The sequence below is a fragment of the Poecilia formosa genome, unplaced genomic scaffold (genome assembly GCF_000485575.1).
Source record: "Poecilia formosa unplaced genomic scaffold, Poecilia_formosa-5.1.2 Scaffold17, whole genome shotgun sequence".
Taxonomy (NCBI): domain Eukaryota; kingdom Metazoa; phylum Chordata; class Actinopteri; order Cyprinodontiformes; family Poeciliidae; genus Poecilia; species Poecilia formosa.
In genome coordinates, this window is record NW_006799956.1 from 2899061 (window position 1) to 2970001 (window position 70941).

The 70941-nt window shown below is 40.3% G+C and overlaps 4 protein-coding genes across 7 annotated transcripts; 3 read left to right on the forward strand and 1 right to left on the reverse strand.

Annotated features, from left to right (window-relative positions):
* The first annotated feature begins 2265 nt into the window (after positions 1-2265).
* On the forward strand, positions 2266-11027 carry samtor (S-adenosylmethionine sensor upstream of mTORC1). Its single transcript, XM_007546767.2, has 5 exons — positions 2266-2541; positions 6545-6686; positions 6802-6915; positions 7817-7931; positions 8200-11027. The coding sequence occupies exons 1-5, from the start codon at positions 2382-2384 to the stop codon at positions 8830-8832; spliced, it is 1164 nt and encodes a 387-aa protein (XP_007546829.1). The 5' UTR covers positions 2266-2381; the 3' UTR covers positions 8833-11027.
* An 838-nt stretch (positions 11028-11865) lies between these two features.
* Positions 11866-16619, forward strand: tmem168b (transmembrane protein 168b). The gene is made up of 4 exons (XM_007546768.2): positions 11866-13423; positions 14310-14452; positions 14540-14814; positions 15409-16619. Exons 1-4 carry the CDS (start codon positions 12287-12289, stop codon positions 15954-15956), a joined length of 2103 nt encoding a protein of 700 aa, XP_007546830.1. The 5' UTR covers positions 11866-12286; the 3' UTR covers positions 15957-16619.
* A 999-nt stretch (positions 16620-17618) lies between these two features.
* ptdss2 (phosphatidylserine synthase 2) lies at positions 17619-57442 on the reverse strand. 4 transcript variants are annotated; one of them, XM_016668820.1, is made up of 14 exons: positions 57431-57442; positions 47922-47924; positions 40593-41673; positions 35560-35661; positions 32393-32475; positions 28289-28356; positions 27160-27294; positions 25919-25969; positions 24604-24717; positions 24004-24122; positions 23632-23746; positions 22215-22360; positions 21951-22136; positions 19458-19641 (listed from the first exon to the last, which is right to left on the reverse strand). In XM_016668820.1, exons 3-14 carry the CDS (start codon positions 40811-40813, stop codon positions 19458-19460), a joined length of 1524 nt encoding a protein of 507 aa, XP_016524306.1. In that variant the 5' UTR covers positions 40814-41673; positions 47922-47924; positions 57431-57442. The 4 variants fall into 4 exon arrangements, with proteins under 4 accessions (XP_007546831.1, XP_016524306.1, XP_007546834.1 ...); XM_007546772.2 differs by lacking the exons at positions 47922-47924; positions 57431-57442 and having other exon boundaries at positions 40593-41000; positions 41489-41839; XM_007546771.2 differs by lacking the exons at positions 47922-47924; positions 57431-57442 and having other exon boundaries at positions 40593-41029; positions 41489-41839.
* On the forward strand, positions 48883-50938 carry cdkn1cb (cyclin dependent kinase inhibitor 1Cb). Its single transcript, XM_007546773.2, has 3 exons — positions 48883-49986; positions 50099-50189; positions 50640-50938. Exons 1-2 carry the CDS (start codon positions 49422-49424, stop codon positions 50185-50187), a joined length of 654 nt encoding a protein of 217 aa, XP_007546835.1. The 5' UTR covers positions 48883-49421; the 3' UTR covers positions 50188-50189; positions 50640-50938.
* Positions 57443-70941: the final 13499 nt, after the last annotated feature.

Consider the following 70941-nt stretch of genomic DNA (forward strand, 5'->3'; position numbering starts at 1 on the left):
GCTATTTGACAAGAAGTGGCTTTTCTCCCCCTCCACCCCCAAATGTAACATACATGCGTAATACTTGATTGTATGCAATATTTGAACACAAATTTCAGTCAAAGCAATGAAAAGGTTCTTAATTAATGATGCCAACCAACAAAATAAAATAACATTAAAACCAATTGATCATCTTTAGTCAACATACACAGTCAGAGCCACAGTAGGGGATCTCTACAGCTTTGTCCCAGGGAGCCCATTTGGATTTAGAGCTCATATGCGCAGCATTGCGGCCATCATGCACTGAGAGTTATTTTGAGGGTGAAGAATAGTTTCAAACTGTCAGGGGGATTTTAAAAGAATTTATGACTGTTGACATTTTGTAACACAGCTAGAGTCGTCCTTAGTTTGCACCAAATCCCATTTAAATGAGGAAGAAAGTGGAAAAGTGGTGTATTCTGTTCCAGAAAAAAAAAATCTATTTTAAATTCTCATTGTTTATGGCTATTTTCAGGAATGGTAATGAAAATTAGTTCATAATGCAATGTACTTCACAAGATAAGTGAAGTACATTAGTACAATAGTCTCATAAAGACTATTGTACAAATTTTGAACTTCGAGTCATGTGTGTTTCCATATGGAGTGATACTCTCTCTATACAGTCCTGTGAGTGAAACAATCCCCGGTTTGTTATACTGTTACATCTTCAAGGATTCAACTTCATCAAGGTCTGAGTCTCCGAAGAGGATCTCTTTGGAAACCACTTCTGCTGGGATAATACATCACTTCCTGTTTCCATTTTACTTCCTGTTTGTCCTCCTAGTTACTCACCTTCCCATTTGAAGAAACTACCGATCTTACACATTCTAATACTTATTACTTAAACTTGTTTAACCTTTTCTGAGGTTTTGTATGAGTTCTGGGTATGATCAGTACATCTTTTTTTTTTTTTTACAATTATACATTGAAGTAAAAATAACTTCTTGTTGTTTTTTTAACTCATTTTCTGGCTCTTATTGTAATTCACAGAGCCTTAGAAAAGTTTTCATTCCAACCAGAACTTTTTCACACTTAAAACCACAAACCTCCATGTATTGCTTTATTTGGGGGTTGGGAGGTTATGTGATAGACCAACACAAATGCATAAGTATGAAGTGGTAGAAAAGATTATACATGATTTTAAATATTGTTTCACAAATTAAAATCTGGAAAGCTAGAACTTGGATCGGACCATCTTTCACTCCAACTGAAATATATAGTTTTGCTTTTGCAAAACTACCACTGTTGACATTTGCAGATTCCTCTGTAAAATATCTCAAGCACAGTCACACTGGATGGAGAACATCTGTGAAAATAAAATGGAAAATGTTGCTACAGATACTCAGTTACATTTAGGTCCAGACTTTAACTCAGTCATTCTGGTACATGAATATGCCTTTATAAATAATTCTATTGTAACCCTGACTGCATCTTTAGGGTTGTTGTCCTGCTAAAGGGGAACCTCCAACAAAATCTTTTGCCATCTCTAACAAGCTTTTAGTTAATCTAACCTTGCTTTAAAGTTCTATATTTGATCTCACTACTGTGTTCCTTGGTCTTCTTGTTTGTTTTCTAATATTCTCTAACAAACATCTGAGGCCTTCATAAGTCAGATGAATTTATAGTGAGGTGACTCAAGGGTTTTACCGATTTGTCTTGAAAGATAATATGACTTGGTAGATAATACGGTTGTAATTAGCACATAATTACGACCATAATTATGTGCTAGTTTGTGTTGCTCCATCACAACCCCCCCGACCCCAATAAAATACATTAAAGTTTATGGTTTCACCATGAAAGAAATCATATCCCTGGGAAAAGTTAAGTCCATTAAGTCCAGTTGTTGGTCACTAACTGGACTGCGAAAGGTCATCTGACCGCCTGTGGCTGTGTTGAGCACTTGTCTGGACTTGTTTTGCAGCAATTTTTTTTCCAAGTTTATTACCCTGTGATTCATTGACTTACCCAAGTGAATCAAGAAAAATACACATTTTACAAAAAGTTTTAATTTGTGGTAGAAAAGTTTTTTATTCACATTTAAATCCCTATAAACCAGAAACGTTTGCAAAAATAGGAATTAAAATGTGCTATTCCATAAATATTTTACGTTGTTTTGATGGCCTTGTGCCTTTCTTAGTGGAAACAATGACATTTACTGCCGTACTTAAATGCCTCACGACATACCGTCAGACCGCAGCACGAATCTAGAGCTCTGTGATTGGACGACAAGCTGTCATTTCTGAGCCGCATCAGTCAAAGCCAACCAATCCGCTCTCGCGTTGTTGGTTGCTTCGCCGGGTCAGGTTGCAAGTCTTGTTAAGGGGAAAAGCGTCTTTCCGAGGCAGCGTCGGAGGAGCCGAGCTATGAACCTTGGGGACAAGGTCGAGACGGGGGAGACGGAGAACCTCCAGGGGAGGCTCTGTGTGCCCATTCCGAGAGAAGCGCCTTGCAAGCAGGTGCAGGAGAAGCTGTCTGGGGTGGTTAAAAACGTCCACAGGAAACTGCGCAGGAAATACAGAGAGGGTAAGAGGGCTGTCTGGCTCTGTCTGTAGCCGCTAACACAGAAGGGGAGCTATTAAGTTAATATAAAATCCTAAATTATTTCACATTTGAGCGAGTAAACATGTTCTAATGCTGTTGTTGAATTTGCTAGCTGGTTGGGGGTTAAACTGCAGCCGACACACAGGCAGCTGGTTGCTCTACACAAGCAAGGCCGTTTTAAATCCCTTGCATGTTGAATAGAAAATATGTTATTGTTGTTTTCGTCACTATCTGTCTCAGTATAAGTACATCATTTACTGGCGCAAACCCAGTCCATATAAAACTTGATGGATTACTCATGAAAATCATTAAAGGAGCCAAGATGAATGGCTGCTAGCGCCAATAAAAGATAACCGTGTAGACGGAGTAAACATTGGTGTAATTATTACAGCGCACTTTTATTTGTTTATGAAGATTCCCATCTATCGGAGCCTGATTACCGCAGTTGTCTCATTAAGTCTCCCCACAGATCAAGATATGCACGGGGAGCCGGATTGCCAGATTGTGCATGAACCTATCTAGACGCGTGTTGTTTCTAAGAGTCCTAAATCTTATCATTGCATTTTAAGCACAAGGTTTGACAAGAAGTTGTTGTTGCCTATGCAAACAATGTTATTATTGCAGTCAACAATTCCTGCTTCAGTGAAATTCGACTACCGAAGGTAAATTAGTCTGCATGCAAAGATCCTGCAACTCACCCCTAATTTGCCTCGTCAGTCACAATGTTGATTAGCAGTTGTAGGCTAATAAAACTTTCACCTAATCTCACTTAATAATTTAAAACAAACAAACAAATAAAAAAGTAAATAAATTGTTTTCCTACTTGCTGCAATTTCTACAGGTTAAAATGTACCTTGTGATAGACCAGCAAGTGGAAGAAAAATGATGGTTTTAATGTCTTTTTTTAATGAATAAAATTCAGCAAAGTGTGGCGTACCTTTGTATTCTCTGATACTAAATTGGATTCAGGTCTTTACTTTGACTGAGCCATTCTAAAAAGCAATGTAAACTTGCGTTATGCAAGTCTAGCGTTATGTTTAAACCCCCAGTCTCAACCTGTGTTTAGTTATGACCAACTTCCCCATCTCTTTTGATGGGGGGGAAAAATCTGTTTGCCAGCTACCTTGGCTGGCAAACAAAATATAATCAATCAGAGTTGACAACCAGACAATGCAGAACATGCAGCGTCATGACTGCCTGAAGGCAACAATTGGTCGCAGGCTTTATTTCAAGTGTCATACATTTACACTCAGTACTATATTTGATCAGTTAAATGGAATCTGTTTGCCTTTATTGCCTTTCAAACACACCTGATGTGTATTTTTACTAGCTTACAGTCTGGCAGCGACATTATGTCATGGTAAAGACAGAGGAGAGTAGGAAAAACGTGGGGCTTATCACAGTCAGCATCGCCATGGCGATCATTTTATTCTGATATTGTGTATGCTGAATTTCTACTGAGGTATAATTACTGTTCTGCAAGCATGTTCGCTTCTCGAGGTGTTTCGAGGAATCGGAGTGAAAGGGGGCTGTAAACAAATGCACGCCACACTTTTCAGAGTTTTCTTTGCAAGAAATTTTTGAAAACCAATCGTTTTCTTTCAGCTCGCTGTTAACTGCTACTTTCTGTCGGCTTAAAGTGAGGAGAAAGTACTGTAGTATTAATGTGACAAAATGTAAAGTTTTTTTGTTTTTCTTTAATTTAAGACATTTGAGAGGTTTCACACCTACTTGATATTTTCTAGTTTAAATGTGACCTGGAGCTACATCATTGCATATAGGCTTTGCTTAAATTTTGCTGTTTTGTACAGAAAGTGCATAATGGCGTGCAAAAAAAAAACAAAAAAAAAACAGGTTTGCATTTTATTTTCATCAGCAGCTGCCCGCCTTCTTAGCAAACCCTCTGTTGCAAAAAAAAACGGGAAGTTTGGAAAAACCCTCCTCCAACCCATCAGCACTGACTAATGCCTTCTGCCTGCCTGACAGCTCAACAACATCTTCTCGAATAATTTCAGTTTTTAAGTCCTCCCGTTTTCAAACTTTTTCTTTCAGCCACCTACATCGCACTCGGCGCCGCCGCTGCTTCGCCAGCTCTCGCTTTATCTCTCTGGGGGAATGCGTCGTCCTTCCAGGAACATGTTGTGTGGGCGAGAAGCAGAAAAGAAATCAAAATGGCAGATGGAAAATCTTTACCTCGTGAAGATGAAAAAAGACTCGCAGTCATTTCGCAACTGTAGACAAACAGCAGCAGCTTGCAGCAACATCCAGGATTTATTGTCAATTTCCTGATTTTAAGAGCAGCAAGGATCACAAATTAGATGATCTCCAGCTACATTGGTTGTTTTTCTTTTCTCTCCTTTTTTTTTATGTTTGATTGCATTTAAATCGAAAACATGTGCGTCCTCCTCTCACTACTCCTAAATCTCAAAGCAGAAAGAAAACGATGTGTTGGGGAAATTAGTTAGCAGGCAAACTTTGAGCAGAAATCTGTCTGCACCAGCTGTCTGGTAAACAATGCAAAGAGTTTACAGTTGTATATCTTTTTGCACTAGTTTAAAACATAATCCTAATTTTTTCCTGAGGATTTTAGTTTGGCTTCATGTTTTGTTTTGGAGACTGAATAGCTTAAAAAAAATGACCCTGCTAACAGATCTCATGATTGGTTAATAAGTAAAGCATGATCCAGAAGGCTTGGCATCGACTCGCAGCAGTCATGCTTTCAGAGCGCTTCTGTTTACAGCCACTCGTCTTGTTGTCCTGCTTCTCCTTCAAATCAGATACATCCCTCTCTCTCAGGCCTCCGGTCATGGGATTTCTCCCCTCGTCGGCTTGGATGCCACGAGCTCCTGGCGTCTGTTAAGGTCTCCAGATGGGAAGTTCTGCAGACCTGTTTTTTTGTTTTTATTTTAATCTTGGACAAAGAACTTCTGTGGTTTAATCACCTAAAAAATGATTTTCCAAAAAAAAATAAGTTCTGAAAGTGGATGAGCAAAAAAAAAAAAAAAAGTATTAAGCTGTGAGTGGTTGTTCTTGGTCCAGGTGTCAGCGTATCCTTAAAATGTCTTAAATTCATTAAAAAAAAAGTAAATTGGCCTTAAATGCATGAATAACAAGTCTCAAATTTTGACTACCAAATCTTGTTTTTTTTTTTCTAGTGAAACTTTTCTATCAGGCAAAAGTTTAAGTTGCACTAAGAGATGCTGCATTTTTTGACTTGAGACAATTGAGGCTACAGCTAGCTAGCTGCTAATATACCCTTGCTTGCTTGCTGTCTAGGTAGCAAGCAAGGGTATATTAGCATCAATGCTCCATCATGATGCAAATTTATCATCGGCTGACTGGACGAAGTTCGTCTTCCTCACTGGCTCACTTTTGTTGCCAACCCATACGATGTTTTAATCCACTATGTGTAAAAAAATCTAGTTGCTACGGGGGATTAAGGCTGTAGAGATCCATATGCAGTGTGAGAAGCACAAAGTTGCCAAGAGCCACAAATGACCCTGGAAATTTTAGTTTTGCTCCCCCGCATGTGGTGCGACGCAAACTGTAAAGTTTGAGTTTTTTTTTTTATTTTAAACATAATGGTGTAGCACCAGTTTGACCTGTTGAGGAATTTTATCACAACAAAGTTGTTACTATGGAGATAAATACAGCTGAAAATGAGGAGAACAGGAAAAAGGAGTAGAGGCTAGAGAGCCACAGATAAAGACAAATAAGGAAAAAAGATTAAAAACAGCATTAATCAGTGTCTTCAACTCAAATTAATATTGTAATAGGAGTTTTAGTTAATCTCAGAAGTATGCAGTCTTGTTTTGTACATTTCTGCCGTGATATCAATCTTAATTTCACTCAGATTGCTCTTAAATCTCAGTCGGTGAAACCTGCTGAAACTCTGCTTTTGTCCGAGCAGTAAAAGATGTTTGGCGACTGCAGCTCCTTTTGAAAGTCTGAGTTGATCGGTTGGCCATCTTTTCCCTCGTTTCAGTGGGCGACTTCGACAAGATCTGGCGTGAGCACTGCGAGGACGAGCAGACGCTCAGCGAGTACGCCGTCGCCATGAAGAATCTCGCCGACAGCCACTGGACCAAAAAGTGCGAAGGAGAGGGCCGAATCGAGTGGTGTCGCAGGTGCGACTGAGCGAGCGTTTCAGTTTGAAACCAACTGAAACCACAAACTGCATGTTTATCACACACACACGCCCTATAAGGTTCTGATTTGCTGGTTTTGATTTCACTTCCTCAGTGTCTGTCAAGAATATTTCTTGGATGGCGGAATGAAGCGGATGTTAGAAAAGGATGAGAAGAGTGCTGCACATGCCTTGGGTCTGAGTGGCCAAGCACACAGTACCATCCCCAGGTGGGTTCAAGTAAAAAAAAAAAATGTAATTGCAAAAAAAAACAAAAAAAAAGTCTGTCTAATTGAGCAGCTGGTAATTATCTAACCTGGTGAAGGAAATGATTAGGTGACGTACGACTGAAAAAAGATGGCAAAGCAGTGACAGCAGGGGAACCAAAATAAAAAATAACATCTTTAAGGGTTTTTTTCACCCCTGACAATCCGTCAGACTCGACTGGATTGGAAACCAAAATTGTAGCATTTGTTACATGTTCTGCTGGTGTGCCTCGTTTCACACTGTTTTGTGTTAAATAAATAAAAGAAACTTTTAAAAAGCTGCCTCCCCACCCCTCACCTGTGGTGGCACTGCAGCAAGAACTACTGAAGGAAACAAGATGAAAACTTTTGAAGAAGAAACTGAGGGCAAATTTCTTCTAAACAAAAGGTAAAAAATGGAGCGACGTCAGATTTTAGCGGCTGCAGGATTTCTCTTTTGTCTTTGGTAAAACACGGAGCCTTTTCTGCCACCCCTGGGAGATTCTCAGGTTTGTTGTATTTACCCAGAATGCCGTGCGTTATAGTCCACTTCCTGCTTTTGAAGCGTGCCTCTGGTCCGCTTGCCATTCACATAAGCCACGATTCAATGAAACCGAACGGAGACTTAAGTTCTTAGATGGAGCAGAGTTTGCTTTTTAGTCCGTGTCAAAATTCGATTGCACATTCACACCTCAGCAAACGAACCAGACTTTCTGGACACACACAGAGTTCATGTAAAGCAGACTGAACAGGACTGGTGTGAATGCACCCTTCATGTGCGCTTCCACTTTGGACTCAAACTAAAGGTTGGATATTTTAAACCATTGATTTCTCAGGTTTAATGAAACATTTTCCTGCTTCTTCCATTTTTTTTTCTTTTCCACAGTTCAATATCTCAGCTGGGAAAGATTCGTCTTCTGGACGTCGGAAGCTGCTTCAACCCTTTCCTGAAGTTCGATGACTTTCTGACCGTCGGTATCGACATAGTGCCAGCAGTTGAGGTATTTTTTTTTTCTGATCACTGAAAGTAGATGGATGTGTTTACATCTCCACATGAGGCTTTCCCGCTCATATTACGAAGCAGAAACAGCAGAAATGACTCATGTAGAGGAGTTGCCATTCCTGTGGTTGGCTGGTTTTAAGGTTCTGATTCACCAGAAAGCAAAGCATCAAAGACTTTCCATTCTGCACCTGCAGCTTCCAGTATGATTAAGCGACCGCCGGTTTCATCAGAACAACAACTTTCTCTGATTTGCGTCTCGTTTTCAGAGCGTCCACAAATGCGACTTCCTCAACCTGCAGCTCCAGCAGCCCCTCCAGCTGGCGGGCGACGCCATCGACGCCTTCCTGCGCCACCTCCGCAGCCCCATCGACGCACTGCCGGCGCAGCTGTTCCACGTGGTCGTCTTCTCGCTGCTCCTCTCCTACTTCCCCTCGCCGTACCAGCGCTGGATCTGCTGCAAGAAGGCCCACGAACTGCTGGAGCTGCACGGCCTGCTGCTCATCATCACGCCCGACTCGTCCCACCAGAACCGCCACGCCCTCATGATGCGCAGCTGGCGGGTGGCGGTGGAGTCGCTGGGCTTCAAGCGCTACAAGTACGTCAAGTACGCCCACATGCACCTCATTGCCTTCCGGAAGGTGTCCCTGGCCACCACCAGCGACCTGGTGTCCCGCAACTACCCGGAGATGCTCTACATCCCGCAGGACTTCAGCTCCAACGAGGAGGAGGAGGAGTGTGGCGCCGCGTTGCCGCTGCGCTCCGACTTCGAGGACGACCAGCTGGCTTGGGGCTTCACCGAGCTGCCGGACGCGCCATACGACTCCGACTCTGGCGAGAGCCAGAGCAGCTCGGTTCCAGGATTTCACGAGTTCGAGGATCCCATCTTACTTCAGAGTTAGGCAAAACCAGGACTTCCCTCCCACTGACCCCTCCTGACCTCCCATCTCTGCCTGTCTTCTTCCCTTTGGCTACGGCGCTGCCAAATCTAAACCTGCTGCATTCTCCTCCCATTTCCCCAACCCTTTTACTGAAACGTAATGCAGTTTGCACAGTGGGAAAGAGAGTTTACAGATTATTTTCACATATCCACACAAACACGCACACACAGACACTAAGATGGATATATTTTGATTAAAAAAAAACAACAACAAAAGCTTTTATAAGAGTTTGAATGCCCTGAAGATAGCCCAACTCCTTACCCCTTGTTTTTAACGTCCATCTCCACCAATCAACTCTCTGCAATTACAATTCAGGCCGTTTACATTCTGCACTCTGTCCCTATTTCAATAAGCTAGTGTTGCAGGCTGCTTGTATTAAAGCCAAAAGAAACCAGCAACTCCAGTAGTCTGACAGAAGCTTGATTTTATTTTATTTTTATTTTTTTTGCACTGAAGAGACTGGGAAGGAACGCTTGCTTCTCTCACAGTCATGCAGCTAAACCGTTGGTTCTCCCAACCTAAAAGAAAAGAAAAAAAAAAAACCCACATCTTGACTAAACATCTGTGTTGTCTTGTGTAAAGTGTGGTGACACCATTTTTAATCCAAGATCTTCTGAATTATTTCTGTGTCTTCTAATTGTAGCATTTCAGACACTTTTAGTGTTACTTTTCTTGGGTGAATATGTGACCGTTTACTTGTTGTCAAACAAGGTACGACTTCTAGGTATTGCACTCGCCGCCTCTTCTTATCTTCGTGTTGAAATATTAACTCCTTTCCTTTAATTTGCTGGAAATAAAAAGATATTCCAGCATCGCACATCTGTGATTTTAATCCAATTTATCTGGAACATCAATGTGAAAAGGGTTTCTTAAATTATCCAAACCCAGACTCCTCGTTTTCTGACGTTGAGTCAAGAGATTTGCACATATGGGAACAAAATCGTTGGTACCCTTACTAAGATTTGTAAAAAAAATAAAATAAAAAAAATAGCGCCTTAAAACGGCATAATCTCGCACTGAAAACCAACTTTTGTGTATATCTGTTTAGTGGTAAAGAAAATTCCACATTAAGAAAAATAAATATTAAGTTCTGCACTCCATACAATTTCAACTTAGGCTCTGACTCGACCAGGTTAATTTGACCCTTTATTCTTCTTAAAGATCTAATGATGCCCCATTTTCATTTTTCTGGTAGAGTATTTTTTTTCAAATCTCTTGGTATTTTCAATAAACCCTTGATGCCATTTTTAACAAGGTTACCGGGTTTACAATATCACAAATCCTTCATCGTAGCATACAGTGAACATCCTTTGTTTTACATCGATCCCTTTGGAGCGTTGTCGCTCACACTCTTCCAATTTAAGTACCAGAAGACTTTAGCAAACGCCGCATGTTGACGTTCTTCATGCTAGGACCAAAAAAGTGCCCGTATTTATTGGAGTTCTCAAACAGGGACGTTGATGTTTTTGTTGAAGTTTACTCAAAGTAAAGGTTGGATTCTTTCGGTTTTCAGTCTGACATTATGCCAGTGATGGGAAAGTCGTCTTTACTGTGGTGCCAACAAATCTGTTTGCACATAGGGGGGATTTAGCTAAAGACACTACCAGATGAAATGCTAGCATGTGTTCCCTCTGGCCCCTGGACGGGTCCAATCCTGAGAGTGTGTTCGGGTTTGTGAGTGTGAATGAGGATGTTGTGACTGGCACTTTTAGGATTCATCCCAAAAGGTGCTGAAATGTAACCGTTTTCCTCAGGAGGAGCGTTTCCTAAGCAACAACAGGCCCAGACAACACAACCATTAAGCTTAAGGTGCCTTGGGCCGATTGTGACGATTCTTTGGCCAAACTGCACACAAAACAATTTTAGTTCTCTCTCTCTTTTTAAATAATTTTAAGGGAACAGAAAAAAAAAGAGTTTTTGGTGCAGTCCATTGTTCTCATCTCTGTATTTTATTTTTTCAAGATTCTTCTGAACAGAAAAACCATATTGACTGCACATATTCAGAGTACTCTGAGGTGTGTTTGTGAAGTGTCTTCCAGTGTTTTCTTTTGGCCTATCTGCATGGTTCATTGTCATTATCAACACTTTCAACAATACAGAACAATGTGTGCTTAGAGGATGGTTGTATTACTGTTTTATAAATGACTGAAAAACAACTAAGCGTATGTGTGCTTACTTGGAAATATTCAAAACTTTCTGCACAATTTATGCCTCTGAAGTTTGTTAGAGAACATTTAGTGGACAAATAAGGATCAGGAAGACGAAGGTATACATCAGATAGTTTAGTGGATAAGGTAAGCATTTAAAAAGACTGGAAAGCTCATGAAAATATTAGAATGACCCAGTGTGGAGCTGAAGACCTGCCATCAATTTACTGAGAATTAGTGGTAAAACTTGAAAAATGTTTACAGCTACGCTCCATCTAGTCTGAGTTTGAGCTGTGCTGCAACAGAATGATGGGTAAAACACTTATATTTGCAGTGAAATGCCATAGTCATGTATTGAATCAAGTGACATAATTATAAATAGACAATTTTTTTTTACATTTTAAAAATCATGCATCATTTTGCTTGCACTACAAACTCATTCTGTACTTTGTGCAGGGTCGACATAGGTTTGTTTTTATTACGTGACAAAAGTGTTAAAAACTATATTTATTTGGAGGAAAATGTGAATCTAATATGAAACTACTTAGTCAAAATAATTTTAAGTCCAGTTAATCCACCCAACTACATTTTTAATGTTTTCAAGGTTTTAATCGACATTTACCATCGTCAAGTTCCCGAAAATAATGTTCAGCTAGAATTTTAACACTTGAATATCATCTTTTAAAATCAAACTCAAGTCATCAAGGATCCTGTCTGCAGTTTTTAGATGTGCCACAGGTACAAAACACTGGAATGAAATGGTTTAATTACCTCCTTCTTGTGTAGATAAGTTCTCCAGAGTCCTATTATTCTATTCAGATGTGGTGCAGCAGAGGCACATCTAAAAGTTGCAGGGCAGTGGCCCTCCAGGACTGGAGTTTGACACCTGTGTTTTAAATGAACTGTTGGCGTATGCGCCTTTTATTACCCTCAGCACTTGCCGTACTGAGCAAACAATCATGGCGGTTGTCATCTGACTGAAGTTTAGATGGGACAAACTTTCAACTGCTATGCTTCTCGCACTTGTCTTGGCTTATATCTCAGAGTTGTATCCGCTAGCTCTTCTGACTTTACTGGATATCAGATGAAATGAAACATTAAGTTAGAAATGTAACGGATTTGCGTTAGCCGCTCTGCTGCTGGTGTTTTACCCCAACAAGTCCTCCAGCTAATCTGGAGTCTGTGCTCTCGCGGGATTTTAACAAAGTTTAAATCGTAAAATTTACGGGGGTTTTTTTACGTTAAAAACGGGGGGAAATCATATCGAAATGCTTCGTTTCCTTCGGTACTGTTTAAGCCATTGCCTCCAAGCAGCCATGACCCGGCTGGAGGAGGTCAACGGGGAGGTGAGCATGTGGTCGTCGGTCCGGTGGCTCGGGTACCTGTCCGGTCTGAAGCTGCTCCTGGGCCTGAGTTTGGGTCTTTACACGCGCTGGGTCGGAACAGCGGAGTACATCGTTCTTGTAGTACTTATCCTGGCCCTGCTGGTCCTCGTAGCAGCCTGCGTGCTGTACTATTTCTTCGACATGGAGCGGCTCAGCCTGAGTCTCCTCCACCTGTGGTTCGGCTTCCTGTTGGGACTCCTGAGCTTCCTCAACCCGCCCGGCCTGGAGGCCGACGTCAAGGAGCGCGCGGCCAACTACCTGCTGCTGGCCAGCGTGGTTCTGAGGACGTTGTGGTCGTTGCTGGAGCGGCTGCTGGGCTGCACCCGGTACCGACCCGCCTTCATCACCTCCGCGGAGCGCCTGGAGCTGACCGGCTTCGCGGCAGCCAGCACGGCGCTCCTCATCAAGCAGTCCCTGAGCGTCATGGTGCTGGTCGTGGCTCTCGGTGCGGTCATGGTCACCCTGCGGACCAAGGCTCTCCTGGCCTTCCCCAACTTCGCCTGCTTCACATGCATCACCGGGAGTTTCTTCTTGAAGTGCCTGAGCATCGACGCCAACCCGTTCGCTCTCGCCTGCTTCTTCAGCCAGCTCATCTGCGACCCTCTGCTGGACTCCTACTTCAGCGGGCTTTCCGTCATCGAGCGCTGGCGGCCCATCCTGGTGTCCAGCGGTCTGAGGCGTCGCCTGACCATCCTGCCTCTGCTGGCGATCGAGGTGGCCTTCGTCGCCGTAGCAGCTCAGAAGTCTCGGGACTCGGACCAGTGGTACCTGGTGATCCCGGGCTTTGTGGTGTGCGTGTTCTTCTGGGCCATCTGCCACATGGTGTTGGTGATCACTGTGTGGGGCTTTCACAACAAGCTCAGTGACTGCCAGAGACTGTGTTGGACGCAGGGCCCAGAGGACTCCAGCCTGGAGAAGATCATGGCCTCAAAGGGTATGAGGCACTTCTGCCTCATTTCTGCAGACCTGGTGTTCTTCGCGCTGGTGTCCACTGTTGCTGTGGCTGTTTTTAGCTGGCAGGTAGGAACAATAATTCATTAGAGACTGGCGGATACCGACTATTATATATAGTCGGTATCAGTATCAATCGATACTGTAAAGTATCGATATGTGCTGATGCTCAGATCTATACTTCAGTTTCAGAATCCATCTTGAAATAAAATTTTCTGTATTGTAGATTCTCACCTCTACCTCAATTTTTTTTATTTGCTCAATGATAAATTGCATTTTTTAATTAGAAAAAAATTGCATTATTAGGGATTCAAGTTTTATTGTGATATTTTGTGATACTATTATAACAAAAGTGACAATATTTATTGCTTCATTTTAAGGTAACTGACGCATGGCACAGCAGTGAGAGGACCACAAACGCAAAACATTCCCATTTCTAATATGCTTCTTTAGGGTATCAGTCACAGATACCCTAAAGTTTAGTGACTTGTATCACTAAACTGCCCACATCAACTGCATTTCATCATACAGTGCTCAAAAAAATAAAGGGAACACTCAAATAACACATCCTAGATCTGAAATATTCTCACTGAATACTTTGTTCTGTACAAAGTTGAATGTGCTGACAACAAAATCACACAAAAATCATCAATGGAAATCAAATTTATTAACCAATGGAGGCCTGGATTTGGAGCCACACACAAAATTAAAGTGAAATGTTCCCTTTATTTTTTTGAGCAGTATATTTTAAAATTGAATTATTTATCGATGCGCTAATTGAACAAACATTGGGGACAATAGTAGAAACATTCCAGTAGCATTACAGTTTTTTTCTAAAAAAAAAAAAAAGAAGAAAAAAAAATTAATTGGAATTTATTGTGAGAATGATGAATCAAAATTCTTATCATAAGACCTTTGATAAGCTTCACGTTTGCCTTGTGTGACCCATCGGCAGGAGTCCAGCGGTATCTTCATGAGTACGTTTCTGCTCATCCTGCCCCTGGAGTGTCTGCTTCACGGACTCTTCTACGAGCTCGGGAACAGTCTGGGTGGGACCTGCGTGGGCTATGCTGTGGTCATCCCCACCAACTTCTGCAGGTAGGTGGCGCTGCAATGAACCAAACCGCTTAGTTTTAACGGTAAGAGCCACTAAATTTATAATGCGTCTCCGTTTGGGTCCGTCAGTCCTGACGGCCAGCCCCTGCTGCTGCCGCCAGACCAGGTGCAGGAGCTGAACAAGCGCTCCACCAGCATGCTGAGCAGCGTGCAGCGCTTCTTCGCCTGCCACCTGATCGAAAACTACGGTTGCGACTACTCCACGAGCGGCATCACCCTGGAGACCCTGCAGGCGAAGATCAAGTCTTTCTTGGAGCTCCGCACAGCAGACGGGCCTCGCCACGACACATACGTGATCTTCTACAGCGGCCACACGCACCGTAGCGGAGAGTGGGCCCTGGCAGGTGGGACGTCCGTCAAACTGAAACGGTCTTGATCTGCTTTTTGAAAGAGACAGGGTGTCTGCACACCCTTACAAAGTCATCTAAAATTAAGGCCTTAAAACGCCTTAAATTAAGACATCTTCACTGCGTTCTGTGACTCAGGCAGTTGAGGCTACCGCTAACTAGCCTTGGCGGCTAGCTAATATACCCTTGCAAACTAGGTAGCTTTTTTTGCATCCATTATTTCAGTGTATTTTACGGCCTGTTGGCTGGACGACTTTTGTGTCCATCACTGGCTCATTTCTGTTCCCAAAATGTACAATGCTAGTAAATTCTGGGCAAAAAAAAAAAGCTTGATACTACTGAATCAGTACTGAATACTACTTTTTGTAGATTTGTCATGATGCAGGTCTTAAACTTCATTCAAAATAGTCTTAAGATTTTAGGGGCTTAAATTTGAGTTGGTCTACCCAGCAGGATCGCCCAACCTATAGTTCTTTGGTCTTAAATTACATTCAAGGCAGCATTATTAAGGCCTTAAAAACTCTTCCGTTTGCCTGCAGATGCCCTGAGATGTCCGATGGATTTCTAATCTGGTTTTGTGCATTTGCTCAGGTGGAGACGTCCTCCGCCTGGATCAGCTCGTGGAGTGGTGGAGGGAGAAGAACGGGGAGTTCTGCTCCCGCCTCATAGTCGTGCTGGACTGCGACCACTCGCTGCCCTGGGTGAAAGAGGTCCGGCGCGTGGAGGGGCTGCACGTGGCCGTGCAGGGCGCGTCGCTCGAGTGGGCCGGCAACGCGGAGCGGCGGGAGTCCCCGCAGCTCGGGGACTTCACCACTCAGTGGGTGGACTACAACTGCAACCCTAGCAGCGGCGTCCGCTGGTCCGAGAGGGGCCGGGCCATCTCAGCCGCCTATGGCGTCTCCAGGCACTGGAGCGACTACACGCTGCACCTGCCGACAGGAAGCGACGTCACCAACCATTGGAGCATGTACTTCCCCCGGGTGACCTACCCGGTGGTGCAGCTGGCGGTGTGGTGCGGCGGCCTCAAACTGCTGGGGGTCTGCAGCTTCTGTCTGCGGTACCTGAGGAGAATCAAGCTGAACTGGTTCCCACCAGCTGTACTGGACACCCAGCAGGGCTTCAAACTGGTCACATCATAGGGACCAATTGGAAGCTGCTGTTATCTCACTAATGTGGCAGCTACTTAAACCAGCACCCTGTTAGTTACTGAAAAATGAATGTTAGCCATTTAGATTTTTTTTATTCTTCTAAATGTCAGATTTTTTATATATATATATATATATTTTTTTTGGAACAAAAGGTCGGTGAGTGAGATTGAACTCACCATTTTGCACATTTTCTCCTGTTAAATCTGACTCCGCGTTGAATTGTTTTGCTTCACATGTTGCCTTTTACCCAAAAAATGACGTGCTCTGCTATTTTTTAATCTTGAACCAAAGTGTCTCGGATACATGCATTTTTAACCAAATGCTACACTCAAAGAAATGATTCTTACTCTTTTTGTTTCCATACTTATAGCTTCTGAAATGTTCAGGTTGCTGCTTTGTGTCCTCAATGTTTTCTACCATTTCTAAGAGGAATTTCCTAAATCCACTCCAGCTGCTTCAGGCAGCACTGTAAGGAGAGATGCAGTACTTCTAATAAACCAAAGGAAGATGTAATCTTTCTGGATATTAGTTTAATAGGCTATGCAAGTTTTTTTAGAATCAGTTAAATGTTTGAAAGTGATTAATGGTGAGGAAATGGGTGAAAGATCAACTACACTATGCAATAAAATAAGTGGAATTTAACTGGTTTAAAATGATTCTTTCTTGCAAAAGAATTCATGATTTTAATCACATTCCAATTGTAAACCTCAATGGATTTTATTTAATAGAACATATCAGCTGTTAAATGCTAAAGTTGTGGAAAGATGTACTTTGATATTAATCCTAATCAGTTTATTATACAGTGCAGATTGAAAACTACAGCAGATATTACTGTAAAACTGAATTGGGCCGAGCTCTAACCCCTGTGGTACTCCATAAGTAACCGATGTGCTAAGCAATGCAATGTCGCTCAGTGCCTTGAACACCCAATTTCCAAGATGAAACCTGTTGGCACCATTTTGCTGTGGGACATGTGCACACCACACTTTTCAGATCTTTGCAAAAAAATTAAAACATTTTTTGACCTTTTATTTTTCAATTACGCATTACCTTGTTAGTAAAAAAAAAAAAAAAGCCCCCTAAAGTCCATTAAAGTTTTGGTTTTATAACATGACAAAATGTGGAATAGTAGTATTTAGCACATGTAACGACTCGCTTTATTTCCTGAAAAGGACCCAAACATTTCCTGGAGCAAAACAAAGAAGCTCAACAGGGTGCTTATCTAGTAAAGAGATCGTTCGGTTAAAATAAAACCATCAACCACAATGTTATTTCACGTCATGCTGGGAGATGTAGCTAAAAGCGAAAAGTTTTATCGTAGTTCATAAAAGTATGATGAAACAATGATCTTAAAACGATTCATTCTTCTCCAAACTTAAGTGTTTGCTGTAATCCGTTATTGGCAAACTTTCATGATGGCAACAACGAAAATGTTATCCAACCAGTTGGCCTCATCATAATGCTGAAACCATGGATTGACCAACACATGCAGCATGAATGCAACAGGCTTGTCGCCTTGGCAACCAAATGACAAGATGTACTTCTAATTTTAAAAAGTCCAAACTTTTTTCTTCCTCTTTTTGCAAAAAAAACAAAACAAAAAAAAACAAAAAACTTCAATTATATTTAGAATATTAACCAGACACATTAAAGTTCAGTTTTTATTGATTTTATTAAAAAAAACTTTATAAAATTACATTGAGCAGCAGCATAATCCTGTTAATAATCCCCAACATGTTCACATTTACTCAAAGTACATTGAAACATGGCTGCACGGAGCTCAAACGACATCTAGCGCCCCCGTGTGGCAGAAAGAGATGCTAACCAACCCCGCAAACACCCACATGGAAAACAATCTTGTTTAGGTAATGCTTATTCAATTTCCTGTTCTGATTTTTTTATTTTCACTTTTCAAGTGTAATTTGGAGACTTTCATTTAATACGATAAAATATTTAAATCAATTAAATGACAAAATACCATCTGGGGGTTGGGGGGAGGAACTTTCAAGGATGGGATGAAAAAATTAATTGTAATGCATCAGATAAATAGAATATATGTTGAGAAATAACTGCACAGAAATCAGTGTATTCATTAAAGACAAGAAATGTCATGTTTCTGTCTAGTGTTTGGCAAAAATGAAGTCAGTTTTTCTAAATTCTCCTGCTTTTGAATCAATTACTTACACAAACTACTACAAGTGTCTCGACGCACTAGGTCCCACAGCAGGAAGGACAGAAGCCGTGATTCACAGGCGGCGTCGACTTTTGTCAGCATCTTTGTCACAAAGGAGCACATAAAAAAAAAAAAAAACACTAAGTTTTGGTAACAGTTTCTTTCCTTTTAGCTTTTTTGCAGAGCGATCACAAATGACATAAAGCAGTTTTAAAAACCATTTTTTCTAAATGAACCCAGAGTCTACAGGTTTGGAACATACACGTCTTAAATAATCCCAGCTTTAGATTCCTAGCTTTGGTTTTCGGTTCTAATCCTGAAATATTTTCTCTTGACCCCAAACGGAGACGCTTAAAAAGGCTGAGAGTACTCTTACTGGACAACGAGGCGGCAAAGGAACCTTATTCAGGCAGAGAAAAATAAGCTTATATCAAGTTTGTGAAATTTAAAAGATTTAGCTAATCTTGTCACAAAAAGACGGTGTTATTTTTGACAACTTGATTTTTGTTTTTTTATTTTTTTCCCCCTGCACCAACAACCTGATTTTCAACAATTTTAACGAAACTCCAGCACAAGCCAGAGATAAAAATCAACCACCCCACCGCACATCCCTCCTCCCCAAACGATTACATCACCAGGCAAATAATTAGAAGACAACATGAAGATTTTTCTTTAACTCAAAGTTAACATTTTCAGGAGGTTCTTACTTTGTAAACCCATTTGAAAGTCTCGTACATCCTGGAAACCGACCTAAAATCTTATTAATAACTATAATAATAATAATAAAAAGCCTACCTAAACAGCATATAAACATCGTCTTGTGTACTTGGGACCAGCTTTAAACCGTCAAAAATGACTCTGACTTCCACTTTGTGATTGTTAAATGTATGAATAAATCCCAGATTCTCCGATTGCATAGCAGTGGCCGACAGGAAGTCGGCAACGTCTCTTACCTTCGCGACGGAAAACGGGAATATTTACAGAGGAGGGAATGTTGCAGACGCTCGCGGCGTTTCGTCTGCAGTAAAAATGGAAACTGATCGGATTCAAAGAGTGCATTCAGTCCGTCAGCCCTGAACATTCGAGACGGGAACAAAAACTTTTACAGAGCGTAGCTCCACCAATGTTTAAAAAAGAAAAAAAGAAGCAGAATGAGGTAACTTCTTGTAGTGTGACTGACTACACCTTTCAGCAACTAAACTTTCTGTTACCATGGCAACCCCCCCCCCACCCCTTTGAGTTGTTGCTGTAGGCACAAGAGTAAGTCCACCTGGTTGCCTCTACGCGCGTCTTTGCACAAACTTCCCCCTCAGTTCCTCTCAGGACTTCCTCTGTCGCAGCGAGTCGGAGCTGCCGTTCAGTTTGCTGCGGCCCGACGATGCCAAACCCGCCGCTCCCGCTGCTCCCGCCGCCCCCGGGCTGCCGTTCCCCAGCTGGCGGTCCCAGTCCACAGGCGCTTCCTGTTTGCGCCGGCGCGTCTCTTTGTAACGGAGCGTGATGTCACTGTGAAGTTGGGAAGGACAGGAAACGAGGAGTTAGCCCTGAGGATTGTCTTAGGAGTGAATTTCCTTGACAAGAAGAAACAATGTGGTGGAGAAAATGTAAAAGCCTGGAAAAAAAAATACATTATTTCTGTCAGATTTTACAATTTGAAACAAGAAAATGGGACAAAAAAACAAATTTGATGCATTCCTGAAAAGTAAAAGGCATGCTTATATCTGGCTCTCGTAAACTTTAAGGACTTTTCAAGTTTACAAACTTTTTCAGCACCACACTTTGGAGATAAAAAAAAAAAAGATACAAAGGAACTAAAAAGAAAACGGTTTCACCATTATATGACAATTTATCATTATTATTAATTTCAACCATATTTAAGTGGTCCAAGAACAAAACAGTTAATAAAATATAAGCTTTTATTCCAGTTACATGAATCAATAACTCGTTGGGTCATGAGGAATAATAATAAATATTCATTACGTTGAAACAATCCAAGCAAATATGTAATGTGAGTAACTTTCTGTCTCACACTGGTTGCTGAGATGCAATATACAAAAAAAGTTACAAAATAATCTCTAAAAAATGTTTTCGGTAGGTTTTCTGGTTTTTAGCAATCAGAAATAATTCTGGCATTTCTATCCGACATAAACCAAGAAATGTTTGGTTTAACTTAAGACAGTGAGGGGAAAAATGTGTCTTTTTATTATATGTATGAAAAATATCTGGTAAATAATAGGCTTTTTTTTTTTAAATCAAACGTTGAATTTCACTTCTACAAATCAGTGCAGTTTGAACATAAAGCTCTTTTTTCCCCACAGAAATCAAACATTTTCCAAACCTTGAAAGCTCCATGTTCAAGGACATGAAGCTCCTGTACGGACAAGACCTGGCTGTTCAGTTGTTTAGTAGTGGAGTTTGTGAAGAATGTTGTAGATTTTGAACAAGTCGCTCTGCAAACACAGAAAAACTCCTGAAGACGCGACATGACTTGGTTTCCCCCCACTGTCTATTCAAAAAAAGGCCATAGACTCCTAAATCCATCTAAATAATGATCAATTCTATATTTATTATCTGCCAAGCAGCAATTACACCACTTAATGTAACCACTGCAGTGATGAATTGACTAAAGTTGTAATTTGAGAGCTTTATCTCTGAGAGGCTCCATGTGTTCAGCTCGACTTGCAGACAGAAGAAAATTTATAGTGTTGAATTCAGATGTACTTTTTTTTATCACGACTACAAATCAGACACAATATGATGAAGTCTTAAGTTTGTGTCTCATCTAGCCCTGCCTACCTCTGCTCTGGGTTCTTATTTATGTGAAGGAAAAGTAGAACTAGACTCAGACTGTTATTAATAACAGCAAATGTAGGCTAGTTATTTTAGACGCTGTTGGGACGAGCAGCTTGTTTTAAATTAGGAAGGTGGAAGCAGACAACATAAATAGGTGAAACAGTTTTTGCCATGTTGGATTTAAGATGCTTTGCTGCAGACGGTTTCAGTGGGAATCCATTTGGCTGCAAGTCATTAAAGTTTATCCATTTTATTTTCATTAAAAAACAAAAACAAACAAAAAAAGCACACACACACACTTGAATAGGCCTACACCAGGAGTCTGCAAAACTCTGGATATTCAATAACGGCTCCATTAAGTGGCAATTTGCACTTAATGATAAAGAAAATTTTTTGACATTTTAAGTATATATATATATAAGAAAAAGAAAAAAAAAGTTCCCATTTACAGCTTTTATTGGATTTGATTTCTACAACAAAATGACACTAAACATTTTAGGTTTAGCCTCAACATTTTTCATATTAAATTTCCACATTTATACAGAATTCTTGGTTCTGTAGAAATGTTAAGGTAATAATAGTTCACTAAGGAACATTGGGAGTGTTTCTTTTACTGAGGACAGAAGGATGGACAGATGTATGGACGTGCATTTTATCTGAGTTTGAAGCGAAAGGACGTAAAGTTTTTCTGTTCTCCGTTTAGACTTTAAAACTATATAGATCAAGTTTCTCACTTTTCCAACACTCTCCAGGACCTTCGAAATAAAACTTTAGACTAAATAACTGCCACTTCAAGTTTCCTAGAATATTAACAAAAAGTCAAAAATAATTTGCATAATTTTTATCTAGAAAATAAACTTAATCAGATGAGTCATTCCATGTTGACGCAGTTTTATTCCTCTTAACATTTCTGGATTTCTGGATGTGCTTTGAGCATTCTTAAATGTATTTTTGGATAAAATGTAAAAACATATATTTTTCAAAGTCCTGCGAGACGAGAACAAACTCGACTCTCTTCTTACCGGATGAAGAACCTCCACAGGGTCCAGATGAGGATGAGGAAGATGCCCAAGAACCAGCACTGCATGACGGAGAAGGGGATGGGCAACATGAGGGTGTGGGGGTCGTACTTGACTACGATGAGGAACTCCGTCACCGTTATGGCCGACACCAGCCACGCCTGCTGGCCCAGCTTCTTGTGGAACTTCCTGTTGGGAGAAGTCACACGATGAGGGCAAACCGATGCGACCCGGACAAACGTCTGGAGGATGAACTCCAGTACTGACGGGTCGTCCATGAAGTCGTAGATCTCCCTCATGGCCACGCCGCCCACGTTGACGAAGAAGACGAGGCGCAGCAGCACCAGGTAGTGTTCAGGAGGCATCCAGAGCACAAACTTCAGGTAGAAGGTGTTCAGCTCCGCCAGCAGGAACTACGAGGAGGTTCAAAAAAAACAAACATGTATGAATCCAGGAGCAAAAAAGTGAGAGAAAACTTAAAACCAAAGGAAAAATTTGCATGGGATTGATTTAGATAACTTCTAAAGCACAGGGTGTATAACTTTTATAGTCCAAATAGTCATTTTTTTACTCTTAATGCTGCTAAAAATGGAAAAAAAAATCAGAAAAAAAAGTTTCTTATTTTTGATGGGTAAAACAAGTCGTTTTTCAAGAGTTGACATCTTATTTCTATAGTTACATCTGAAAAGAAAATAAACACCAACACAAGATGTTTGAAAGCAGAAAGTGTTTGTCTTCTACAAAATGTTAATATTTCTAGAAAATGATCTAAAATTAAAGCATCTGGTTTCCAGCTAATGACACAAAAAACTGCATTTTCAGGCAGATATAAAACCTTAATGTTGTTATTTTGTCCATATTTGAAAACACTGAGAGTTATAAAGAGCCAATGTCTGTGTTTCTATTGGCCATAAAATTGTGCAAATTGTAATTACAAAAATAAATTTGCTTAATGGAAACACAGCAAATTAGAAAAAACTGTTTTGCTAAAATGTTTTTGCTTTGGGATGAGGCACTTTTTCAGCTGCATTGAAATTAGTTCATTTCATTAAACTGCAATTGAAACTAGTTTTTGGCATCACAAGTCATGTGATCAACAACCAGATGTTGCTGCTGGCAGAAATGACAAAGATGAAGACAGGAAGTGGCAGGAGGATGAAGATGCAACATGTTTTTTAATCGAGTGAACAAACTTATTCACGTACGATTTTAATTGTGTTTCTTATTTAATGGAAACACTGCAAGTGAAAAATTTTATTTTTTGACATAAGTGAAATATTAAAGTTCTGAACACAATTGTGATGGAGACGCAGCTGCAGAGTTACACAGCCCTGTTCTAAAGGTTCAGCTACTTTGCACAAATACTCGACCCTTAACCTTTTCACATTTGATCACACTACAACCGAAAGCTTCAGCGCTTTTTAACCAATCATGCGGCTCCAAGTGTGCGTAATCTAATCTCAGCATAATCACAGCTGCTCCGTAAGAGCCTCAAAAAGGAAAAAAAACACTTCAAGGGTAGGAACTTTGGTTTGACTAAATTTTTAAAAAAAGAACTAAAGTATGAATAGTTCTGCAAAGCACTGTACACAAGCTGTTGTCGGAGCTTTGGAGTCGTTTTGCAATGTGGCATCTGCCCAAAATGACCTAAAGTCCTTTCAAATCGGCAGTGAGATCTCGTTACCATGAAGATAATCCCCAACACGGCGAGCCAGCGCCGAAGGTCCGAAGCCGGCCTCCACTCGAACTTGGCCCAGCTGTACGGTGTGAACTGGAATGCTATGCGCTTTATCTTCCCCCTACGAAGAAAAGTGATGAGTAGATGGTTAGAAATGTGAATAAATACAAAAATACAACAGCTAAAAACAAGGATTTGATAAAATCCTGCTTTTTTTCACAGTTTTATATGAATCCGACTTTTTCTTTCGTCATTTCAGCTGCTTTATTAAAAAAAAAGAAGCTCATACTAAAAGAAAGAACTACTTCTATTTCATATTGGACTTGTGTCAGATTGAACTGAATCTCTTCGGAGGAAGCAGTCGTTTTGAAGCCTTACTTGTACGTAGGAATGTTCCAGAGGCCCTGCCACTGGTACGGCTTCATGGACAGCCAGGCCAGCGTCTTCATGCCGCAGTAGATCCCCAAACCGTTGCACACCAACACATCCATGATCCACTGGGGGCGAGAGGATAGCTTTTGTTAAAAAGGTCAGTGAGGTCAAGCTGTAATCCACTCACACGTTGATGGATGACAACTTTTATTAGGACAAAGTGGGAAGCAAGAGACCAACATCCTGATGACTCCTCTGTTAGCGTCGCTAAATGAAAGGGAAAATTGTCCTTTCAGAATTGTTGTTTTATAGGAAAAACCTTCCCTCATGTATTATTCATGTTTTTTCAAGGTTTTACCGACTCATAATGGACTTTTTAAGACCATTATGAGTTCCAAACAAATGCCCTTTGTTTGGAATCCACCACATTTATTTTGAAAGACTGTAATTAAAGCTAAGCAGCAAAATGACAGAGACAAACAGGACTAAGATATTAAATTAGATAAAGAATAATCGTTATTTTAGTGACATGTAGTCTTAATTAAAGCTCCAAGCGTCTTATCTCAAGTGTGTTGGGATAAAGAAGTAAGCAGTGGCTGTACGCACATGGTCCCACCAGCACTCTGAGAAGTTCGGTAGCTGATGCTCCAGGCTGTATTCCAGGAACTCGAACATCACACTGATCATCATACACATCCACCAATCCCGAATCATCAGCGTCTGACAGGAAACACAAGACAAAAGACCTGTTAAAGGTGAGGCTGATCAGAGCGATGGGGTGTCTTCATCTTCAAAATGTCAGGCTGGATCTTTACAGTAAGCAACTGCAAAGAAGTTCTTCCATTAACACAACATATTTAAGATTCTGATGTCATATACTCACATGATTTTATAAAGGAGGAACAAACCCTCCCCCCACCCCCCAAAGTATTTTTGGTCTAGTTTTTAGGGCAGGGGTGTCAAACTCATTTTCATTTTGGGCCAAATCCAGATCATGAACCTTCTTAAAGGGCCGGATATGCCAGAATGTATCGATAAAACCTGTTCACAAACTGTTAAAATATTAATTACTTCTTAAAATTAAACATTATTGAACATCTTTTCAGTCCCTACAGGATTTTGAGATTCTTTTTGTGATTTTTTTTTTGCAATAAAAATCAAAGTGTTTGTGGTACTAATTTGGAAATATTTGCACTTATTTATGATGGTAAATGTGACTTTCTATTACTCGCTGCACAGATCATGGACTACATCTGACATCCTTTAAGGCTGATGCAGCTGTTTAGAGCAAGTAAAGTTTTTTACAATTTGATAAAAATCTGCAATAAACTCCAAATTATTAGTGCAAAAAAATGGGCAGGAATTTGTGAATTTTTTTTGTGAATTTCCATGATAATCCTAAAAAAACTGGAGGGACTGATTGATATAATTTGGCAGTAAACAGATAAAAACTGCACCGATTTGATGAATAAGATAATACTTAAGCACATTTAGTGTTTAGTCTAGAATCTAGAGGGCCACATAAAGAGCTGTGGCGGCCCGGATTTGGCCCACGGGCCTCGAGTTTGACGCATGGCAAGTATCTTTGTACACTTGAAATAAAACAAAGCTAAGTTACAAGTAACTTTTCTGCAATAATTCCTTAATATTGTTTTTTCTTAATTTACTAGTTCAACTGGTAGATTATTTCACTTGTGGCAAAAGAAAAATGTAAGTGAAATAATCTGTCAAAGGAGGTAATAACTAATTCTTTTTATAGGAATTATTGTCTTAAAACAAGAAAAGTTACTTGTAAGTCAGTTTCATCTTATTTCAAGTGTGGCAAGATGTTTGCACTAGAAACTAAATTAAAAATTATTGGCTGGATGTTGTGTTTTTGCAGTCTCTTAAGTTGATTGTTGGATAAACTGTCGGTGTTTACCTTTATGTACCACCCCAGGAAGTGAGCTGGAACGAAGCCATCCATCTTATCCTGCAGAAACAAACAGGTTGCTTTCCACCTTGTGCACAACCAGGATTAGAAGTCCGTAAATCTACAGCTGCTTTGGTAACAAATACAATCTTTGCACTTATTGATAACTTCTTAAAAAGCAAAAGAGACACATAGAGCAGCGCTGACAGACGAGTCAGGCGATATCCGTGTTTCCTTCAGCTTCTCCTCTGGGTCGTCATCTCTCTGGGGGATCTGGAGCAGAAACTGCTGATGAACAAGCTTTGACCCGATGGGTGCCACACCGCTGAACAGCGACGTTGTGCACCGGGTTTATCTCCAAGAAAAATCAACCACGAGGCTGCCAAAGCTAGCTTATTTATAAAAACAGGAGAAAATGCAACGGCTAAGTGGATCATGAATGCTCAGTGCTACTTTCCGTTCTTCCATTTTGTCTTGTAATTAGCAGTTGTTGGATTTTTCTGCCCAATTCAAGCAGGCGGAAGCTGCATATGACGCTTCTCTTAAACATCTGATCCCAATTCGACATGTTGGAAGTTGTGGACTGACCCACTCGGAGGCTGCAATAAATAGAGAGGGTTCTGGGTCACTGCAACAGATGCTGAGAGCAATCCCAGAGGAAAAACAGTCCCGGTTCTTCTGGAGGTCCGGAAAAAACTCGGGCTTTTAGAGTCGGTCACATGAACGCAGTTGGAGGCGCCGTCTGTGATACGTTTTAATATTAGTCATGCTACAAGTGGCTGTTCGGACCTTTCAGTTGGTTTGTCCAGTTTTTCCTTTTTATTCTTGCAAAATTGTATTTTTTTCTAAATTTTATGTTTAGCTTTATTGTCAATCCTAAAAATAAAAATAAATAGTGGCTCTTTAAATATAACAGATTTCATTCAATAGATATTTTGTCTAAAATTATAAGTCGTTCTTTTTTCAAAAGACGAGTTTTATTTGGCTGGCCTCAGAGTTAAAATCTTTTCTGGTTGTAAAAGCTTCAGACCCTTACCCCAGAAGCAGCCACATACTTCACATTGCCATCTCTCAGATCAAAACTGGTCTTAGAAAGGCCCAGTCAAAGTACAGCTCTAAATCCACTTGAGATTTTGTGCTTAGATTTGAAAATTACATCAAAGTTTAAGATTGGAAACATGACAAAAGCTTCCATAATTTTTTTAAAGGCATTCGAGCGTGAGATTGACTGAAACACTTCAGACTCTCACCCAGAGGTTGTGAAAAGGATCCGTGGCGTTGCCCGGGTCGTAGATGAGGCAGTTTCCTCCATAGTCGCGCTCAGGCAGAGCGACCCCTAGTTTAGGGTCGATGTACTTCATGAACTGTCGCCCATCGTGCACCGTCTGTTTCATGACATTGTAATAAAGAAAAACACCAAGGTTACTTGAAAAGAAGCTCTTTTGCACATCTATGGGGGACGGATCCTGCCAAAATTGTCAATATTTAAAAAAAAAAAAAAAAAAGAATGGCTTGGTAAAGTAATTATTGTGCCAAATATTGTCAATTATTTAATATGTTATTTTTTTTAATAAGTCAACTTTTATCCGTCAGATTTTTTATGTACTCGACTGTTTATAAAAATGACCGTCACTTCTAGATTTATTTTTCTAGAAGTAAATCTAGAAGTAAAGTTTCGCTACATTGATGTTAACAAAACTATATCAATGTAGGATGAATAAGTGGCAGTAGATTTAAAAACGTCTTGAATACAGAATATGAGAAACAAAAAAAATGAGATTGGAAATAAAATGGAAAATTAAATAGTAATATTTAAAATGATAATGCCACACTGCATAATGCAATAATCTGGAGAAGTTATCCTTTTTGGCACATTAATTACTTTACTAAGCTATTTATTTATATATATATGTGTGTGTGTGTGTGTGTGTGTGTGTGTGTGTGTGTATATATATATTCAAAATTTTGGCAAGATAAGTCTTCCATACAGAACATGGTAATCTTATTAGGGCATCAAACATACATAAAACTTTGATCAAGTTTTAGCTTTACTGGAGCTGCTGGCCAGCTGGCTGACGTCTCTAAACTACAGATCAGGGTTGGCGTCTTGACATTTTAATTAAACTGGGAGACAGAAAAGAGGCTTCCAGTGACCACTATATAGAAACACCAGGAACTGAAGCAAAAATCAGTTAAAAAAAATAAATAAAAAAATCTGACATTTTGGCCGGTGTTTAGGATGTCTTAACGGCTTCCATCCAGAACATCAGCAAGCAGTCAGATTTAAAGGGAATGAAATCAAGTGTTTCAGTAGAGAAGTTCTGCTGCTTCATGATCAGAAACAGCCTACAAAGAAGAGCCATTTGATTGGATACACACCTGAAAGAGGATGAAGATGAGGAAGAGTTCATAGGCGACACTAACGCAGAGCCAGAACCGCCAGTAAGCTGAAGAGAGAGAACAAACATGAGTCATTTAAAAATATTTAGTACCGTGTTTGTAGATTCAGCTCATTAAAGTCATCAATGGTGCGTTCACACTGGCCCTGTTTGTGCCGCTTTGATCAAACTCCAAAAAGACTGGACAGCACGGTTCGTTCGGCGAGGTGTGGACGATCAAACGAATCGTTCACACAGTGCAGTGTGAAAATGTAACAAATGCTGCAATATATAGATATTTATATATCACTTCTGCTACTTTTATGGAGCTGTTCAGACAAATCTAGGCATCACTAAGCAGCTGCTGTTGCAGCCTCAGTTCCACGGGGACAAAGAAAAACTTCAATCTGTTGGTTCTCGAGCATCAACCTGCGTGCGGCTGAACGAGTTTCCCCGGATGCAGATGACAGACTCGATGAGTCGATGGGTGATTCTGATCAAAGTTTTCTTCCCTGACAGTTTCCCTGAAGGTTCAAACCCAGATCCCAGAACCGGCACGGCAGCCCTATCAGCTCCTCCGGTGGCTAAACCTGCTTCCTGTGCGATTGGATGTCCGTTACCGGTTGTACATGCAAATAAACGGGGAGCCGCAGCACTCAGCGGGTTGTTGTTGAGGTTATTTTGTTGTGGGCGAAATGTTTGAAGTGCTTTCACATCTGGACACGACGAGATCGCCAAGTCAGGTGTTGGGTTTCTTACATGCTGCTGTTTTGTGGAGCTACCATTACATTTGACTAGACTCGTTTTCTAGACTGTGCAAAAAAAAAAAAAAAAAAAAAAGAAAAACTGGCATATAAGTGGTGCTTCCATAAAACCAGCTCCTAAAGTCGTCCGTCTACCTGGCAGACTGTTCACGCAGAAGTCGCACACAACTACTGACTCCAGAGGGACGTGAAGGCAGGAAGGTACAGAAAGAAAACAACAGGCTTCAGAGGACGGATGTAGCCGTTGTAAGTTGTTGCCAGGCGTGTTGTTAGGTTACGGTTGTTGCATGACTTCTTTGTGCTGCGCTGATGTTCAGGTGTGTGCAAGATCACGCCATGTTAAGCACACTCCCCGACCTGTTGAGCGAGTCCAGTCATTTCTGCTGCTAATCCTAATACTGCATTTCTGTTGTTACTCTATGATTTGTTTCCCCAAGGAAAAAAAAACTGAAGGATTTTCAGATTTGCAACCTGAAGCTCCTAATGGATCACGGTCTCGGGGAGTGGCACAGTGACTGAGCTTCTAGTAACGGCAACAGCTGAACAAATGCAAAGTAATCTTTCACCGAAATTCGATTTTCTGTGGCGTCTTAACGGATTTGCTTTTTTGTGTTCTGCATCCGACAGAATGAACGACAAGAGACGTCTGGACGTGTTGGGGAAAAAAATCCTAATCCTGTTTTTAATGCGATATATTTTACAGTCTCAATTTTGAATGAATGACGTCAGAAAAAATAAGGAAACACTGAATATCAAATATCAGTTTTTGACCCGTTTTGTCGAAAGCATTGACCTGCCGACAAATTTTAGCCGATTCCAAATTCTCTGCCAGGGCTGGAAAAAAATAACTTAAGAATAATCATCTTTCTTGCAGTGAGCAAGTGAGCTACATAGAAAGCAGAGGTGACGTCACAGCTGCTGTAAAACAGGTTTTACCATTATAAACAAAAGTCTTTGGCATATTATAACAGATTAGCACTGATAGGCGCTCTAAAAGAGTAGTTTGTTTCCTGTAGAGCTCACTCCGACTCCCAAGAGTCAAACGTTTTCAAATTCAGGATGAAAACTCAAAATGATAAAAGAAAGCAACTTGAATGATTTGGAGACATTATGTCATTATGTTGTAAAGAAAATAATCATTCCTTGACTTTTACATCTTCACACTTCACTGACACTGAAAGTAGCTTGTATTTAGGCTTTGCCGTCAAGTAAAGTAACACTTTACTTGATGGCATGTGCATAAAACTGACATGACATTGACATGAACATGACATAACACCTGTTATGAACATGAAGAAGTCTTTATGAATGTTTGACTGCTGTCATGAAGTGTCATTTGGTAAATGATGACACTTATGCAAACTTGACCATTTTTAAAATGGACTTTTAATACAAGTTCTAGTGCAAACTTTGCATTAAAAGTGTCATTATTTACTGAATGACACTTCATGACAGCAGTCAAACATTCATAAACTCCTTCCCATTTAAGGAAGGAGTTTAGCTGTCTTGTTCATTTATGACAGCGTCATGTCAGTTTTATGCACACCCCGTCAAACAGTGTTACCAACTTCAGTAACAACGTCCAAACTGAAGAGTGGTGTTGCTACAGTAACAGTGTTTCAATGTGTTGAGTTTACCATTTAGAAAAAAATTAAAGTCTAAATAATTGATTTCTTTCCTCCAAGCCAAACATTTTCAGATCGAGGTTGTCGTCTGATGTCTTGGACCATCTCAGATGTTGAGCTCTGAGTAGTGAACCAAATTAGGCTTTCTGGATTTCTAGTATTATTCAGTTTCCATCTTCACTATGAATGCTTTTCATTCACCAGGCCTCGGTTATGAAAACACCATCAGACACCTGCTATAGAAGCTGTGAAGGAAAACGGGCAAAGAAAAACAATAAAATGTGTCATTTTCCCTGAGAGGAGCTGAGCTCATTCACAGGATGGCATGGAGCTCAATACGGATCCGGATGAAATGGTCCAGAAACCAGCAGGTTTTGACTCAATAATTGTAAGAACAACAAAAATAAAAGAGTAAACAACTAACAAATGATTCATTTCTAAAAAAGATTTGAAGTACAAGTCATCTCATCACCAACATTTTGACTAAAATGTCAAACAAAGATATTTTAGCCATTTCTAATGAATACTCTGCCTTTCCAAGAACATACATTTGTAATTAAACAAAGTTACAGAGAGCTGGCAGCTCATTTTGTTTGCAGCCACTAAAAGGTTTGTTTTGAAGGGAGGAGCCTATTTATCAGGCCAATTCCACTGACCAATCAGAGCAAAGGAGGTTGTGTGGCGAGGGGCAGCCGGCCTTGACCTGTCGCAACACAATGAAGGTCAGCGTAACTTAATGACATGATGTCAGTGTCAACAGAAGAGGTTTGGATACTTTAACAGCACAAGAGTCTGAAGAAGAACTACGGTAGAAAAATATACACATTTTAATAGTTTTCATAGTAATGTGATAAATATGGTTGTGTGTTTGGATTAGTTTATTGTTAGTGTTTTAATGTAAAGAAATATTTTATTTCAAAGTCATTAATATGAAATAAATGTCTTCATGTTGGGCTAGAGAACTTTGCCCAAATATAAAACCTGAATTTTTCCTACCAGATCTGATTTTAATTTATTTTTTCCCTCGCTTTCCTCTTTAAAAAAATAAATTACAATGACAAAGTATTTTCAAAAGAAGGTTAGTCTTTCAGTCTTCCCTTTATTACAAAATAAAAAAAACCTATTTTACCAGAAAAGAAACTAAAAATTACAAGAAAGAATTTGTTTTAATGAGAAAGAAAAAGCTTGGATAAAGTTATCAGGATCTGATGTGAGCAGAGCTCAGTTTGCACAATTTGAAAGATCTGCTACTGATAATTTGATGCTGATGTGTTAACAGATAAAATATTTCCATTAAATATTAGCAAGACTTGTACCAAAGTATAACTTCAACATTCCTCTTTTTATTTTAGTATTTTTTGTGTTGACATCTCAGAAAATTTATACTTTATTCTCCTAATAGCAAGACTGTATTCTTGTTATTACTTTAGTATCTTAATTAAAAATATTAATAGGTAGGCCCCGATATTCTGTCATATAGATGATCTGATCATTCAATATCCAAATAAATAGAAGCTGTAAAACAGTCTTGTCAAACAAAATGGTGGGATATGTCCATACTGACATCAACCTGAACTACAGGAGTACATTGGTGAAAAACGATTAAAAAGTTAAATACTGGGTTTCCAAAAAAACCCAGTATTACATCTTTAAAAACCAAAAATTTGATCTTTTTTTGAACAAACAGAACTGATTTGATCAAATTGTTGGTCCTACCTGGATGGGGTCGGGTGAAGGGTCCATCTTTGGCCTGTGTTACCCCAAAACAGAGGAAGACCAAGATGCTGGCCACAATGCCCCTGCAACGATCAGAGAGATAGACAGCATCCCTTTGGTTTATTTTAATTCATATTTAATGAAAAAAAAACTTAAAGGGGTTCCAATTCTTTTTCTCTTTCCCATTTGAACAGACTGAGTTTAGATCTAATGACTGGAATCGACCAGGAACCCGAAGCTAAGACTATTTACAGGGTTTATGCAGCTTCACCAATTCAAATTTAAGACCTGCTGAAGATAAAAAGGCAGAGCTGCAGAAAAGAAACAAAGGGGATCAAAACTGACATTTCTGTCATTCTGGAGAATTTCTGTGGCTTTGTCATAAAATTTGTGCTTCTTGAATGTGAATGACATATTGCTCTCTAGCTAGCAAGGAAATTAGCTAGAGAGCAATATGCTAGCTGTCTTGTTCATTTGCTTGCTAGCTAGCAATTAAGCAAACACACCAGCTAGCTAGTATTAGCTAATAGTAGTATTAGTAGTACTACTAGTATTAGCTCATACTACCAGTATGAGCTAATACTATTAGCCAGTAAGGGCTAGCCAGTTTTAGCAGCTAGTACCCTCAAAAAAGCAGTGAGTGAAGATGTCTGTGCACAACTCAAACTTTTGCCTGATGAAAACGTCCTGCGAGAAAAAAACCTGCATAGTATGAGATAAATTGTGCTGCTATGACAAAATTTTAAACCTGTGATTAAGATTTTGTTATTTCCCTAAAATAACGGCCCAAGTCATTTTTTTGTCAAAAGCGATTTTTTGTTGTTGCAAAAATCACTTTAGGCAAAAAATGACTTAAGCTGTTATTTTCAGAAGGTGACGATATTTAAGGTCAACTTACATTTTCTTTAATGAATTTAAGACATTTTAAGGCCTTAACTTTAGACTAATGAACTCAAGACTTTTTAAGGATGCACAGAATCAGAGCCATGTTATGTCAGGTGATGGTACCAGTCTGAACTTAAAGCGTAGGTAGGGATAAGTAGCCAGACGTCGGCTAAAATTAAAACCAGTGCTGCTTTGCCAGCGAGTCTAGTCACATGAGTGTGACTGACTGTGCGAGTGTGTGTGGGAGGAGAATTAAGCGTGTGAGTTTGAGAGAGGAGTGCTGCATGTAAACGTTAAAGGCGGGTGCAAACTAGTTAGAGGCAGAAAAAGCAATGTCCTATAGAGTGAGAGTGTGTGTACATATGAGAGTGGATCTTTATCCCAACGAGCCGGACTCTGCTGATGGCAGCAAATCCCGTTAAGAGCCTTCCTACAATCTCTCACAAACGCATCAACAAACAAAACGCATCACCGGCTGCAGCTTGAGCCCAACTTCCTGGGAATCTTTCCATCAGACTTGTTAAACACACAAGCATCCTCTTACAGAAGCAAACAAAGCTAAAAATAACAATAAAAACAAACATACAAGAAGCTACGGCCCCCTCTGAAATCTAAAACAAACACAGAGCAGAACTAGATGCGATTCAGTCTGCCTTTTGGGTCCAAACCGTTGGAAAAGGTTTCAGACAGCTTACACGTTCAGCCTCTTATCCACCTGGTAATACTGTCACAGGAAGGCCTAATGCAATTTAACAGGTAACAAACAGACCAAGAACAGAAGAGGGACTATAAATGCTGCTGCTGTCCAAGTCTGAGGAGGTGCAGGCTGTTTTTTTTGTTTTTTTTGCCACCGGTTTTCCAAGACAAAGGTCACTAAATTTTAGTAGTTCTGGCACAAACGGAGGAAAGTGAACCACATGGCAGCCGCTTGGCATTCCTCCCAGTTTCTGAGGTTTCACAGTTCTATAAAACCCACAGATGCTTGTCTTGAGTTACATTTGAGGTTTAAGTTCACAACATAATGAGTTAGTCACCTGCAGGCGGCAGATTTAACATAAAATAACATAAGATACCTCTACGATGTGACTAGTATAAAGAACATCAAATTTACCATTAATTTGTTGTATCTATAGTGAATTTCTGGCTACCTGAAACATGCTTCAGACAATTCAATTTAATATCTCACTTTTTGTTTCAACTAGTCATAATTCTGAATAAAGACCCCATAATTCAAAACATCTAAAATGTGTTTTTAGATATTAGATGCATAGATTCGACTAATTAAATCACGGATATCTTGAAAGCAAATAATGATGAGGCAAAATTAGAGTTCCACATTTCTCTAAATTAGATTTGACCAGTCAGAAGTCCTTTAAGGATATCTCCAAATAAAGTAGAGATGTAAATAGCATTCTGAAATTTCAATAAAACAATGAAAACTTTTTTAATAAAGAAAAAGAACGGGAATACGATTGCCTCACTTTTCAAAGCTGTCTTTAACTGCATTGTGTTCGTCTGAGGATAAGAAATAAGAAATTCTTTGCAGATTCTGAAGCACTTGAATGAAGTTCTTCATTCATTACTGCTGAGATCTTTACATGTTGCAGCATTTTCTGACAGTTTTGTGTGGGACTCTAAAAATTCTGCAGGCAGCTGTAAGGACACCTAAGTGCCAGAAAAAGGGGGGCTTAAGCTCAAATGTACTTTTAACTAGTCATAATTACGTTTATGTTGTCTTGTAATTACGGATGCAATCCGGTGACATCAGATGTGACATCTGGGAAAGAATTTTGACTCATCAAATTAAAATCTTGAATTATTATTCTGACTGGTCAGAAAGTGAATGCCGGTGTTGCAAATTACCATTTGGGGTGGTCAGAGTGTAGTTGACTCTAGTCAAAACTCATTTTTAAATATCTACGGATAGTCAGACGAAAGTGCTTTTATGTTAAAACAGCCTGCCATAAGTCACCAGTTATAACACTTTTCCTCTTTGTGGTTCTCACTTTGCCATTTTCAAAGCTGCATCTCTGAGGCATCTTTACGGTTGCGCCATCAGCCAGACTAATTAAAAACACACTCGCAGAAAATTACTCAAAGACAAACTGGATGGAAACAAATGGAGTGGGTTAATAGTTTTCCTCCTCTGATGAAGTGCTTCCAGCCACATGGCGGGAAGCATAATCCAATCAAGCAGCTCCAGCCGTTTAGTGGAAAATTTCCTGCCCTCTCTCAGGGGTCAGGCGAAGAGGGGGAGGACGTAACAGTGGCGGCGCGCTGACCTTTTAGTGTTGTAGGCCGTGTCGTGAGGCGTCTCTTCCAGCAGCGTGACGTAGACCAGGGCACAGGTCAGAATGAACAGCACCGTCAGGGTGTGGGCTCGCCTGCAGGGGCAGAGAGAAAGAGAGACGGCAAAAATAAGATTAGTGCCATTTATAGACGAAAACCCGTTTTGATGCTTGGATCAAGGAGGGATGGCGGCCATGTCTGCACAAGGTGCTGCCAGCGGAGATCTTATAAAAGTCGGCCGAGGGGAACGATTCAGAGAAAAGTCCAGAGCGAAAGCTGCAGAACTTCATTTCTCAAGAGTGTTTTGCGAGAACATTTAGACCTATTCTGATCATATTATAACAGCCAGTATCATGTCATTTTATGACAAACTAACCGTATTTGGTAACACTTTATTTGAAGGGGTGTGCATAAGACTGACATGACACTGTCACAAACATGACATAACACCTGTCATGAACATAAAGAAGTCTTTATGCATGTTTATGACAGATGTCATGAAGTGTCGTTCGGTAAATAATGACGCTTTTAATGCAAAGTTGCTCTAAAAGTTGCATTAAAAGTCCATTAAAAGTGCCAACTTTGCATTAAGTTATAATTTGCAAAATCATGCAAAGTTGTCATTTTTAATGGACTTCCAAGGCAACTTTTAGAGCAACTTTGCATTAAAAGTGTCATTATTTACCAAATGACACTTCATGACAACTGTCAAACATTCATAAAGACTTCTTTATGTTCATTACAGGTGTTAAGTCATGTTTATGTCAGTCTTATGCACACCCCTTCAAATAAAGTGTTACCCAGTAGTTTGATGCATAAGTGACGATACATTTCCTCAGTCTTTTCCATTCTCAGTTGGTGGAAATGCACTCCAAGTCGAGACCTAAACCTGTAGACCATCTGTGGCAGGACTTAATACTTCAAGACCAACTTTGAAACGCAAAACAGGCAAAAGAAATTGTTGCCTGCATGTATGAAGAGAGAACAGAGACCCCAGAAGAAGTACAGAGGTAGCAAACCATGGTTCAACAAAGTGTTGACTACAATATACACACCAAATATGCATCATTCTTACTTGAATTTTACAATTATGAGCTGCTCTAACAATGAGCAAATTGTTAGAGCAATTTGTGTTGCTCCAACAAAAAAATGTTCACGTTTTCAAGGCAGAGATTTCTGTCTAGAAACTAATAAATTAAGTTTAGCTACAAATAAGCTACAGATGGCTAAACTCCCTGTCTAGGTTGTTGCACAAACATTGTTTCTATGATGTGGACCATCGACTTTCCTCATGAACCCACAACCAATGACCAAACTTTGGCCTTTATCATGCCATAGTGGTGTCACTCTGATATCTGTGCATTGTTACTATCTATAGATTTACTGCGAGGGCAAAGTTTTATTTGACCACTTATTGATAATAACAGGGTTGATTGCCTCTAAAGTAAGAAATGAAGTAGCGTTCCAACTGGAGCGATGAGCTGAATGCTGGGTACAGAGAGAGTCGGGTTTAAATTAAACTTTTCAGCTTCACTTTCTGCTTTTTTCTTTTTAATATATGCAACTGAAAAACTAACTTCAAACATGTGTTGCATAAAGAATTTATTTTTCTTCTTAAGGCACAGAACCAAGTGGTAATGTGAAACTCATTAAATTTTTAATTGACACTTTTTTAATTTAATTTATCAGGGCAGAAATCAAATTTGAAAAAAAAAAGAAGAAAAAAAGGTCAATTTCACATTTTGACCTGGAGATGCATGAACTGTAATATTGGAGATTTAATGGTGATTTTTAGAGCTAAGAAGAACCAGACAGAATTATATTACTGTCAAAACTAAAATCAAATTTACAACACAAAAAATAAAAGCTGTGCTCTTATTGTCTGAACTAAATATTAACGTTGAAACATTAAAATACTAGCAAATCACAAAAATGTAAAGTTTAATTTAACGAACTGCGATATATCAGCACTGACATCGGTATCGGTTGATATTAAAATATCATTATGATAAATAAAACTGGGCTGATATCGACAAACTGATATTCATTTCTTTTTTGCTGACATGTTTTCTGCGTGGAGGATTGTGGGAAGTTTAACCAAAACTGAGGTGAGGACAGCAGAGGTCATTTTTCTCCAAAGTGTGGAAAGGGTAGAGAAATATATATGGAAAATAATACCTGTGAGTATTGATTGTCGGCCGTAGCAACAATATCTGTATCGGATATTGGTACAAATTTTCAAATCTGCGCAGTCTGTTTCAATAATCTGAGCTAAAAAAGAAGTGAATGAAGAAATAAATACATACAGATAAACAAAACAAAGCTCCTCTAACAGACCAGCAGATTGTTATTAGGACAGGTTTTACTTTCTGCAAGGTGAAGTCTAACGGCTGCATTTCGTGCTGCAATCACAGCTTCCACCAGTCAACCTGAAGAACAAGAGGTGCTCTCCAAGTCCTCGAAGTGAGTCATAGCAGCTTCAGAGTTTTCTCCTGGTTCCACCTCCTTATCCAACCTGTTCAGCAGGAGGAAGAGGGGAGGGCCCTTGTTTGCCTCCAGGCTGACAACCACACAGCAACAATGGAGGAGAACAAATACCGGTTCTGTGTAACTCGGAGAGAGTCCGAGATTAGAAAGGAGCCCGTCAGTAAACCGGAGACACAACCAGCAGTTTTAAATAGGTAGAAAAGTTACAGAAACAGAAACATTTACTGCAAATCAGACTGACGTCCATTCTAATCCTCTTATTTTTCCCCCTCCTTCTTAAAATAAAACCACTTTCCAGTGGTTTTATTTTAAGACCACTGCCCCTACAAGGCAGACTGCCCCTACCTTTCATCTCCTCACCAACTCGAGACGGGTTTCCTCGTCCTCAAACTGTTTTGGGACATTTCTCCACAACCCTTGGTAAACTAAAGTCAGTTCTGCTTGTTTGCAAAAATAAACAAATAAGAAGCAGCAGCTCTTTTAACCGCTTTCTGCATTTCGAGGCTGACCTGTGATCCGGATAATCACTAAATCCTTCGCTCTTATCACTGGCCAGCTGTCACCAATTTTCCACACATGTCTGAGGTGGAGATTACCAGCAGCGTCGCTTCCAAAGACGCATCGAATCAATGAACGACTCGCTGCGCATGTCATGTGGGAAGGATTTTGCAGTTTTATTTTGACTAAAAGTGGCTCGTCAAACCTCTGTTTTACTGACATTTCATGTGACAGATTCACATAAAAGGCCGTCTTACTCTAAAGGGAAGCCAAAATTAAACACTTGGTTTTCAAAGTTCAGCCTCATCCATCTTTCGTCAGATCCTGAACCGTTTATTTCATTTAGGGCCATCTGAGTACGTGGGAGTTGAATACCAATGCAAAGCACGGTTTTAAGATTTTCATTTGTAACTTTTCTGAAATTTGTCATTGCAGCGTGATAAAATGCGGCGAAAAGTCTGGAAAAGAGATCAAAAACACTGAGATGAAACAAAACGTGAAAATAAACATAATAATCAGACATGTTGTAGTTTAACTGCATTAGTTTTTACATTCAAGCGGATTTACTAGTTAGCTGATGCTCAATAGATGCTCTAGATGCATCTAGATGCTCAATAAAATTAACAAGATTTGCACTCAGTCTGGAAGACACTTGTTTTTATGAGGGAAGAGGCTGAATTTATACAAAATAGGGCTGCAGCTGACAATTATTGTAATCGATTATTCTGACGATTAATCAGATTTATCTATTTATTTTTTAAAATGGCACATTCTGAAGAGTTTTCATTTATATACTTAAACAGGGTATCTGCAGGTTGTAGCCAGTCAAATTTAAGACTTTTTCAGACCTTTTTTTTATGCTAGCTGGGACAAAATGTAAGACCAAAAAAAAAAGAAAAAGAAAAAGAAAGAAATCCCTTTAAATATAGGAAATGATTGTGGGATCCTGCTGGATCTTATGGCCAAAAACAATCGTCCAGTCAACTAGTGATGCATTTTCCTTTAAAGAAAAAAAAAAGCTAGCTAGGAAGAGTATATTAGCAGCAAGTTAGCAACCACTGAGTCATAACTTTTTAAGGTTGCCCAGGCACCCTGTTAGGTTTATTTTGTACACATAAAGTAAAATGTAAATAAACATAATTCAGTTCCTTTTTTGATAAGTCAACAAACATTTTATTGGCTAAAATACAAAAACAGAATTCCTTTAGTGTATGCATCTGCAGCTGGAAAAAAAAACTTCTAACATCAACATGTGAAAAGCTCAGCCTTTTTTCTTTTTTGCTTCACTTATTATCAGTACAGTGTAAGGCTAATCTGGTAGATTTTTTTTTAATTAATAAAAGGTGATTTTTTGTTCCACAGAATTTGAATTAGGGTAGAACATATTTACAGATAAAGAAGGCTGTTTCTTCAATGCAAAATAAACGTTTATACAGGTTTGACTTAGTCCACCTCTGACTGTGTTGTTCTTTCAACAAATGGCCTGTTTTGCATATTCTCCACTTAATTAATCTATTACTAAATTATCTGGGAATTATTTCAATAACCGATTAATCACAGTAAATCCGATTACTTGTTTCAGCCCAAGTTGAGTCAAACACTAAATAAGCTGAAATGCTGACGCAACAAGAAAAATGTGACTTACCTCTGCCACCAAAGACACTAAACCATCACACTGAAGAGCCAAGACAGCTAGGAAAAACTGCTGCAGGGAGGGAATGACATTCCCAGACCCGCTCCCGACCTACACAGAACACCACCTGCAGCACAGGACCTCAGGTTTATTTGTCTGTAAGAAGTCTGCCATCTTCATCTTGTGTTGAGTAAGCAGCAGGGTGTGATATTATAGTAGGTGAGCTTGGACGGAAAATTTGAGTCTGTGTGAGGAAACCCACTAATTCAGCTCTAGCTGTGCTGGAATAAACGGAGGGCACTTGGGGCTGACTTTCAGACAACCTTGATGCATTATAAAACAAAACTCGCGGTTCACCCTCCTCCCCTGTGGGTAGGTGGTCGTGACACCCTCAGGTCCCCCACTCACCAGAAAAAGGTGTTGGTTCCGTCGTCGTACACCTCGCACTCTGCGATCCTCCGGTGGAGGCTCTCCTTGGACGTCTGCTTCAGCACCTTGGCTTTGGCTGCGGGGCTCGGCTCCGGGAAGCCCACATCAAACGAGCCGTTGTTGACCTGCTCAGCGGCGGATGCGGCGCTGGCGCACTTGCCGGCGGACACGCCGCTTCTCTTCGACTCGGACTTGGTCATGGCTGATTGCTTTCACCCTTTTGAAAGCCGCCCGCTGTGCTTTCAAAGAAACGAAAAGCAGGACGGAGGAGGGGGGGGGAGAGGAAAAAGTAGAGCAGTAGCGATCCGGCTCGGTTTGGCTTATCCCTGAGATCTGCTCCTGGTCTGTGTGGTCCGCGTCAGCCCCACCCAGGTGGTTGCCAGCATCCTGAGGTGGCCGGAGAAAAATCGACGTAACTTGAACAACAAGGAGGGAGGGGGGAAAAAATTACCAGAAAATCACGTCCCGTTCGGTTGTGCGTAGCGGCGAACCTGTCAAACAGGCAGACAGGCACACCGACGCCGCCTACTTATATCAAACTATTTAAATGTCATCCGTTCCTGGACTGTCAGAAATGACGACTTCCTCCAAAACACGCTGGGAGGATTTTAAACTGAAGGATAGAAGCTAATAAACAAATCAAAGCTCTGCTTTAGTGTCACACAGATTGGTTAGCTATTGGTAGCTATTTTTAAATGTTTGACCTTGTCTAGGAGGCTAGTCAACTAAAAGGTGTGTTATTAATTAACCAGCCAGTATAAACAGACTTCTTTAAGACAGCGTTTCGCATTTTAGGTCTCTTTTTTTTTAAAGGAGTCAGGAAATTTATTAGCTAGCCTCTCGTGTGCGTTTGAAATGTAGCTACCATTACTCACCAGCTGGGTTAATATGTGTGCTTACGGGCTGTTAAACGGGTAAGCTAAGAAGCTGCTACCGCTCGATACATTATAGCAAATGTAGAAAACAGCTTTGCTGCTAATGAAAAAAGTTGTTTAAAGACTGATTGTACCCACACAGACCGACAGAACCACTGCTGAGCCGCTTAAGCATTGACAATCAACTGCATGCTCCGCACACAATCACATGCTCTGAAACACAAAGGCGTTTCCGGTAATTGCTCTTCAAAGTAAAAGCCCCTGCATCTCCGGTTACAAGCTATACGTCGGTGCGGGCGCCATATTGTGAGAGGTAGTTTCGCGCGGTAAGAGTAATGTTATTCCAGTATGCTGTTTTGACATCTGATGTAATTTGAATAAAGCAGGGGTGTCCAAAGTCGGTCCTCGAGGGCCGGCATCCTGCATGTTTTAAGTTTTCTTCTTAGTGGTAGTATCAACCTCTTTCAGCAAGTCAATGTTCTCCTTACGCCTCTAACGACCCATCATTTGATGCAGGTGTGCTAAACCAGGGAGAGAACTAAAACATGCAGGATGCCGGCCCTCGAGGACCTACTTTGGACACCCCTGGAATAAAGTGATGTGCAAATTCTGATATTTTGAATGTAAAATAACAACAATGAATAGAAGTACATAAGGTCATTACACAACAAATTCAGGAAGAAACATTTGTTTGGTTACAATACCCTTCTTATTCATTCAGGGAAGCAGTTAGAGGGGGTAGCCTAGCCAGAAATTGTACTATGATAATATAACAATAAAATAACATTAATAACTTAAATTGTGTAAATTAGCCTTCCAGAAGCCTGCCAGAAGATCATCATCAGCGCGGCCCAAAAAAATTAAAAAAAGGGGTAAAAAAAGTAGGCAGAAGAAGCTAAAAAAAAAAAAAAAAACAATAATAATTAAAAAAAAAAAAAAAAAAAAAACTCCTTGGCATTTAGAAAGTATAAACTTTTGATAAACCCAGCTGACCTACAACAGGAAACATCTACTCTTATTTCATGTCAAACACAAAGATGTATTTTCAATACTGCGTTAACAATAAAAACATCAGCCACGGTTTTCTACAACTTTTTTAAAGGCGTCTCATAAAAAAATGCCACTCACAAAATGGCCGTGACTTGACAGGCATTCGGAAGCTCGTCTGCCCTTTCTGTGCGTCTAATGACGAACTGAAATTGTTTTATTATGAAAATAAAAACATTCGACTCGGAAGTTCAGCTTCGCCTACTCGCCGGTGCAGTCTAACCTCGCTTTACTGAGGAACCTTTACTTTTCAGTATTATCGGTCTGTGACTAATTAACATTCAATAACAGCACAAAGAGCTGAATAGGACTGTAGTTAGTCTGGGCTTCAGTTTGAAAAGAGGCGCTTTAAGCCGGCGTTTTGCTACAAGTTATTACCATGGCTGTAAATGGATAATTTGCATAGCGTCATATCCGCCTCCTTTAGAAATAAACACACAACAAAAAAATTAATCTACTTATTTACTTGAGCTGTTATTATAACACACACTGAATATATTTATTGCGAAAACCTATCTGTATTCAACTGTCGTGATTTTATTATAACTTCACAGTTAATGTATAAAATTGTCTCTCTTCATTTGTTTCCATGAAACATAAAAAAAAAAAAATTCTTTATGTGTCGAGCACATTAAGTCAAAGTTTGACTTTTGACAAAAGTCAAAAGTTTGACAAAATATGCTATTTGGAAAAGAACAAAGGGCAAAAAATTTCATGAAAATTCCTGGCGTATCTTTTCAGATTTTTTTTCTTTATAAAACGAAAGCGCAAATAAAATATCAATAAAATACATTGGTGATTGTGGTAGTAATCTGACAAAATGTATTCAGTCAAGGGGAACGATTCGTTTTTAAAAGGTGCTTTAAATTTGGTGACTTTCTTTCCTTTTTATTTGATGTTTTTACTTCTTTCCTGCTTTGATAAGCTCATGAGTTTGTTAAGAGAACAAAAGTTAATGATTAAAAAGAAAAGCATTTATGCGTTGGTTGCAAAACCTCCTTTCAGGCAAAGAGGAACACTGGGTAGACATTATCTAGTAAACCACTGTAGATTAAACATTTTTATTCACAAAACCTCAGATGCTAAAGGTAAATGAAAGACTAACTAGTTTGAGGATTTTCTCATACAGTTTGCATTCAAAAACAACAGTAATCTTCCTATTGAGATTGACATTTATTGTTTCTATGACAAAATAAATCTAAACCAGTGATATACAACATAGAACATTGTTCCACTATACTACTGCATTGATAATTAAGACAGACTTTTAAATCAAACAGAGCAAAAGATATTCAAAGTAACAGAGAGCATAATGCCTTTTATAAAAGACTTCCATCGCCTGAGCTGTGAATCTCTGCAGCTCCTCCAGAGTCATAGTGGACCTCTTGGCTGCTTTTCTGACCTGCAGGGCCTACAGTACATGTGTCAAACTCAAGGCCCCGGGGCCCACATCTGGCTCGCTGTAGCTTCTTATGTGGCCCTTTCATCTCCAAATTACATCAATAAATCCTTCCAGTTTTTCCACAAATCTGCAAAATTCACACAAAATCAACAAATCTCCACATTTTTTTTCTGATTTTACTGCAAATTTTCTCAAAATTGGTCAAAAACACTGAGGTTAAGTGACTGCTGTCTCAGCCTTACTGGATGTTATAGTCCGTAATTGACTATAACTTGACATCCATGAGTAATAAAAAGTCACATTTAACATCACACATTAGCACAAATATTGTGAAAAATAAAAATCCTCACAAACATTTCTAAATTGGCATCACAAAATCTGTAATTTTGATTTTACAAAACACTAAAGCAATCACAAAACCCCAGAGGAGCAGCTATTTATTAACATTTTAACAATTTAATAGGTTTTATCAGTATATTCTGGCACAGCCGGCCCTTTAAGAGCACTCAGATTTTTGAAATGGCCCAAAATGAAAATGCTGTTTCCACTTTCAGATATGAACAATGTTGTCAGGCCTCCACAGAACAAACTGAAGGATTGTGTGGACTCTGAAAAGGAATTACAGTGTAACAACAGTCAAGAGCTAAAACTTGACCATGTTTCTGAAGTTTTATGCAGCCTACTGAAATTAATAATACTGAGATCGCCTACTGAATGGTTGTTTGTGTACATGATTTGGAGGAATGGAAAGATTTGGCAACTGGTTTATCTGGGTATGTCACATGCCTGCTTTAAACCTATAAGCAGCATGCAGAACGTGCAGGGTGTTTTAGGTTTCACAATAGGCTGCAGGCTTTTTGTTAGCAATTTTCCATTTGTTTACCTCCTGCAACACTCAGCAGTCCTGCCTGCAGAGCGTCTGAAACATCAAAGGGTCCGGTTTGTTCAGGTGAATGGTCTATGTCTGGGGCGGCGATAGCAAACATCACCTAAGAAATGACCTGCTACGTGTTCACAAGCCTGGAACGGCAGCACCCAAGCCAGACAAAATAGGACAGCTCACGTGAAACGCAAAGAAGACTACAAATCCCAAAATAAGCAATAACCTGATTTAAAGGTGTAGACTTTATAAAACTACAGAGCTGTTCACCAAGATTACAATGCTTTTAAACAATTGGGAAAGCCAAGATGATGTTGCCATGGCATTGTAAATGTCTGAAAACGAAGACAAGAATCATGGACTGGCACATGTCTGGTTCATCTTTAGGAAGAGTTCACAGATGCATGAAGGCGCCACACTTCAAACATTACATGCAAGTATCACTCAGAGAGGAAGAAGCCATGACTTCAAAAGCAACACAGAAAAGCCTTGAAAGATGCACTCAGGGACAAAGACCTTCATTTCTGAAGACATGTCATGTGTTCTGATCAAACTAAAATTGGAAGTGTTTTGCCATAAGCACCACTCCTACTAACTCTACCCTCCAAATTGTGTGCACATTATCTTTTGTTAACCTTCAACAAATCTAAAACACTGGTTTTAGGCCTCATATTAATTCATCACATTAATTCATCAGACACACTGGGTTCATATGAACACAACCCAACCTGTTGCTGGTCACTGCCCACCTCATCCACCAGCATTCTGCCTGAAACTCGCTCTGCCTCCAGGCTGTTTGCAGCCAGAACCCAGACCTCTGGTTGTTTCCACTTATTTCAAAAGAGCCAGTTAAGCAACCTTAAGTTCATGCATGTGTGTGCTTTCAAGATGAAAGAATCACAGCCGGCCTAAAGAAGTCAGTGATCACAGCAGAACTCCAGACCGACCGCACCTGCTGCTTTGGTGAAAACACCAAAATCACCCCCCACTCCCTTTGAGACATAATGAGTGCAGACTTTCTCCTTGCATTTTTACGGCTGATAGTATCTCTTTTAGACAGCCTTGCCTGGGGACCCAAGGTGTTATCCTCCCACCTCATTAAGCCAATCAGTAACCAACTTAAAACCAAAGAAGCTGTGAGAAACAAAGATCAGCTTGAGTTATCTATAATCCCCTTGCTAAGATATAGCTTATGTCGGCTACTTTGTTGATAAAAACCTAAAGATGAAGTTACCACGTTGGATGGTAACTTCCAACGTTACCAACGTTGTTGTTTGACCTAATAGCCATCAGGGGGAGCACTTGAGCCACAGTGTGACGGCCCAGGATGTTTGGATTTACGATTAGATTTTTGACCTGGCCGTTCTATTCTAACATTTGATTTGCTTTAAAGAAAAGCATCCTTGCAGCATGATGCAGCCACTGCCATGTTTTACTGTGTGGGTGTTTTCAGTGTGTTGCCTTTGGTTTCCATCAAACACAACAATTTGCATGCAAGCCAAAAAGTTCAATATTGCCAAGCCAAGGAAATTATTTGTAAGTACTTTTAAACCAGCAAAACTGACCAAAGCAATACTGTTATACTCTGACCAGAGAATTACCCTTCACTTGTTTGGTGTGTATCCTAGGTCATACAGCTTCTTTCAACAATGGATGTATTCTTGCCACACTTTTGTAAACACCAACATTTGGTGTTTACAAAGAACAGTGGTCTCAAACGGTATTCCTCAAGGGCCAGAGTCCTACAACTTTGATATGTATCCCTTGTGCTACACACTTGAATTAAATGGTGAAACTGCCTCACTAGCAGAGCCAGGTGTGTTGATGGAGAGAGACATCTAAAAGTTGCAGGACATCGGCCCTTGACGACTGGAGTTTGACACCACTGGGCCAGACTAATAGTTGTGCTGTTTCCATTTTAAGATAATCGCTTGAACAGTGCTCTGTGAGATGTTTTTTTGGTGTGGGATACATACAAATGCACATTTACCTTTTAAGAATTATAAATGTAAAAAATAAAATGCTAAATACATGCATAATGTTCCTTCTACTTTACAATTATACACTACTTTGTACTGATCTGTCAATTAAGAGTAGAAGAAAACACATTGAGATTTATGGTGGCAACATCGAAAAACATCACGCGGTATTAAGATTTTTGCAAGGCACTGCGTTTTACAATAAATAATTTACAGGGGCTCATTAGTTCTCTTAACCACAACAATTGGAGAGTTGTGGCATTGAGAAAATGTCTCAAACTGCATCACCTGCCCACAGTCATAAACCATCACATGATGATGACTCATCTCAGCTGTTGTTGAGCAGTGAGCGCTGTGTCCTCACAAGGATATTCCTCTCTACGGTGCTTGTCTCCTTGCATGTGACTCTGATGGCACTCACATGGAAGCCATAATGCGTTCTGACAAGCTGGAAGTCTTGTCATATGACGTCACCATGTGATGCGAGTGACCCACTGTCGTGTGTTTCGACAAAACAGAAAATAAAACACGGCTCCTGCCATTTATCTTTTCACTCGTAGCTGCCGTAAAAGTCCTAAAATCAGCTTTAGAATCTGGTTAATCCACTTTATTTAAAAATGAAGGCCTGCCCGTATGTTTACACCACATCTCATTGGGATTTAACTTTGAACATACCAACTAGTCTCTGGATCGGGCCACTCCAAAACTTTTACTCAAGGTTTTTAGTCATTTTGAGGCGGACTTCTAGGAAAGTTCAGTTCATTAAGTTTATGATCATTGTCCTGAGCTATAGCACATATTTTTCTCCATGATTTTCTGTAAGAGACAATAATTCAACTACCTCAAGTTGTTCAGATCCTAAAGTAGACTTGATCGTCACGCCATTGTGTTAGACTGTTTATATGATATTATATTGTTGGAATGTAAGACTTGTCTTTGTGTTCCTTTAACTCTATATTGACTTTTGCCACAAAAGTCTCTCCTGGGCCCCATTCTTTCACATTCTCTCTTTCTTAGTATTGCATTTTAAAACTGAGGGCAAGTGAGGTCTGCAGTTCTTTAGATGCTTACTTTGGTTCTGTTGTGACCTCTGGGACGCACACTTAGTTTTGGTAAGATGGCCACTCTCTCTCCATATTTGGATGACTGTTTACAATGTGGTTGACTTGATTGCCAAAACCCCCCAAAATGACTTTGTAATCCAAAGCTAGATGTCAGTGACTTGCCTGTTCTAGAATTGTTTTTAGATCAGGGAGTGTCTCGATGGTACCGGACAAGGTCTATTCAAGTTATTTGCTGGCTTTGTCAGAATGGCAATAATCTGGCTTAGGTGACATAGAACTCAACTTCTCAAAAAATCTGTTCAATCATGATTAAATAATGATTATTCTGCTTTTTGCATATGATTGGTAACTTGTTTAAATGAAATAAATTTAATTATTGCTTGACAATTGCCTTTTGTGTTAAATCCCATATTGTCTTTGAAAAGGTATTATGTTCAGGAACGTATAAGTGTGACAAAAAAGAAGGAAGAAATATACCCAAGAAAAAGTGTCTACAAATCCTTATTCAGAGTTGCTTTTTTTGTTCAATCTGCAGTACTATTTGCTTACCACTAAGGGTCGCTGTGCATCCGTCATTCCTTGCAAAGGCGATGTCCGTTTTCTCTCCTCGGACCTGAGGACAGACTCTGCTATGTGCAGGCAGAGTTAACGTAAGCTGTTTTTGTTAAAATAAGGCAAAACAACAACAACAATAACAATAATAATAATAATAATAATAATACAGCACCTTCACATATGCGTAAAACAGCAGCTCTAGAGATTTTAAACTTTCAACCTTTTATTGTTATGATTAGAATATTCATCCCCCGATATTGCATTGTTTGACCTGGTGTATTAGAGCTGCGGCAAAGGTTGCATCTGTGTGCAACATCTCTGCAGACTGGACTGGGAAACATGATCCAAAGCGCTCATTGTTTGCTGAAGGACTGAAAGATAAGGGGCCCTTGTGTGTGGACGCTGGCATGGGATGTAACCTGCAGGTGTGTTTGAAACTGTCCAGAAGCAAACAATTCATAAGATAGTTGTAACTACAGTTGCATCTAAGATCTTCAGGTCGATTGAGATTAAATTATTAAACTGGAATTGTATTGGCCATTTTTTGAACTCTTGAAATGTCAAAAATATTCGGACACACGAGTCACTGATGCGTGAAAAGAAATGGAGATTTAAGTCCTTTACGCAGCTACTTTGATAGAACAACCAGGGAAGCTCCGCTGAGTTTTAACACCTTGCGTGCAGCAGAGAAATCATAACGCTGAGCTCTACTCGGCACTCAGCCGAAAGGGTAGAAGAGTAAGGGGAGGCGGGAGAGTCGGCGGGAGGGCATCGTGGTGAGGGTTGTGTGCGTATTTGGGGAGGGTTGGAGTTTCAGTCAGCCAATGAAGGAAGTCCTGGATCTACGCGACACGTTGAGAGGTTATAAATTGTGAGGCGTACGGTATCGAGGTACATTTAAACTGAGCTGCGAGGGGGCAGGGAGACACGCTCTTACAGCGCAACGAAACAACAACTAAACCAACACCTGGGTCTCTGTCGTGAGGAATTGGTCCTCTTTTCGGAGATGTCCCACGTCCAGTTATCGAGCAGCGCGCTGGAGAGGCTGGTGGCCCGCAGGACCTTCCCTCTCCAGAGGCGCACCGGCGTGTGCCGCAGTCTTTTCGGGCCGGTGGATCACGACGAGCTGAGTCGGGATGTGAAAGCCAAGCTGCGGGAGATTTCCGAGCGGGACCAGCAGAGATGGAACTTTAATTTCGAGGACAACACCCCGCTGGAAGGGGACTACGAGTGGGAAGAGATGCCCGTGGAGAGGACGGCGGCGTTTTATCGGGAATCGGTGCAGAGCGGCAGGACGCGCGTCCCGGCGACGCCCGTAAAGCAGACGCCCTCCTCGGAATCCGTTATGTCGGAGAGCTCCGACGGGGATGTAATGGAGCGCTTAGCGGTACCGGAGAGTGACCGCAGCAGCGTCGTCGGCGGCGACGGGGAAAGCAGCTTCCCGACCCCGGTGGAGGTGAACCAGGAGAACCGGCCGGTCACAGGGATCTCAGGGACTCGCAGACAGGCTCCCTGTGTTCGGCGCAAGAGGTCGTCGACTGCTGCTGATGACAACAACACGCACATCACAGGTAGTTACAGGGGTTTATTAATCTACTAGGAAAAAAAATACCCCCAGAGAAGCCGCTTTAATTTCAGATAAATCTATTTACTGTGACTTATATTATAATTTCTTTCATACAGACTTCTTCGTGAAACGAAAAAAGGCTGCCGACAGACTTCCCAAGCCTCCCATCTCGGTGAAACAAACTTCGCGAAAGAGGATTCGTTGAACGTAAGAAGAACATTAATTTAATTCTCCAAATTATTAATAGCAATTACGCCTTTATTTTTTTCTTCTTCGTCTACAAATTGTAACAGTGTAGCACATAGCTAGTCATTTGTGATAAATACTGTAATAATGTGGTTGCAAGTGATTGAGCCAGACAGCGTTATCTCGGCTGGCTGAGTGGACGTGGGGGATGGGGAGGGAGAGAGCTGGTGGTGAAATCACAGGAGCAGCTATAGTGATAGTAGTAGCTGGAGTAACACCAGCGAGCTGGGAGGGGGGATGCGTACGTCACAATGTGGCGGGAAAACGCTGCGCTAAGAAGGGGTGACGCCTCGCTGCTGCTGTCGTCATTCTTCTTCTTTCCGTGGAAAGCTGACTCGCCGCTTTTCTTGTCAAAGAAATGCTTTTTATTTCGTCGAAAAACTGAACCATATCTCTTTATTTCCTCCTTAGGTGGCGTTTTTTTTCTTCTTCTTCTTTTACACTTTTTTTTTTGTTGCACTACTTCCCTGCGCGTTTTTGAGGATTCCTACGGACCGAGAGCCGCTTTTAAGGCCGCCGGAGGAGGGGAAGAAGAGAAACGGGGACAAAGAAGAGGGGAGTCCCGCTATTCCGCCGGCTCGAACCTCGGTGAATCCCCGGCGGAACGAAGCCTCGACGCCGCCCGCAGCTCCTCTCAGGACTGAACGGTTTGGGAACTCAAAGGGGCGGGTGGGTGGAAGAAGGAAAAAAAAAACTAAAACGAGAAGAAAGAAAAGGAAAATAAAAGATTTCGTTTGGATGACTTCTATCCAGTACAAATGTAGCATTCATTGTTGCTTTTGCATACAGCCACTCGACAGTGTTAAATGTTTTAACATCTGTGCAATCCTAGAGAAAAAAAAATCTTCTACACTGGCCAAAAGTGTACAGCTTTATAGAGACAGTAGCATTTGTTTAATTCTAGTCTTTGTGTTTTTTTCCCCTGTAAATGTATATATGTTAAGTTTATTCTAACTTATAAGTTATTTATGTTTCTCTTTATTTGTCAAATGCCTTGCTGATTTTAGTCTGTTGCCAATTTTCTATTTTATTTTATTATTTGCTGTTTTTTTAAGACATTGTGGTGTTTTGCAATCTTGTAGCTTCCCAATAGTTGTTAAACCTTAAAAAAAAAACTAAATTTATTTGTGTCTGAGCCGTTATATGGTGTGTGTTTTATTTTTTTTCATACAAGTGCCCTAAGTAATTTTTTTGAAAGGAAAAAAAAGAAGAAAAAAAAAAGAGGGAAATAAAACATCTTCAAATTAAACCTTTAAGAGCATTTGTGTTTTGTGCCTTGCTGGCTCAGGATCAATTCAGGCTTCCCTGCAGACAAAGCATGTGGTAGTTTGTTGGGAAAAAATGCATGTATTTATGTTCTGCTCTGTGTTTCAATATGAAAACTACAGTCTAATTAAATTGAGTAAATCCTATAAATTAATAATGTATTTTCTGAACATGTTGCCGTTTTATACCAATCTAAACCAGTGCATGGTAATGTATTGTCTTTGTCATGAAGTACTTTAATGGTTTGAGATAATTAGCCTTGAAAAATTTCCTAATGTAACTATATTTTCTGAATGCCTGTTCAAAAAATATAGTACTAATAATGTATTAGTACAAATTTTTTTATAAATTATGAAGGTAAGCGCTCATTTTTCTTCTTTTAAGAAGAAGAAATACATTAAGGACAAGGGGTTTTTGTCCTGCAGGGGTTTTTACATGTCCTAAACATGTCACCATTTACTGCTTATCTACTTTAAAAATTTACTTTAATCATTTTTCTATGTTCTTGGGTATTTTAATTAATTTTGCCACTAAATAGCTATTAAACGCTAAATTTATATGTTAATTAGTAGCTATTTTCTGAGGACTTTGTATACATCAACAATACTTAAAGGGTTATAGCCAGAAAGCTGTAATGAAACAACAGACTCTGAAACCCGGTCACTCTAAAATAACTCTTTGGATATTCTTCTTGTATATTTTATATATTTAATTCATAAAACCACATTTCATCATGTGCTCAGAACCAGAACAGGACAAACCCCTGCAGGTACAAATTGATGACACTGCCTGGGTGTGGAAAAAGTCCACACAATCCAAACCGCCAGACAGTTTATGAAGGAGTGAAACGACCAGCATCTCAACCTGAAGAGTGCGTGGAAAGTGCGACCGCTCCGTCTTTTATTGGCTCCTTCGGCTCTCCGTCACCATCACAGATATAGATATCAAATGCCCCCATAGTGACACAGCCACTTTCTGTCTGCGTGGATCTGCTTCACACGAACCCAAAGACCCTTTGCGGGGGGAAACCCGCATTCAGACGCAGCAACCCCTAATGGCAGCTGCGGGATATAGGCTCAGATTTAAAGGCCCTTTCGCCCCTTGTAAAGAAGCAGCAGCTGCCTTTGGATCCCCGCTTTGTCCGCCGCAAAGACCCACCCACCGCCCCCATCCCCAAACACACACTCACACACCCATCCAACCCGCACTCGACAAGGCCCTCCAAAGGACCCACTCACACACACACGCACTCTGTTTACCCCGCCGTGGATACACCGGGCGTGGAGGCCACCTGCCAGAAAGTGCAAAAAGAAAACTACTAGTCTTTGTAATGGTGCTCGTCTATTGAAACAAACCATTCAACAGGTCATACTTGCAAGTTTACCCTTAATTGAAAGAAGCCAAACGTGGGGCCCTTGCATGCATGCATCCATCCATTGCTGCATCCATGCATGGTCGCCCGTCAATGCCCACAAAGCGAATACGGGGCTATATTTCATAATTTCTCTCCAGTCCACCCCCACTCCCCACCTGGCCCTCCCTGACTGTATGACACGAATGTTTGGATGGAAACGGAGACTTTTTGATGGTGACTTTGTCAGCCGTAAGCTGTGACGGCGAGCTTGTTCTGATTTCCAACACAAAGCGCTCTCTGGCACCATTCTTTCCTTTTTGTTGCCATATGGCAAATCCATGTAGACATAGCCAAGACCCATTCAGTCCAGCCACAGAATGTCCTGCGTCAGAGAACAAAGGACACTTTGTCTGGCTCCTCCATTGATACCAATGGGCAAAGAAAAAATATTATAATTAATCTATGGCTATATCCAGCTAATTAACGCCCATATGCCTGTGGGGGAGCCCAGGGCGCATTCAGCTCAGTTTTAGATCCCCAATAGTTTACATGTTAAAGACAACAGCTGTTTATGTGTTACTTTAATGAAGTCTCCGCTGTGTCGGAGACTGGACACATTCAGGCGGATTCAGTTCCCCGCACAGCCCCACCCGGCTCCTCCCTTCATGCCCCCTCCATGGTGCTAAACAGGTCATCTTCCCCTATTTGTCCCTGCAGCTGTGTAACTATATAAAATTTGTCCCAGTAAATAGGACCTTTAAGTCGCTCTCGTTTGCTGAGAAGGGTTCGAGTTTGAGCCATTCTGGGAAGGTTCACAGGTTAAGGCCTGAAAAACAACTCGCTAAGCTCTTCTTTAAGCCGAACAGAAATAAATTTGTAGGGCCCGGGCCAGTCTTTCAGGCGACCGGTTGAGACCGTCGTTTGTTTTCGGACTGCTTCACACGCACGGAGCCTCAAGGTTCTAAATTAGCTCCACAAAGGCCCGTCGGACCATTATAACTTCATTCAGCGAGCGCATGATGAGAGTATGATGGACATAAAGGAAAGAGATGACAGCGAACATGCAGAGCTCATTAAACATGTCTTCGACAATGGGTCATCATTGTACAAGCAGCTGCTGATGGGGAGAATCAGTCTCATGGGCCCCGCAGGGCCCCCTGTGTGACCTTTGGCTTACATCACAGCGTCATCGGCAAAATTATGATCTTTTTATGCACTTATTTAAATAATATCTCCTTCTCTCCTGTAAGAATATACGTTAAGTGGAAAAGGTATTTCAGAAAAGCAGGAACAGCTGAGTAACACCTTGATTAGGCATTTATATTTGCACAATCAAACACAGGAAGGGTTACGTTTTGATTATTTGAGCTTGGAATAAATGTGATGCTGTGAAAATTGAGCAGGACAGAAGAGAGTTTTGAGCTTTTGTTTTTAAATTTTGTGATCAAAAACCTATTGGACATATTTGTAAAAAAAAAAAAAAAGTCAAACTTCCCTTCAGATCAATGCATTTTTGTCTGACAAAAATAAAAAAGCTGACATAAACATGCTGAAATGCATGTTTATTTTGTTTGAACACAGGTGAAAGTACATGCAAAATCAATTGGAGCTGACCGACGGCTTCAAATATTAAAAGCCACGCTGCACGGGACGTTTGAGCGTTCGGGTTTTGTGCAAATGTAGCGACTTAAAAAAAAAAAAGAAAAAAAAAAAGATTTCAGGGACGCGTTTTCCACTCGAAACACGTAATTACCGGGACGGTCTGCAGAAGACTGCAATTAAATATAGAGAGGAGGAAAATTGGCCAGAGGAGGGGTAAGGAGCTGGGGTGTATGTGTGTGCGTGCGTGCATGTGTGTGTGTGAGAATTAGCATTTTCCATGACCATCTGGCATCGGCGCAGGCGACTGGGAACAAAGGAGAGCTGGATGGAGAGGAGAGGCGAGTGTGCCATCGCATTGACCTGCAAATGAGGCTTTGTCACCGAGTTAAAGCTCCCTGACCCCCCTCTTTACCTCTTCCAGCTCTTAAAAAAATAACTAAAAAAAAAAAATCCACATTTAATTTTGAGTATTTGAGTGGCGCACGGGAACCTGAATAACGCACGCCTGGCTGTGCTTTGGGGCTCCAGGCCGAAACAGGTGGAGAAAGAGGGACTTGTAAAGTTCAAGCGACGCGCTGCGGGTTATTCAGGGCTAAATATGCTTTAAAGTTTAGACATAGAACCGAGTTCAACGATTAAACAGGTGTGCAGCTGTAAAAAACAGAGAGGAAAAATCAGAAATTAGTTGAGTTAAATGAGTTTCTATGGAGCAAACCAAGGATTTGTTGTGTTGCACGCTGCAGGGGAACCTGAAGAAGAAAAGTCTACTTAACATCTGCAAGACTTATTTGATGCTTGTTCAAGCAGATACTTATTTATTAAAACTGCAAAGTAAGGACTAAACAGTGCAATTAATTCAGACTATTGGATGACATTCCAAAATAATCCCAAAATAATCCTTATTTAATCCTGCTGGAAGTTTACATCCTCCTACGTGAGTGTGTGAGCATTGTGCGTGTATGCGTGTATATGTGTGTGTTTTGGTGGTGGTGGGGGTTCATCAGCTTGTTGGACACCTGTCTTCTTGTGAATGTGAATGAATGGAGTTTGCAAAGAAGCGAGAGACGATATATTTGCATGCTCATCAAAAATAATGACTCAAACAAATCATGAAATTGAGGAATTATGTACGGAACCACAGGCTTACCTCTCTTATAAACATCTAATTACAATAACAGGTTTTGTGCATGAAAACAGAAAAACAGCAGCCATTAGACAGTTCACTAAATGCACAAAGAAAAGCAAAGTCGTCCACCGGCAACGTTTAGCTCAAAATCCTGGAATATTTTTAATTCATCTCAGAGGGAAATGATCTCGTACACCATTACCTTGGTGTACGGTACGAATTAACGCAAATTAGTCCAAACAAAGCAATCGACCGTGTGTGCAAAGTTTAACATTTTCCCACAATGAGGGGAATTACTGCAGAGAATCTGCAGGTCAAGTTACTTCTAGTTCGGCCACCAGATGCAGACGTGAGGCCAGTGTTTTCTCTTTTCTTTCCTCTCTCCCTCTCTCTCTTTGGCTTTTTTTCCTCTCTTTACATCCACTCAGTATTCATGCCTGTGGATAACAAAGAGCATGGCTCAATCCACGCAGGAGGCGGTGTGACAGGGAACTCGTGGCAGCTTTTCAAATATCTTCTTTCTGCATCTCTGACCCCTCCCTGTTTCGCCCCCCTCCCGCACCCCGCATCTCGACTTTGGTCTTGGTTGGAGTAGGAAGGAGGTAAAGAAAGGAAGGAGGGGGGGTGAATCAAGCTGCCGCTTCGATCTCTAAATCGCTTTGCGCTCCCCACGCATCAAGGGGATCAGATTTAATTTTGCACAGGGAGAAAGAAAGAAAAAAAAAACCTGAGATCGTTTAGAGATGTTTTACAAAGTTTGGTCGAGGTGATGAAGCGAGTGGCGACACTGTGGGGTTTAGAGACGGGCCTACTTTAATAAAACAAAACTTTTACTAGTAAAATTGGTGCAAGAATTTGAATGCATTTATTTTGGATCAATTTTATTAAATATATAGTAGCAGAAATTATTTGCGTTCCCAATCTCTTTATAAAAGTACTAAGATCATTATGATTACTTCATTTGGTTTGTGAACTGATAAGTCTGGCTGCTGCTACTTAAACTTTGTTTTTCTGTAAAGATTTTATGAATCAAACCATTTCATAAACAACAGGGTATTTAAATGTTCAAAACTACAGTATCATCTTCCTTAATACACATTCAAAACATACAGGCTCAGATTACTCAATAACAAAGCCACTTAATAATTAATAAAGTGCAGTTTTACCCTATTTTACAAAGCACTAGAATCATATTAAACAAGCATCTTCACTGTTTCTTTCATCCATTTCCTCATGCCCCCAAAATAGAAATAAACAAAAACTGAATCTAAAGCGTATAACTACCTTGAAGAAATAATAAAACTTTTGACTTAAACTGTTCAAAAGTTTTTGAATTGTAATAATGTGAAACTTTTAAATTTACTCTAACAACGTGGCATGTAAATCTTTCTTTGAACATTTGACATCACTACCCGTTCTTTATGTCTCACTCAGGGTTAAGAAGAACAACTAGCTCTTCTAGCTAGCTAGAAATCATTAGCATTGTTGCTGAATGGCTAAAAGCTAGACACAAACGTTTTAAATCTTCTCCCAATTTGGTATGCAAACGTTTCTCCTGACAACCACACATAAGATTCACTTAAAACGGCATGACTAAGAAGCTCAATTTGCTAGCAGGTTTGACTTTTTAGTATTAGCGGTGTTGCTAAACTTAAGCTGGATAAACAACTACATTCCTCAAAATCTTTCACAGTCATCATAAAACATTTCTTTATTCTTTGTTTAGTTAAAATAGAACACATTTTGATAAATTAGCCTAAACACAATTTGGTGTGAGCCACACACGACCAGAGGACAGCTAATAGCTGACCAAACCAATATTAGTTGCCATTGTTGAATTTCTAAATTAATAACTTAAATAACTTTAATGCCTAATGCTTCATAGGCAAGATAATTCTTTTTTATAATACATATAAAAATCAACCTATCAGTAGCCTGTAGCATTTACCTGCCAGAGTTATGAAATTAATCCAGGATCAATATCTCGGGATGAGAAACTCTCAGTGTCTTGTTACAATGAGATACAGAACTCATCAAGATGAGAAAGTTTCTCATTATAACGAGATACTAAAATAAGTTCCTATGACAGACTGCCACTTCTTAAAAATGCTCCTCTGACTTTCTGTCTTTTTACTCTCCTAGTTCTTAGATGACGCTCAGAAATCCCATGGCATGTTGCCGTTTTACTTTTACAACCCTTCTTGTTTAAACAAGAACTTATTTTGGTTTTAACTTCATATAAATCTCATTACAACAAGATAAGACACCTAAAGTTATTCCCTGTGGGAGTTGAACAATTCAGTGTGTCTTAATATGAAGCAATATTTATTTTTACCCCTAATTTTGTAGTATATTCAAATTCTCAAAATTTTAATACAGCATACTGGTTTCTAAATATTACAATAAATAATTATTAAATTCTTATAATTCTAGCCACTTCTTTTGGTAACAAATTCTAACAAAATGGTTTGAATATAAATGAAAATGTTGGTTTATTTAACCGTTAGCTCGATTCATTGTGTCCAGCACTAAGGGATAATGTATGTTAGTCAGAACGACGTCACGTTTGTGGTTAAGAAATTTAATTTGTGTCTGCCTGTAGTTGGATTAGTAACAAAGTCGGTCTTGAAGAAAAACTTGCTAACTTTAGGCAATTGTTGCCAACGAGCAACAAATTTTTCAGGGAACATTTTTAAACTTATTAAACTGACACAGATCCTTAGAGTCATTTTTACAAGCTAATACAAACTAAATGTTTCTAACTTTTAATTTAAACATTCAGATCATACGCAAAATCTCTCATTTGTTTTATGATTATTATTATTTTACCCAGTGGACAAACCAGATCAAACAAAATGATCTTAATGATAACTCAGCATTTAACAAAATATGTTGATTTCTTTTTATAATTTAGTAATAAAATGTTTTTCAGTTTTTGATTAATTTTTGATGTCAATGTGGATGTTTTCAGTTTTTCTGAAACTACGGAAACACTGCAAAATACAGCAGATACGTGTTTACAGCGTAAAGTAACTTAAAATGACATTACGCTTCTGAAACTGTTTGGTAAAAGTATTGTCATCTATGTTTGTGCAGTTGAAAAAAAGGTTTAATATTAAATGAGGATTTAACTGATTTAAGTGAATCAGTTCAGCATCAGCAATTTTTTCCCCCCAAAATAAATTCCCTTTGACATTTTTCTCTTCTTTCAAGTTTTTCCCCATATACATCATAATAACACGGACTACAATAAGAACGCTTTCATTTCCCTTGTTATTAAGCCAAAATAACATTTGGCAGCCCGCTGACTTAAAGTGAAACATTTCTAAGTACTGCCAATCAAGAGATTTCCATTCTCTTGGAGCCGCTCTTATTTTCACCCCCTCCCAAAAAGGTGACAAGGTCAACACCGCCTGGCGCCAAAAAGGAGAAGACCTCCATTATCTCCATTCCTCAGGGGCAAGCCCCCGAAATATCCAGAAGCGGCGCAGATATTCATAGCGGTTCTGTTCGTGTGACTTCATGGAAGTTGCTTTTTGTAATGGGGCTTCCCGGCAGACTCGCGCCTCTTTGTTCCGTCGAGCTGGAAAACGTAACTTTTTTTTTTGTTGAGGGAAAAGCAGGTGTAACTAATAACATTACCAACGGCTCATTCATTTCCCCTGTAGAGTCTCGCTGTAAGCCATGACAGAGATTCAGCTGGCACAATGCAACACCGGCTCTCCTGCCAGACACACTGTTAGTGATATTAGCTACATCTTTGTCATATTAGCTTAATGCTGGGCTTTAGATACAGGATGCGACAGGAAGTCTAATTGTCCATCCACACCTGGCAAACAGAAAAAATAAAGTTTGCATAAATGGATGTTTTAAATTTGAAATCAGACTTAATTGGTAAACTTTGGGGATTTCTGAGCTCACAGCCATGTGAGCGTCACATTTTTTCCTTTAGACTGGACCTAAAAAATCCAACCTGACCCAGCTGAGGCCATAGACGTTGTGTCTGAGCCCAATCCGACATGACTATTTAACTTTATTAATAAGCCCAAAGTAAACCTGACATATGATTTCAAATAAAATTTTACTGCTTTTGTATCACAATTTGAGTAAACAGTGGAACTTCTCAAGTTTTTAGCCTATTTTTAACGTCTTCCAGCTCAATTTTGTCGCTTGTGGAAACGGCAGGGTGAGTCAGGTGCAAATCATCTGGGATGTGTGATTGATAGGAGCGGAGCAGGGTGGGGCTGAATGCGCCGTGTCTATTGCGCTGCACTGTTTACAGTCTAATGACCTTCTCTCTCTACTTTATTTCTTTCCTCAACAGGGTAAGATGCCAACTCCTTTATATAGATTAACTCAACTCTATGTTGTGCCACTTTACGTGGTGTATGCATTGTAGGTTCCTCAAATGTGTCACAGAAGCCTGAGCTCAACCAAAACCAATCAGAAATTCATAAATCTAAAGTCAAGTTCGCTTCTGACCAAGACATCAACCCTGATGATACAAGCAGGGAGTAGATTGAGTGTTTTAAGATGAATGCCTGAATCTATCTGAGAATCTGTGGCAACATTGAGAAATCACTGTTCATAGATTCAGCCTGTCTAACCTTGGCCTACTCTGCAAGGAATTATGAGAAAAACATCAGTTTCCAGATGTGTAAAAGAAACCGATGTCCTTTGTATTTCCCAAAGGACGAAAAGCGGTAATTGCATCAGTAGGCTCTACAAAATATTGACCATTTGAAACAATGTATAGGTTGCCTTGTTTATATAGTTTGCCTTTGAATTCATAGTTATGCGCTACATACAATCCTCCAAATATCTTGTGGTTGTGGCATGACAAATTACACATTGAGTGGCTACTGAAGGCGTTGCAGAGGCTGACAGAAGATGATTTAGTGTTGACTATGGTCTGCGATCGATGAGGTTCCAGGTTCAGACCAGCACAATGAGAAACACCTATAGCGGTTTCACACATACTGTAGCTATCAAAAACTGCAGCGAGAGCTGCGGCTTCACCACCGGAGGAACATATGCGGCTCCCCAGGAAGAGGTCTGTCCCATTGTGGCCGTGCAATTGTTCATAGAGAAGAGCGGAGGAGATGCAGATAGTGCGATGACACGATGAGAAATGAGATCTAACTCCGACCCAGCGCCAGTCCTGACAGCCCGAGTCCTCCGCCACCATTCTTCCACCCTCCCTCCTTTTGTTCGGATCCTTTTCAGCTCCTCAGCCGCAAACCTGTTCCCCTTCGCGTCAATTCTTCCGCCGGACGAGAGTCTTCTGGAGAGCGGCTGCTATCTCCACTTTATCCATCCATCCATCCATCTCGGTGACGCCTCTGCGTCCCCGCCGCTCTCCTCCATTGGCAGGAAAGTTTTTCTTCTCCCTCAATCGTCTTGGCTCATAAAACTTGAGGGAGGAGGGCCAGCAGGCCGAGCTTTCAGGGCTGGCTACACCGCTATGTGTGCACTGACTCGGACTAATGCTATTCATGCCTCGCACTTGCTCTCCTGGTCGGGATGAAAAGGGCCGGCCAAGGCAGCCTCCACAAAGGGGCATCATTCATCAGACCGCAGCCAGGAGAGGCCGATTTTGGAGTCATCCTTCTTGCAATCGGAAGCACCGAGGTCCTTCAACTGTACTGTCTTCCAGAAAGCTGTGCGGGTCGGTGATGGGGTCCTGGACTTTACAACGTCAGATCTTTCATGACGGGACGTGATGGCAATATAGATTTATAACCGTACTCCAAGGTCATCAGGCAACTATTAATCTTCACCTTTCTGTAGCTTCTCTTTTGAAAACCTGCTGGCAGTCAACAACAATACCCAGAATGCCTCAGGGTCTCGTCAGCTCTTCCTAATTTGTGGCTGCGGTCCGGGGGGTTAAATTCGCTCACTGTTGGCTGCTTGACCCGGCGGATTAGCAACATCTTTCATTTTTTTTCACGCGGGGCAGTGCCAGTGGGCCGATTCACAGAGGGCAATTACACAGCAGGGAAAAGCCCGCTCAGGCACGTACCGGTGCTAATTCCTGCAGAAGCATTCGCACGTGTGCGTGCACACTCAAAACACGCTTGTAAAAGTTTATGTAAGGATATCGGAGTAGAGGAGTTGTTGGATGAGAACGGTGAAGAAATAGAGACATTACTATTCTCTGTCAGATGTGACTCAAATGTGAGTCAGAGGGTTCGTTTTCAAGACTGCTAGCATTGCAGTTGAGATTACATAAAAAGAGACTTTTGAAGAGACACAGAAGATTTGATTCTCTGAGATGAAAAGTTACATAATTATTAATTGTCTTATTTAAGTTCAGTTTGGAAAATGTTATTTCGCCAGGCAAAATGAAAAAAAAAGTTACTTTTGTGAAAAGAACTTAAAGTTTGTTTTTACAAACTTAAAGTGAAAACATGAATTGAATTCAGATGTTAAAATACTCTAGAAAACATAATCTACTTGAAACTACATTTTTCTGTTTTTAGTTAGCTACAATATTATTTCTAGCTGAAGCTCTCTTTTAGCACTCTATTTTTACTATTATTGTTTTCCTCACATTCAGAAGTTTATCCTTTGAGCTGAGTTGCATAAATTGAATGAATTGGATCAACTCTTTTAGATATCCATCCACATCCTTCTAGCAGTACTTTGCTGGAAGTTTAACCCTTCTGATAAAACTAAGAGGCATTAAAGCAGCAGTATGTGACTTTTAAAAGAAAATGTTTTTTTTAAAATATTCTGTAAAACTACCTTTATGTTGTGACAGTATGGTATGAGAAAGATAATCTGTGGAAAAAAATTCTAGTTAGTCTGCCTTCTCCCTGCAGACCTCCTGTCATCTTAAATATGGCACTCTGCCAGAAACATCCAATCAGAGCAAGGAGGAGGGTCTTAGCGCTGTCAATCACTCTTGTCCCCTTGCTTTCTGCTAAACTACAGCTTCTCCCCGTCAGCAGAGGCTGTCATAAATGCTCAGGCTAGTTAGCATAGCCATCAATGGCGACGGAGAAACAATTTTCCTGGACTAGTAAGTTGTTTGTCTACCATTAGCACATTTAGCATTGCATACACATTGATTGATTGACAGCGCTAAGACTCTCCTCCCGGCACTGATTGGTTGTTTTTGACCAGCTGCATTTATGCAGACGACAGTAGTAGGTCAGGAGGAAATGGAGGACCTCAATTTTTTTCACAGATTATCATCAGTCTCATACTGTCATGACATGGTGACAGTTTTAATAAAAACGTAAGAAAACGCATTTTTGTAAAAGTTACATACTGCAGCTTTAACTGTGAACACAAAAACATTCACAACATTATTTTATTATTGGCAGGGCTAAATGTGGTTCAACTTGCCAGAAGTGCAAACAAAAATGTAGCTGTTGGACTAACAATAATAACAATAATAATACTAATAAAACAAATCCATTAACACGGTTAATGAATCTTCCATCTGCACACACAATTGCATTTGAACAATGTTGTTTTTGTGCTTAAGTGAAGAATCAAGAGTCAGACCACCACACGCAGACACGCTGTAGGTCAAGAACAGAGCAGACCTGGCAGAGCGACACCGCGGGCAACAATGCGCACAAAGGCCTGAACGATGGGAACGGGAGAAACTGGCAGACCTAACGAGGTGTCCTGCCATCTTCTCCTGCTCTTTCCCTCCTGCTCAACAACAACAGATGCTGTGTCCCATGAAGGCGCCGTCAGCTGCACGAGGATGGGCTGAAACGTGTCCACAATGACGGGGAACAAAAAAAGGCATTCCCAAAAGTTAGCATCCCTGGTTAACAATACCGACTTAGGAGGAGGTGGAGGAGGTGAGAGCTCTCTCTCCAGGAACGGCTCCGACCCCTCCCTTTTTACTACCATGCTATGCCCGTGCATGCATGCACTTGTCAGCTGCAGGCCAGCCGCTGTCTGAGTCCAGATGGTGGCGAAACGCGTAACTCACTTATCTGTCTTTGGCCTCTAAAGGAATGCTTAAAGGCCTCTCCAATTCCCAGCGGACGTCACCGAAAAGGAGACGCAGGGAGAGGAAGGCCATCTGCTCCCAGATACCACGGACGCCTCCCATTCCTGTCCGTCCCCAAAGAAAAAAAAAAACTAAATCCGCCCCCTCACCAAACCCGCCTCCGACCTCAGAGAGATCTGTGATTCCTGCTCTCATCCCAGAAAGATTACGCTTGAAGTGTCACCCAGGGCAATTAAAGCACCGCCGACTGCAAGTGTGCAACGTGGCTAATGATATTCGGAAATACAAACATAAATCGATGTGACGGATAATTTACTGCAAGCAAGAGTTGCCCTCTGCATTCCCAAACTTACAAAGAGAAGTCTGAAATGATGGCAACCACCACAATTTTCACACTGAGCAAGCACCATAACATAAACAGAACCTAAATGTTTTTGCTGGTTTGTGCAGCAAAAATGTTCCTTTGTGCCACTATCATTTGAAATATAGTAATAAATGTTTCCAGAGGTCATTAAAGGTCAACCAGCCTTCCTCTTACGTTCACTAAAAGTCAAACAAAGTTTGAGTCAATCAACTGTGCAGCAAACATTTCAGCTCCACAAACTAGAACAAAAAACAAAAGTATACAAACTGTGTTTGATTTCGTTAATGTTGGGGTCAGGTTGACCTTTGATGACCTCTGGAAACTTTATTTTTTTTAAATCTTTAAAATGATAGTGGTACAAATGCTGCACAAACCAGCACAAATCTAGGACTTTAAATTGACACCGTATTTTGTTTGATTTTGTAAGTGTAGAGGTATTGGTTGACATTAGCTTACAGCGTTTCTTCTAGCTTACAATAAAAATACTGAAGGCTAATGTTTTAGCTACAAGCTAAGTGATAGCTTACAGCATTTCTTAAAGCTTTTGTTAACACAAATAAAAGAGTTAAAAACTTCTCTGTGGAGAATTATATATACAATAACTGTAATGTGTTTTTCTTGTGAGCTATAATATTCTACTTTATTGAATTTGACTATTAATAGCAGTGGAAGTGTTTACCAGTATTTAATCCTGACCACTTTTGACTCCATCTTTGACTCTGTGTTCAGTTTTTAAAGGTTGTCCAAGTTTTTTGATCCCAGTCTGAAAAATGACCCCTTCAAATGCAGTAAATTAGAATATAATTTTTGTAAATATTGTGTACCCGTTCCAGATAAAACTCTTTAATGCCTTTGACACCAGGACTCTACTCGGGCCTCCATCCTGTGGCCTTCACAAAACGCATCCAGGCCCTGGCAGCTCCCCATGAAGCCAGCAACAAAACCTTCGCACAAAGTGGCACCAGCCAAACGGAGAGCCAATAAGCCAAGGAGAGGGGGGCGGGGGCGGCTCGCTCAAGTGCTCGTTTGTGTGCAGGCGATAGAGTGCGTGTGTGTGTTGATAAAGCGCGCCCATCCAGACGGAGACGCGGTGTGTGTGGGTTTTTTGCCGAGTGAATGGCGATTGTGTACATTTAAAAAAGACGGGGTGTCGCCCTTGCGTGACAGTGGATGTCAAAGTCTGGTGTGAGCGGTGAAGTGTGTGTCTGTGTGCGCCGCGGCGGGTGAAAAGGAAGCGTCAGTCGGTCGAAGTATGCCCCCATGTGATGGATGGGAGAAATAAAAGCTGGGCTCATGAGGAAAAAATGTGTCTGTATGATCTAATAGAGATTCTTTCCATCGCTGTGCTGATCTTACTTGACATTCCTGAAGTAATTCCTTACCTCTGTTACTGTTCAATACCACAATTACATCCGCTGGCATTTCTTTTGGTTTAACTTCTGCTGCAAGTGGAAATGTGTTAAATATGATCATGAGGGTCTTTCCCCACCTGCTGAAAAGCTGCTGCTGAGTTTCACTTTTGCTTAAGCTTTCAACATCCAAACTGGGCCACACAAACAACGAAATATAAGAAAATTTCAACTTGAGCTTCAAAGAAAACATTTGACAGTTTTTGGGCTCCCCAGATGTGATTACTGTAGCAAGCTGCACACACATCATTAAAGGTGCATTTTGTAGTTTTTAACAAATGTTAAATTGCCCTGAAACAAGACTTTTGTTACACTTAGAGGATATGTACGCTTTACTATTACTATTACTATTTTGTACTTAAAGTTGCCAGTAAAAGTATTCAGTGTTACTATCATAAGTTTAATTGTAACTTATTTGGAATTTTTCTGATAGACCAACACAAAGCGGTGTTTAATTGAAAAGGGAAGATAAAAATATTCTAATACTTTGAAGTTTATTACATATTAGGATCTGAAAAGTCTGTTTCGCAGAGCCACATGTCACTGCAGTTACAGCAGTATGTCTGACAGGGTGAGTCTTAATCTGCTTTTCACATATCGACACCGATTTTTCATCCATTCTTTGAAAAATAACTCAAGCTCAGTCAGGCTGGATGGAAATTTGAACATTTTTTCTAATTTTGCCATTGAGTCTCTACAGGATTTTGGCCTCTTAACTTTGACTAGGCCATCCCTTACACATACTTTGATCAGAACAATTTCTCTCTACCTTCAGCTGTATGTTTAGAGTATTTTGTCCTGTTTTTATTCATGGATATCAGATCCAAATGCCCTAAAAAAACAAGAACAAATGTATGCCACTTTTTCTGCCAACTTCACAATTACGACTATGTGTTACATTTTGAAGGTAACATACCAATAAAATATGTTAATACTGTAATAAAACAAACAAAACAAAAATATTTAAGAAATATGAATACTGAGGTAGAATAAAAATCATTCTTTAGTTTTAATTTAATTATGTAGTTTACATTGTTTATTTAGCCACAAATTACAGAAAAGTGTCACTTTGAGGAACTTTATATACAGAAAGCAGGTCTAGTTCAAATAGGCCAAACAGACCGTCTGAAGTCCCACAAAAAATGTTTGAGAATTATCAGAGCTAAAGTACTTTAACCAGATGATCAAATACATTGTCAAACCTTTTTTTTTCTCCAGGTGAGGAAATAGTTTGTCAACAACAGCCTTACTGTTAGGATATCAGCCTTACAGGAAATGACCTCTTGTTTAAGTCTAACGTATAAAAATACAATCTAGTAAAAGTTAATATGAATCTTCTAATTTTTAATGTACTTTAACGTTATCCCATCATCAGTCCAAACTAAATTTCTGGTTGGGATTTGATCTGAACGTGACGAGTTTATAATTTGACCAACTCAAAGTTAGCAAACCACAACAACTGACTGTCGTCACATTACAAATGGTTACAAAGCCCCATTACCAAGAGGGGAACACACAACAAGCAGACACAAATGGAAAGCCTCCCACACACACATATACACGCACACACACGTTTGTGTTGCTATCTTTGTGGGGACTTTCCATTGACTTCCATTCATTTCTACAGCATAAACCTTACCTTTACCCTTTTCCTAACCCTAACCATCACATACCTAACCCTAACCAAAACTCAATTCATACCTTAGCCCTAACTCTGACCCCTGACCCAAAAACAGGGTTTCCCCTTGTGGGGACCAGGCTCCAGTCCCCACAAGAAGCAATTGGTCCCCACAACGTAGTATATGTCAGGAAAATCGTCCCCACAAGGTATTACAAACAAACGCGCGCGCGCACACACACACACACACACACACGCACATGCACAGTGATCACAACTTGTGTGGCTCATGACCACACAGAGAAAGAAAGTGACTGCTTTCACACACAGCTTGAACAGTCACCCAAACCAAAAAGTGTTCACCGGGCTCCTCCACAACACCGGATCACCAAATTAAAGCTCTTTTAAAGTATATAATTAGTCTGGAGTGGACACGGTTCTGGCACCAAACACAGTAATGGAAGCCAGATTAAACCAGATCACAGAACCGCTTTGATTATACGCCCTTCCCACTTTTCCCACTACACTGAACTCAGGTGAGCTGCAGTGTTGGAAGCAGAGGGACAATCCCATAAAAATGTGACAAACTAAAAGAGAAATTAAAATAACTAATAAGTTATGTCTCGTTTCAACTCACAGCCTCTGTATTTTCATTATAAACAAATGGACAATGTTAGGTTGTAACTCAACAAATCACCATGCAAAACCATCCCAACTGTGAAACACAGTGTTGACTGCATCATGCTGTGTGGACTCTGTTCTTCACTCAGGACACGAAAGGCGGTCAAAGATCAACAGAGCTGAATACACGGAGACCCTAAAAGACGATCTCTTCCAGCTTTGAGACGAAGCACCCTGTTGGAGAACACTGATCCTATCGACAGCAATGCATCAGATCAGAGAGTGTTAGAATGGTCTAGTCAAAGGCCAGACAGTTAATGTTCACTGACATCTTTTACACTTTGTGTCGGTCTACTACACCTTTGAATTCCAGCAGAGTTGGTTAAAAGTTTGTGGTGTAAGATGAGAAAATGATAAAACATTTGAACAAAGTAAATGCTGTACACACGCAAAGTGGAATATTTTAAATATCATATTTGAATAAAACAGGGAATGAAAGGCTTACCATCCTTGTTTTGACTTTCTCACTCACTGTAGACCTATTTATTATTAAAAGGGGCAGTATTGTGTATTTTCCAGGCACATTTTTTTCATTTTATAGCTCAGTCAAGTAGCTGTTACTTTCAGTTGTTATTAAAATGCAACATATATAATATATATGACTTAAAAGAAATTTGACTTGGTAATTCAACACCTTGAAATTGGGTCTCTGTCTCTTTAAGAAGCTCCTGCTCTTTTTGAAACTCCGCCTCCAGGAAGTAATCACAACATGGCTCCTCTATTAACCGTTTGACAACGTTTCTACCGACGTTTCACTGAGAACTGGCTTGGATAATGACCTCAGTATGACCTCAAGTATGTTTTCAAATAACATTAGAACATGATGTAAAGCTCAAAAAAGTCAATTTTACATAACACTGCCCCTTTAGGAAGACTGACAAGAGGTCAGAATTGAAGACAGGAAATAAGAAAAAATGATTATCTTTAATAATTAGAGATGAAATGGAGACTTGTCAAAGATGTTTCTGCCGGATGACCGCTGAAAATAAGCACCTGGTTCCCTGTGAGCCTGCAAGTTTAAAATAATAGATGGATAATAACGACTAAAACCAACTGAAAAGTCCTCATGAAACAAAGCTGGAAGGTGCAGCAGCTCTACATTAGCTGCTCTTCTCTTTGGGCCTTGAAGGCCTCACCCTGAATTAGCGGGGGAGCAGAAAGACTAACACCCTTTCTCAGTGAATCAGAAGGTTTCTTTCATGATGAGCTGACAGCCTCCTAAGTCTCAACAACAATTCCCGTCTTTGCCGTTGCTCCATCCAAGAGGATTTGCTGTCCTTTCTTCGGGGTCCTGCAACAAAAGGCCGAGAGTGTTGGGATTTTAAAGCCTCCCAAGAAACCCTATCAGCCTTAAGAGACACTTGTGGCTCAGCCAGTAGAAGTAGACAAGCGAACTAAGCAAACAAACCCACTGGGATTCAGATAGTGTATTTATCCTTTGTTATAAAAACACAAATCAGCCTTTTTTTTCACCCTTTTTTTATCAGATGGGCATAATGAGCTGCTGTGTGAATAGTTCTCAAAGAAGGTCTGATGATCAGAGGGGGCTCTTATCGTCAACAGAAAACTTTGAGCTGAACAACAACAAACACTGAGCCCCAGGAACCGGTCCCTTTAATCTGCCCTCACTCCCATCCGCTCTTGACATTGAAGCTGTGGTTCGGTTTCAGACACTGAAAGGCCGGCATTATCAAACCATTATCCTTAAAATTCTGCCGTGGCCCTTTTATCTCTTACCCTAGCGGAGTAATGCGCCTCGCAATCAATACTTGGTGGTGGGGAGAGGGAGAGCGGAGGGGCGGGAAAAAATCCCATCAATTAGGCTCTTTGATCTGCCCACAGTCTTGGACACTGCTGGCGGATACATCACTGAGGAAGCCTGTGTCAGATGTGGGACCCAATTAGCTAAGGTGGCTGCTTCACTGCCTCCTGTTTCTGTTTCGACAGATGAAAAGGTCAGCAGGCTCCTGTGTAGTCGCTTTGCAGAGTCAAAACAAGTCTGACTGCGCTCGGCTGAGCATCGTGCAGGTCCCTCATTGGAACGCCCACCTCTTTCTAGATGAAGTCAAACAGAGACGAGAACCACATGCCATCAGCAGGACCAGCTGGATTTGTGGCCTTCACGATCAAAACAGAGGTGAAACAAAGTAGTCTGTTGACCTTCGATTGTTGTTTTTGTCAGAGTAGCCAATCCACACTTCACCTCTACTTCCTACATAAGATACAATTGACTTCCATTGGTCTCAAAAACTTGGTGCGATTTGGAGGTGTGTGTCCTTCTCTTCAGGAACACTTAGTAACACTTCCTATATGCTAACAATGTTACAAATGTGCGAAAAACATTGTCGATATTCCGCTGTCGAAAAAACACAATTTTGTAATTGCTGGTGTTTCCATTAAATAAGAAACATAATTAAAAATCACACATTAATGAATTTGTTCTGCCAATAAGTAATTAAAAATCATGCCATGCCATCATCCTCCAAATACTTCCTGTCGTCTTCTTCAAGGTTGATGCCAGTGGCAACATCTGGCTGTTGATCATGTGACTCGTATGATGTGAAAAAAGTATTTCCATTTCAGTTTTGTGAACCAAACCAATTTCAATACAGCCACAAAAAAAATAATAAATAAAAATCACCTCATCCTTGCAACAAAAACTTCCTATTGAAAAACCAGTTTTTTCAAAATTGGCTTGTTTCCATGAGGCAAATTTATTTTCAAAATGTCAAAAAATGCGTTTCCGTTTATAGGTTTAAACGGAAACGCAGCTTCTGTCGAATCGACTTCAAACTCTGTTTGTTCATTTCTAACGTGACACTGAAGCAGAAAGATTGCATCTCAGGCCTTGCTTGAAGGCGTTTTATAAAAGGGGACTAATTAGTTTAAATGAAAGAAAAAGAAGTCTGGAGCCAGTGAGGTAAAACTGCGTGGAAAAAGGACGGAAGTCTCTCAAATGATCAAACAAACGCATCAGTTTCCAAAAGTTAATGAATAATAACGAACACATTCTAGCAGGATAAGGCAAACTCTCTCAGGGGCATAAACAAATGTTAAACTCAGCTCCTGTTACAGAAATGCAAGGCTGTATACTTATGTGTCGCGTGTCTGCAATATTCAGCAATTAGGCTTCCTAAAGGCTATTTGGCAGGATTTCTGTCTCAGAGTGTTGTGGTTACTTGCCTACTTCAAAGAGCCCCAACTAAGAATAGTACTTAAGGCAACTAGAACGCCAAAAAGAAGAAAGAGGTCAGATGAGATGGAGTGTGGAACGATTACACTGATAGAAATCAACCGAGCCTGTTAATGGACCAG

What these genes read in the sequence shown, in the direction of transcription:
- tmem168b (XM_007546768.2), top strand. Translation starts at nt 12,287, where the DNA reads ATGCTTCGTTTCCTTCGGTACTGTTTAAGCCATTGCCTCCAAGCAGCC. An exon ending in TGGCTGTTTTTAGCTGGCAG is followed by an intron (nt 13,424 to 14,309) that starts GTAGGAACAATA and finishes ACCCATCGGCAG; the next exon opens with GAGTCCAGCGGTATCTTCAT. An exon ending in CGGAGAGTGGGCCCTGGCAG is followed by an intron (nt 14,815 to 15,408) that starts GTGGGACGTCCG and finishes GCATTTGCTCAG; the next exon opens with GTGGAGACGTCCTCCGCCTG.
- cdkn1cb (XM_007546773.2), top strand. Translation starts at nt 49,422, where the DNA reads ATGTCCCACGTCCAGTTATCGAGCAGCGCGCTGGAGAGGCTGGTGGCC. An exon ending in CAACAACACGCACATCACAG is followed by an intron (nt 49,987 to 50,098) that starts GTAGTTACAGGG and finishes TCTTTCATACAG; the next exon opens with ACTTCTTCGTGAAACGAAAA.
- ptdss2 (XM_007546769.2), bottom strand. Translation starts at nt 40,813, where the DNA reads ATGACCAAGTCCGAGTCGAAGAGAAGCGGCGTGTCCGCCGGCAAGTGC. An exon ending in TCCTGGGGTGGTACATAAAG is followed by an intron (nt 24,718 to 25,918) that starts GTAAACACCGAC and finishes GTTTCCTGTCAG; the next exon opens with ACGCTGATGATTCGGGATTG. An exon ending in TGGAACATTCCTACGTACAA is followed by an intron (nt 23,747 to 24,003) that starts GTAAGGCTTCAA and finishes TTTTCTTCGTAG; the next exon opens with GGGGAAGATAAAGCGCATAG.
- samtor (XM_007546767.2), top strand. Translation starts at nt 2,382, where the DNA reads ATGAACCTTGGGGACAAGGTCGAGACGGGGGAGACGGAGAACCTCCAG. An exon ending in GCGCAGGAAATACAGAGAGG is followed by an intron (nt 2,542 to 6,544) that starts GTAAGAGGGCTG and finishes CCCTCGTTTCAG; the next exon opens with TGGGCGACTTCGACAAGATC. An exon ending in CGAATCGAGTGGTGTCGCAG is followed by an intron (nt 6,687 to 6,801) that starts GTGCGACTGAGC and finishes TCACTTCCTCAG; the next exon opens with TGTCTGTCAAGAATATTTCT.